Source organism: Capsicum annuum, unplaced genomic scaffold, assembly GCF_002878395.1.
Source record: "Capsicum annuum cultivar UCD-10X-F1 unplaced genomic scaffold, UCD10Xv1.1 ctg1000, whole genome shotgun sequence".
NCBI classification, from domain to species: domain Eukaryota; kingdom Viridiplantae; phylum Streptophyta; class Magnoliopsida; order Solanales; family Solanaceae; genus Capsicum; species Capsicum annuum.
The window spans coordinates 415819-487907 of NW_025814914.1; the positions used below are offsets into that span (position 1 = coordinate 415819).

The 72089-nt window shown below is 34.3% G+C and overlaps 2 protein-coding genes across 2 annotated transcripts; one reads left to right on the top strand and one right to left on the bottom strand.

Annotated features, from left to right (window-relative positions):
* Window positions 1-27640: 27640 nt before the first annotated feature.
* On the bottom strand, window positions 27641-41811 carry LOC124890015. Its single transcript, XM_047401906.1, has 4 exons — window positions 41671-41811; window positions 36750-36924; window positions 28228-28790; window positions 27641-28142 (listed from the first exon to the last, which is right to left on the bottom strand). Exons 3-4 carry the CDS (start codon window positions 28773-28775, stop codon window positions 28061-28063), a joined length of 630 nt encoding a protein of 209 aa, XP_047257862.1. The 5' UTR covers window positions 28776-28790; window positions 36750-36924; window positions 41671-41811; the 3' UTR covers window positions 27641-28060.
* On the top strand, window positions 39557-40316 carry LOC107872036. Its single transcript, XM_016718861.1, has 2 exons — window positions 39557-39904; window positions 40116-40316. Exons 1-2 carry the CDS (start codon window positions 39557-39559, stop codon window positions 40314-40316), a joined length of 549 nt encoding a protein of 182 aa, XP_016574347.1.
* Window positions 41812-72089: the final 30278 nt, after the last annotated feature.

Genomic DNA, 72089 nt, shown 5'->3' on the forward strand with positions numbered 1-72089 from the left:
GTCCCTAACTATCTCCGACTATTGAATATACTGAACTACTTAAATACTGAAATGATAAATCTATCCTCGAACTATGAGGACTCACCACTAAATCTGCTGCTGATAGGCTTGGTTGCTAAGTACGGTCAGGAGCCTGTGCGTCTGAACCTATGATATATGACACCATAGCTCAAAAAAAGAGTATGCGTCAGTACTTTGAATGTAATAGTATGCTAAGTGAGGTAGGCTGGTATGCAAGGGTTCATATGCATGAATAATAACTGACTGAATAACATGATTATGACTGAATGAGAGTACATATATAACTAAAACTGCTGTAAATACTGATTGTGGAATGTTGCATGTAAATCTAATTTACTGTAATTGAGATCACTGATAACTGAACTACTGAGAACTGAGTTACTAATAATTGGGTGACTATTTCTGACAGTCCTGATTCTGTAGAACTAAACTGAGTTTGGGGGAAATTCCCACATTTTGACTCAATTTAAAATTTTTAGGATAAGAATAAGTGAGATATTTGAGTTGGTTCTATTGTTGATTGCATGATGCAAGTGGTTTTTTTTGTATAAGATGTTTATTTGTGGAATTACTACTTTGAGACTCTTAGGCTCAAGTTTTTGACTCTTAAAATTTTTGGCTTAAATTTGAATTCATGCTATTGTTTGGTTGGGAGTCTATGATGATTCTATTGATTCAAGCATGTGACATGTGTGATGTGATTTTATTATATATTCCTTGTTGCATGTAATGTATAGAACTTGCCCGATGTGTATGCGAAGTAAAATAAAGAGTGTGAGTTTAGCAGATGATTTAGGCATTTCTTTGATAGCCTTATTTTATACCTTCTATTTGTCCTACCCATTGTGCATTATCCTAGTTAAACCCCATTGACTCTTTAGCTTATTTTCTTTGGTAGCCTCATAAGTAGCCTAATCCCTTCTTTGATAGACCATAATTTGATCCAAAAAAAACTCCTAAGTGCTTTAATGAAAAATTGATTTGCTAAGGAGTTTGAGAAATTAAAGAAGAGAAAGGTGAAATTGATGCTCCAAGGCAAGAGTTATTAGTGTTTATAATTGAATTATGGTAGATTAATGTGATATAAATGATGTTATAAATATTGCCATAATAGAAAAGTAAGATAAAAATTAATTCTTGTGGTAGTAAACTATACGTCCACCAAGTGTTTGTGAAAATGCTTAAAAGAGATGGGATAAAAAAATAGAAGGTATGGGTGGATGAAAAAGTGTAATTTGGTTATTGGATATTGGTTTTAAATGTATGATGTAGTGTATAAAAGAGCTTAGAGAGGTTAATCACTATTTCCAAATAGTTCCCACCCATCCCTTAGCCTACATTACAACCAGAAAAAGCCCTAATTGATCCTAAACTTTACATTCGACTATTAGTGGAGCACTACACTAAGGGAAAGCCTATGGTTCATTGTATGTAACTTGTGAATTCTTTGTGAGAGTGAATGTAACTTGATTCCTATACCCATTATGTTATGAATTTCATAATTGTGAGTGATTATGGGTAACTCTCATGTTGTGAGGGGCACATGTTTGATGAATGTGGATTATTTTTATGATGTTCTTGATTGAACGATATGTATGATATTGCTACTTGTGGAGTCCATTCTTAAGGATAGGATGTTTTGGGAGTAGGATTCTTGAGCTTTCAATTGTGTATAACATGCTTAGTGTTGTGAACTTGCATTCCGTGTAGTCATTATAGTGCTAGCTTGAGTGTCTTACATGAAATAGAGGTTTGGAGTATCTTCATCTCATGGTGTTTATAGTTAAGAGTTGTTCAAGGACGAACAAGGCTTTAAGTGTGGGGTGGTGATGTTGGGTGTATATATGTATTCTAGCGTTAATATTCTTGCCTTTTTAGCCTTGCTTTGAGGATGATTCTTATGCTATATGTATTGATAATGATATAAATGAGAATTTATGTGTCCAAGTATGTGTTTACAATGTTCAATGGTGTTTTCACATGAGTTTTGATTCAATTTGAGCATTTAGAGTTAAACCGAGAAAACTAGTGTAACTAACTTGAGCTAGGTGTTTTTCTAGTCTATTATGTTGGGTTCTAATGTGTATTAATGAGTTCCTAAGGTTTTTATTATGTATTTATATGTGAAAAAACCTAGTTATAATGTTCAAGGGCTAATTGGATCAAGAAAAGAGTCAAAACAATGAGTTAACGCTCAATGTAAAATTAGCCTATGCTTAGCTCGTGTTTCTAGTCCATCATTGAGGATGTTGTGTTGTTTTGAGCTCTAAATTGTTGTGTTTAATGTTATATTATGCTTTTTTAATTTATTATGATGTTATATGAAGGATATAAAAGCTTCAAATCAAGTGGAAACAACTTAAAAGGGCTCGTAAATGACCACGGAAACACTAGATGGAAGCTGGATGTAATTTTGGACCCCTGAAAAGTATTGAGCGCGTGATGACTGTAGGAGAGTCTGATGGACTCATGAAAAATATCAATGAATTAAAGATATAACCAAATTTTTTAAACATAGGCACGTGTAGCCTATAATTGGGTTTAAGGAGGCTCCATGATGCATTGAAATAGTGATAAGCTACTGGAATTTGACAGATTTTTTGACAATTGTGAACTGGCATGTCACCGCGATGCGGAGGCCACCAAAATCGGGATAATTCTGCCCATCTGAAGGAAAACAGCGTGTAAACCCAATCCAAGTCGGTTTATAACTTGTATTCTATAAATATAACGTCCCAAATTCCGTTTTAAACATCTTGGGACATCTTGGAACACCCTAGATCACTTGGGACATCATTGGAGGCTACCACAACTTCTTTTTAGGTTTTATCATTCTTAAATTTAGTATTTTGTTATGGTTTGTATCATCATTCCAAGGGATTGGATGATGAATATTTTCATTCAAGGCTAAACCCTCTTTCCGAGGTTAAAGCCAAGAACATGATTATTATTGTTTTGGATTAATTTCGTTTAATTCGCTTTATTCTTGTTTTAATTATTTTATGGATTGATCACCCTTAAAATACATATATTGTCGACCTTTTGATCTCAGAAGAGGTAACAGGGAGATAGAACATGGGAATAAACAAAGTTTGGGTTTTTATTCTCTTATAAAATAAAGAATTAAACTTAGCATCTAGGACAGAGATGTATTTAGACGCCATACTTAATTTAAACGTAGGATAATAGCTTTAATTAACTTAATTGGATTATTGCATCCCTGCTCAACGATGTAGTTGTAATGTTCATATTAGGTAAAAGATAGAGGTTGGGAAACCATGATCATGCAATTAACCCTACGAATCAACAACTAAGATAAGCAAATTGACAAATGAAATTCAATAATATAGTATGATTGTTCGAAGTGCTTTAACCCCGAAAAGATGGTTTAGCCTTGAATGAAAATATTCATCATACAATCCCTTGGAATGATGATACAAACCATAAAAAAACTAAATTAAAGAATGATAAAACCTAAAAATAAGTTGTGGTAGCCTCCAATGATGTCCCAAGTGATCTAGGGGGTTCCAAGATGTTTAAAACGGAGTTTGGGATGTTATATAAACTGACTTGGATTGGGTTTCCACACTTTTTTTCTTCAGCTGGGCAGAATTATCCCAATTTTGGTCACCTCCGCGTCGCGGTGACATGCCAGTTCATAATTGTCAAAAAATCTATCAAATTTCAGTAGCTCGTCTCGATTTCAATGCGTTAAGGAGCCTCCTTAAACCCAATTATAAGCTACACACGCTTATGGGTAAAAACCTTGGTCCTATTATAAATCTAGTGATGTTTTTCACACGTCCATTGGCATCTCCTATAGTCCACAGGCGCTCAATACTTTCCAGGGGTCCAAAACTCCGTCCAGCTTCCATCTAGTGTTTCCGTGGTCATTTCCAAGCCTTTTAAGTTGTTTCCACTTGATTTGAAGCTTTTATACCCTTAATATAACATCATAATCAATTAAAAAAGCATCCTATAACATTAAACACAACAATTAGAGCACAAATCAACACAACATCCTCAATGATGGACTAGAAACACGAGCTAAGCATAGGCTAATTTCACATTGAGCTTTAACTCGTTGTTTTGACTCTTCTCTTGATCCAATTGACCCTTGAACATTATAAATAAGTTGTTTAACATATAAATACATAATAACAACCTTATTAACTTATTAATACACATTAGAACCAAACACAATAGACTAGAAAAACACCTAGCTCAAGCTAGTTACACTAGTTTTCTTGGTTGAACTCTAAATGCTCAAATTGAATCAAAACTCATGTGAAAATACCATTAAACATTGTAAACACATACTTGGACACATAAATGCTCATTTATATCATTATCAACACATATAACATAAGAATCATCCTCAAATCAAGGCTAAAAAGGCTAGAATAGTAATGCTAAAATACATAAATACACCCAACATCAGTTCTATACCGAGCTAGGTGACTGTGTCTGATAGTCCTAATTTTGTAAAACTGAAGTGATTTCTATATTAAGTCTGAAATTGAAACTGAAATTGTGGGAGATAATCATCTAACTGACATGCCCCTCTCTGAATAGATTAGAGTCCAACCTGTAACCCTAGCTGGAAGGGTGTCAGTATCGTGCCACGGGTAAAGAGAAGCTGAATTTTCACCCTCATTTGGCAGGTGCCCTGAATGAGAATGATGGTACCCTCAACTGGCAGATGAAATACCTTATCAACCCTCAACTGGCAGGTTGATATCTTAACCTACGCTGTCTACGTAGTTCTGGAATGCAAGGACTGCTACTAGGGATCACACCCTCTACTGGCAGGTGAGCCCTATCCTTGGGTCCACTCGGTGTTGATTCCTACTCCCAATTGAATTGACACTGAATTGATTTCTAGACTGTACTAGGCTTGACTGAACTATTACTAATTGTGCTACGTGACTGAACTGGATTGAGTTCACTGAGTTCTATTAACTAACTGAATACACTTTTCATGATACTGAGCTGAGCTAGACTGATACTGAGTTTCCCTGAGTTCTTTAACTGACTAAGTACTACTGTTTGTGACATTATTGAGACTATTCTATAAATACTGTAGCTCTAGGTAAATTGTTAGATTTTTAGGTATTGAATATCCCCAAGACTCGAAAGTATGGAAGGTAAATCATGGCATGATCATGAAAAGCATAACAATAAATACTTGTTAACAATACATACACCTAGGTATTTTGTCAAACACTTGAGATACATAAACTTGTACATGAATGGGACCACATGATGACATATCATGATTTCACAATTCAATTTACATAGGCATTCTATCAAACACTTGGGGAGCATGGTTATTTCACATGAGGATAGTCAACACATGACATCATGGGTACAATGATCAATTGAAATTTCAAGGGTTTGATATGCAAATCATATAATTCACCACACATGCTAATTTAATTTCATGAAACTTGTAGTAAATTATGGACTAAAACCCAAATAATATCATGAACATGAATAGAATTAAATTCAATATGAAATTCATGAAAGCAATCAACTTATAGTTTTAAAAGAGGTTCTTGAACTCCAAGGGTGGAAGGAAACCCTTAGATGAACACCTAATATACCTTCGTAATCAAATTCGTGAAGATTGATGGCGTGTTTTTGAAGCTTGAACTTGAAATTGAATGTCCTAGGATTTTGTTCTTGAGAGTATTTGAGAGAAAGTGAGTGATTTTGCTCCTTTGGATAATTAATTTCGTGTTTTGGGGCTGATTAAGAATGGAAAAAATGACTTAATTACCCCTATGGACGCAGAATTAAATGAGCAAAAATCGTGTCCAGTGATGCACTGGGCGCCGCATCGATGGTCGATGCGATAGCTAACACGATGCATCGATACCACGTTGGCTCACTAGAATTTGCACTGAAGGCTGGTGAAAAATCCTGGTCGATACGATGGGTGACGCGATACATCGAGATTGCGTTAATCCACTATTTTAGACTCCCAAACATACCTTAAAGGACTTCTGAAAAGTAAAAAACTCACCTGAAGTGACCTATTGACATACCTGATCATGATTCAATCCAAAGATCGATAATCTAAGGTCATAAGGGTTGTAAAAATAAGATTGCCAACTTAAAAAGGCTAAAAAATAGTTCTAAGTATAAACACTTAGCTGAATCTAAGTCTGAAACCTTTTTTAATGCTCTAAAGGACAGAGTTAAGCTAGGATTCTGTAGGGTCTTACAATATCTCCCCCTTGGGAACATTTGTCCTCGAATAAGACTGACTAATACTGATAGACTGAGTCCACATATTGAACATGCACAAATGAAGCATGATTACATGACTGAAACTAATGATATGCTGAGTTTTCATACTGAACATGCATAACTGAAGCATGACTGAATTCTGAAGACATGACACATGACTGAGTTATTTCATGATGGTATGCATGTTTAACTCCTCGAGAGTACACTTTGGATGCTATACCGTGCTTATGACCCCAAAGGACCACAAGCTAACCCATGACTGATATCTGCTGTGAGCACTAAAACATGATATTGTAGTAAATGCGGAATAATAGGCTGAAATTCCATAAGGTTCAAAATCTGTAAATACTGATAACGTGTATCAACTTAAATAATAATCTATAAAATTAAACACTGTCTGAAAACTAGGCTAAAAAGCCTCTAAATAAAATTGTCTGAAAGTGGAGTTGATGTGATAATCCCCCAACTAACTCCATCTACTGAAATACTGAGTCTACTAAAATAATAAAATAAAAAAACATCCTTGAACGATGAGGACTCACTTCTAATCTATTTCTGCTAGCTGAATCTGAATCTATCTATGTGCAGTCGGGAACCTGAGCGTCCAAACCTATGATATGAGACATCGTAGAGCAAAGAAAGAGTATCGTCAGTACGTGGAATGTACTGGTATACTAGATAAGGTAAGGCTGAATGCTAGGGTTCATATACATGAACAATAACTAACTGTATGATATGGAGTAACTGAATGTGAGAGTACATGGATAACTGATACTACTATAAATACTGAGTATACACTAATGTGTATAAAAATAAATACTATGGCTAATCTTTTTTGAAGCTAAGTCCTAAATTCTGATACCGAGTAACTGATATCTGAAGTTGCTGATACTATTTGACTGTATCTGACAATTCTGATTTTGTAGAATTGAACTAAGTTCTATTCTAAAGACTGAAACTGAGACTGTGGGAGGTAATCATTTATCGACATGCCCTAAATAAGATAAATGAATTGGGATCCAACTTGTGACCCCAGTCAAAGGGTGTCAGTACTGTGCCACGGGTAAAGACACTGAAGAGTTACCCTCATTTGGAAGGTACTCTAATGAGAATGGTGGAACCCTCATCTGACAGGTTAAAACACCTCATCAACCCTCAATTGGTAGGTTTGATGTCTCAACCTGTGCTGGCTACATAGTTCTGGAATGCAAGGATTGCTTCTTCAGATCACATCCTCTTTTGGTAGGTGAGTCCCCACCTTGGGTTCACTCGGTGCTGAATCCTACTCCAACTGAAAGACACTGAATTAAGTATACTGAACTGGACTGAATAGATACTGAGTTTACTGAATTTTCCTGAGTTCTATAATAGACTAAGCTTTATAACTAACTGAGAGTACTACTGATCTTGACAAGACTGAGACTCTTCTGTAACTGACACTAGCTCTAGGTAAACAGCTAAATTGTCGGGTATTAAATACCCCCAGGACTAAATAGCATGAAAAATAAAGCATAATATACTCATAAAGATCATAACAATGTATACTTGTCTATAGTTCACTCATAGAGGCATTTAATCAAACACTTGTAATGCATCTACTTATACTTGAATGGGGAATACATGCTATCATGTTATAATTGAACTATTTCATTCACATAGGTATTTTATCAAACACATGGGGAGCATGCTTAGGTTATAAAATAATCAAAACATATAGTTATCATTGCTACATCAATCAACTTGCAAATTGAAGGGTTTATCATGAAGATCATGCAATTCAACATATACAATGATTAATTTCATAAAAGCATGTAATTTAATCATGGACTAAGACCCAACAATAACATGAACATAAATTCAATTCAATTCAAGCATGGAAGTCTATAATTCAACAATCTTGTATTTTGAAAATGGATTCGTGGACTCTATGGGTGAAAAAAACCCATAGATGAAGACCTAACATACCTTAATTTGTGAGTTTCTTGAAATTCTTGGTGAATCCTTTGAGATTGCTCTTGTTTTCTTGAATCTAGGGTTTGTAGTTTTGAGAGAAAATGCTTTTAATTTGGGGAAAAATTGAGTGAGTAATGAATTAAAACATTTTTAGGGATTAAATCCCGTATTTGGGCATGTTAAAATCACGGGAAAAGACTATTTTAACCCTGGACAAAAAATTTAATTTCCGTCAAAATTTTTTGAAATAGGCACTTGGTGCGACGCGGAGCTATCGCATCGTGTCTCTAAAAATTGCCAACTAGAAAAATGCATGGTGGCGCTACGCGGTGGTATCGCATTGCCACTTTGGTTGAGACTTGGAAGTTCACCGCGATGCAGTGGAATTGCGTTGGTACATTGGAAATGGACAATGTGAAAATAAGTTGTGGCGCAATGCACCGATATCGTGGTACCTCACTAGAAACTGACAATTGCCATTTTGACATACTCCGTGATGCGCTACTGGCCTGAATGACTATGTTCAACGACTGAAACTTTAAATATCCATAACTTCTTACCTAGTTATCGGATTTAGGCAAATTTTATATCATTGGAAAGATAGCTTAATTTCCTACGCATTGACAGGCTCTAAACTAAAAAATACTGAATGTTTCAACAATTTTATATTGGATAACTCATGAACTAAGAGTTAAGTTAAGCTTGAGAAATGCAGGGTATTATAATATCTCCCCCTTGGAAACATTCATCCTCGAATGAGACTGATTAAGTTGAGACAATGATACACTGAATTTACACACTGATCATGCATATTTGATGCATGATTACATGAATAAACTACTGACAAATTGAGCTTTTACACTGAACATGCATATTTGATGTATGGAATACATAACTGAAGCTACTAATAAGCTGGGTTTTCATACTGAACATGCATATCTGATACATGAGTACATGACTGAACTGATTCATGAATGCATGACTGAATATGCAATGGTAATAGATACCAAGTCATAATTATAGCTTAACATGGAACTGAGTAAAGCTAAGGAAGATTGTTACCTTAACCAAGATCTGAGTTTGTGGAGAAGAGGTGAGAATACTTGGTCCACATATTTTCTTCTGCTTCCCAAGTAGCTCCCTCAAAGGATTGATTCCACCAAAGAACTTTGACTAAGGGAACTTTTTGTTGTTCCTTTGTCTGCGAACCTAATGATAGAGGATCTAGACTGGAACCTCTTCAAAAGAGAGATCATTCTGAATGTTTACATCCTCTAAGGGAACTATGACTGCTAGGTCACCAATACACTTCTTTATCAAGGAGACATGGAATACTGGATGTACTGAAGCTAGATCTGAAGGCAACTCACGTTTGTAAGTTACCTTTCTGAAATGACTGAAAATACTGTGAGGATTGATGTATCGAGGATGAGATTTCCCTTATTGTCGAACCTCTTTACTCCCTTCATGGGAGAGATTTTCAAGAAGATAGAATCACTGATCTTAACTCGAGATCATTTACTGGACACACATAAACGGGAATATGAAAACAAAACTAAGCCTGAAATGTTATACATGAACTGAACGGATTCCTTGAATACATGGTTTACGGTTGAGATTGGGACTTGAGTGTCAACTTGGGAGTACCCACTACTCCAAACTAGATTCATTATGTGAAAAGATTATGGAAGGCTTAGGTTATAAGAACTCAGAGGTTTATATTGTATCTCCCCCTTGGGACATTATGTCCCCCAAAGAATGCTGACTTGGCTAGGATTCTGAGGAAATTAAGACGATGCATGAGGCATCTACGAACTAAATCATGACTGAATATCTGAGATCTGAAACTGAGGCATGATACATAAATTGGCCTGAAATCATAATTACTAGGATGCTCCATCTTGGAATGGGCATATTCATGAGACTTCTGATAGGGAGACTAGGCAGAAAGATGGGAAAACCATACAAACTTGTCTGCCTGACTACTAAACTGAATTCTTGGCTTTATGGAATAACTCATTCTGAGAACTTATACTCAACTGGGGCATTTCTTAACACTCTTTCTATACAGTTCTACTGACTTTAGGGATCAAAAAAATATTAGCATGGTCTGAATAAGACATCTAAATAGGGAATATATGAGGCAACACCTACGAAATATCATCTAATATAGAGTGACTAAGCCTTATGCACTAAAACTATAAATTTTTAAGCTTAGAAATATTCCTCAAATACTATCTCAACTATACTCTCCATCTTAGTACAACACTTCACCTGAGGCTACTGAAAATGTCCACATAGGCGTTGAGTATGAATGCATAAACATATTAACTTATCTGATTAACTGAATGACTGATAGCTGGATGATGGTCATGTAAGATTGAACTGCACTTAACTTGAATAACTGGACTAAAACTCTAAAGTACTATACATCTGAGGTAAGGACTGACTGAGGAACATGAGGTAACTGAGAAAGAATTTATGGAAATGGTATTATCTAGGAATGTAAGACTAAGCACATGGAATGATTCTGAAATACTGAGATACTGACAACTGAATAACTGATAACCGTACACGTTGGTCAAGAAAACCTAGAACTGGATTGAGTTTGGAACTGAATGCTGAATTGAAGACACTATAAAGCATGAGTATATGAGTCATGAGCTGGATGACCTGAGTTTGGAGTTTCTATTTTCATGGAACATAATTCAAAATATTGAGTGAACGGGAACTCCTTAAACTAGGAACTATAAGCGTACATGATATTCGTTGATGTGCACGAATATAGGCTTGGATCATAAAGCTGACATGTACTGCATGAGTAGATATCATGATAGCTGAAGTGCAAAACTTTGCACTGAGGTAAGGATGGGTTGGGCATCAACCTCTCCTACTGCTTTTCTATACATACTGGCATTACTACTAAAATCTGAAAGCTTCACTTGGTTGCCTGTACTAACATCTCCTCCTTAGCTTAAAGCCATTATTCTAAGACCGTAAGGCACTTAATAAACTCTAAATCAAACTACAACCACTTTACTCTAGAATTTGAGATATGACAATACTCGTAAACACTAATCTCATTCTAAAGGACTACTCCTGATAATGTAAGATCCACTGCTAGTACTTCCTGCTGATAAATGATTCTTAGCTTTCTATTGCTCTAAAAATCACCATATAGCAACCTCAACACTAACTAAATTAGAATTCTCAACTTCTTTTTCTACTAGTTCAATCTAGAGATTTAAACTTAGACCAACTAAAATTGAGGTACTACCCCTTCATTTAATGATTGTTCCATCAGGAAACTAAAATTGAATGACTCCATTACTAAAATTAAATAAAGGATTTTTCTAACATACTGTAACCGAGTCATTTCTGTACACTCTTCTGGCTAGAATAGATTTACCTACTAAAGTAAGCGCTAAGAAAGGTCCTGTTAATATTTTCTAGTATGACTTAAAGTTGACTGCTATGCAAGGAGTTACAAAAGATAGAAAAGATCCTGAATCTAATAAGGCATGAATATGTAAATGGAAGATCTGTAATGTACTAATAACCACATCAGGAGAATTTTCCTGATCTTGTTTGGACTGAAGTACATAAAGCCTATTTAGGTGTTGCCTGTTGGTGGCGCTGGAAGCGGCTCCTTACTGATTTAGGAGACCTGACTGAGCTGAAGAATGATTATACTGATCCTGAGAACCTAACTGAGGAAAATCTCTAACTCTGTGGCCTAGTTTGTCACACCCAAAATAAACATCACTGCCATCTCTGCAGACACCCTTATGGTTTTTTCCATATGTCTAACAAAGAGGATTTGTTCGAGCACTACTGACACTACAATGAGATTTTGAGCCTGGATCCCTATCATAGTTACTATTTTTGAACTTAGGTACTGGAGCACTGGCTGAGGAAGGAGATGGAACTTAAGATTTTGGATGAAACTGGGAATGGTTACCGCCTTCTGACTTAGGCTAATTGAAATTGAAGCTACATGTTCTAGCTCTCTTGTTCTCCCTCTCTCTCTCTCTCTGTGATATTAGTCTCTTCTATCTGCTTAGCATAGACCATGGTCCTGGATATGTCTATCTCCTTAATCAACATCATTGTTCTGCACTCTTTAACCACACTATCTGATACCCCAGATACGAACTTGCTCATTCTGGACCTACTGTCTTCTACTACACGGGGAGCATATCTGGCTAACTGAGTAAACTTGAGAGAATACTCTTTTACACTCATACTACCTTTTTTGAGATTTATAAACTCTAATACCTTGGTTTTTCTTAGATCGAAGGAAAAAATCTCTCTAGAAAAGTAGTAGAAAACTCTTCCCACTCTATGGGCTCTGCATCTGCGCCCCTGTCTACCTTTCACTACTTAAACAATGTATGGGGTACGTCTTGTAGCTGATAGGTAGCTTACTCAGCACTCTTACTGGAAGTCACTCCCATGATATCCATGACTTTCTGAACCTGATCGAGAAACTTCTATGGATCCTTTTCTAACTTAGATCCTGGGAGTAAGGGAGGATTTATTTGGGTGAAGTCCCGAATCCTAGCTGCAGTAGTATTAGCCACTGGATTGGCCAAAACAACAGTTGTCCATTCATTTTGGACAGCTACTGAATTACCCAGAGTAGTGAATGCAGCTCTGAATTCTACATGAAAGACATGCTCATCGAGGGATCTGCCTGAATGGGCTGAGGTGCTTACTGATTTCTAGTTTTTTTTTGTTAGTCCTTTTGGGAGGCATGTTCTATAAACAAAAGGAAGTAACGAATTAGACTTGAGATTTTAACTTGAGCTCATGCTCACTCGCATGACATGAATACTAAAAGAAGGGAAACTTTTACTAAAACATCTTATAACCTTCTGTTCATAAGTGTGGTAAGCTACACACCCATGCACAAGACTTTACTAGATGTGACTTTCAGACTTTCTAGGACTCTTTTAAACCTTAGGCTATGATACCAAGTTTGTAATCCCCCGAGAGTACACTCTGGATGCTACACGGTGCTTACGGCCCCGAAGGACCACAAGTTAACCCATGACTAATATCTGCTATGAGTACTGAAACATGATACTATAGTAAATATGGAATAATAAGCTGAAATAACATAAGGTTCAAAATCTATAAATATTGATAATGTGTATCAACTAAAATAATAATCTGTAAAATTGAACACTATCTGAAAACTAGTTTGAAAAGCCTCTAACTGAAACTATTTGAAAGTGGAGTTGATGGGACAATCCCCCAACTAACTCCATCTACTGAAATAATGAATCTACTGAAATAATAAAATAAAAGAACATTCTCAAATGATAACAAATCACTGGTAATCTACTATTGTTGGATAAATCTGAATCTATCTATGTGCGGTCAGGAACCTGAGCGTTTGAACCTATGATATGAGATATCATAGCATAAAGAAAGAGTATGCGTCAGTAAGTGGAATGTAATGGTATGCTAGATGAGGTAAGGCTGAATGCAAGGGTTCATATGCATGAACAATAACTTACTACATGATATAGAGTAACTAAATATGAGAGTACATAGATAACTGATACTACTGTAAATACTGAGTATGCACTAATGTGCATATAAATAAATACTGTGGCTAAGCTTTTCTGAAGCTAAGTCCTGAGTAATTGATATCTGAAGTTACTGATAACTGATTTATGGATACTGGTTGACTGTATCTAATAGTCCTGATTCTGTAAAACTAAACTAAGTTCTATTTTGAAGACTAAAACTGAGACTGTAGGAGGTAATCATCTAACCGACATGCTCCAAATAAGATAACTGATTTGGGGTCCAACCTATGAACCCAGTTGGAAGGGTATCAGTACCGTACCATGGGTAAAGACTAAAGAGTTACCCTCATCTGGAAGGTACTCTAATGAGAATGATTGACCCCTCATCTGACAGGTAAAAAGCTTCATCAACCCTCAACTAGCAGGTTTGATGTCTCAACCTATGCTGTCTATGTATTTCTGGAATGCAAGGATTGCTTCTAAAGATCACACCCTCTTCTGGTAGGTGATCCCCCATCCTTGGGTTCACTCAGTGTTGAATCCTACTCCCAACTGAAAGACACTGAAATGACTATACTGAAATGGACAAAACTGATACTGATTTTACTAAATTTTCTTGAGTTTTGTAACTGACTGGGAGTACTAGAATTGTGACAGGATTGAGACTATTCTATAACTGGCACTGGCTCTAGATAAAAAGCTAAATTGTCGGGTATTTAATACCCCCAGGACTCGATAGCGTGAAAAATAAAGCATAATATACTCTTGAAAATCAAAACAATGTTTACTTGTCCATAGTTCACTCATAGAGGCATTTAATCAAACACTTGTAATGCATCTACTTATACATAAATGGGGAATACATTCAATCATGTTATAATGGCACTATTTCATTCACATAGGCATTTTATCAAACACATAGGGAGCATGCTTAGGTTATACAATAATAAAAACATATAGTTATCATGGCTACATCAATCAACTTGCAAATTGAAGGGTTTATTATAAAGATCATGCAATTCATCACATACAATGATTAATTTCATAAAAACATGTAATTTAATCATGCACTAAAACCCAACAATAACATGAACATGAATTCAATTAAATTAAAGCATGGAAGTCCATAATTCAACAATCTTGTATTTTGAAAATGGATTCGTGTACTCTATGGGTGAAAGGAACCCATAGATGAACACCTAACATACCTTAATTTGTGAGTTTCTTGAAGTTCTTGGTGAATCCTTTGAGATTGCTCTTGTTTTCTTGAAGCTAGGGTTTGTAGTTTTGAGAGAGAAAACTTTTAATTTGGAGATAAATTGAGTGAGTAATGACTTAAAAACATTTTTAGGCATTAAATCCTGTATTTGGGCATGTTAAAATTATGGAAAAAGACTATTTTAACCCTGGACAAAACCTTTAGTTGCCGTTGAAATTTTTCGAAATAGGCACCTGTCACGATGCGACACTATCGCGCCATATCTCTAAAAATTGCCAACTGGGAAAATGCATGGTGGCGTGATGTGGTGGTATCGCATTTCCACTTTGGTTGGGACCTGAAAGTTCACCGCGACCCAGTGGAATCACGTTGGTACACTAGAAATGGACAATTGTGAAAATAAGTTGTGGCGTGACGCACCGGTATTGTGGTACCTCACTGGAAATTGACAATTGCCATTTTGACATACTCCGCGATGTGCTACTGGCCTGAATGATGGTGTTTAATGACTGGAACTTAAAATAGCAATAACTTCTTACCCGGTTATCAGATTTAGGTGAATTTTATATCGTTGGAAAGATAACTGAAGTTCCTACTCATTAACAAGTTCAAAACTAAAAAATACTGAGCGTTTCAAAAATTTTATATTAAATAACTCATGAACTGAGAGTTAAGTTAATTTTGTGAAATATAGGGTATTACAGCTTAATATAAGGATGTTATGCAACTGGAACCGATACAGAGTTTGTAAAGGTAATCTAAGCATGGAACTGAGTAAATTCAAGAAAAACTATTACCTTAAGCTGAATCTGAGTTTGCTAAAAAGATGTGAGGATACTTGGTCCTCATATCTGCTTCTGCTTCCCAAGTAGCTCCCTCAACGGACTGATTCGGCCAAAGAACTTTGACTAGAGGAACTTCTTTGTTCCCTGGTCTGCGAACCTGATGATCAAGAATTTTGACTGAAACTTCTTCATAAGAGAGACTATTTTGAACATCTATACCCTCTACAGGGATTAGAACTGCTGGGTCAGTAATGCATTTCTTAAGCAAGGAGACGTGAAACACTGGGTGCATTGAAGCTAAGTCTGAAGGCAACTCGAGCTCGTAAGCTACCTTTTCCAAATGGTTGAGAATTAGGTAAGGATCGACATAGAGGGGACTGAGCTTACCCTTCTTGCCAAACCTCTTCACTCCCTTCATAGGAGAGATTTTCAAGTACACATAATCACTAATGTCAAACTCGAGATCCTTTCTACGTATATATGCATACAATTTCTGTCGGTTATGAGCTATCTTAAGCCATTCCCTGATTAACTAAACTTTTTCTAAGGTATCAAATACCAAGTTAGGCCCTACCACTATGGCCTCACCCACTTAAAACCAACCAATGAGAGATCTATATCTCCTTCTATAGAGCGCCTCAAAAGGAGCCATCTGAATACTGGAATGATAGTTGTTGCTATATGCGAACATAATCAAAGGCAAGTGGTCATCCCAACTACCCTTAAAGTCAATGGCACAGGCTCTTAACATATCTTCTAAAGTATGAATGGTCCTTTCTGCTTGACCATCTGTCTAGGGATGAAATGTTGTACTGAGGTGAACTGGGTACCAAAACCCTTTTGGAAGGCTTTCCAAAAATAAGAGGTGAACTGTGTACCTCTATCTAAAATGATGGACAGCAGAACTCTGTGAAATCTGACCAACTCTCTAACATAGACCTTGGTGTAATCCTCGGCTAAATAAGAGGTATGAACTGGTAAGAAATGAGCTGATTTCGTCATCCTATCCACAATGACCCAAATTGAATAATGTTGATGATGAGTATGGGGTAAACCTTTCACAAAATCCATGTTCACCTCCTCCCACTTCTAAGAGGGAATACTAAACTCCTGCATAGCTCACTAGGCTTCTAATGTTTTATCTTAACCTGCTGACATGTCGAGTACTTAGCTACAAACTCTATAATGTCTCTCTTCATCCCACTCCACCAATAGACTTCCCGCAAGTCACGGTACATCTTGGTGGTGCCCGGGTGAATCGAGTAGCATGCACCATGCACTTATATAAGAACCGCTATCTCACACCACCTACACATGGAACACATAGTCTACCATGGCAGCGTAACACACCATCTCCCCCTTGGAAGAAAACCTCTACTTTCTGATCTCTGACTGACTCTTTTAGATAAACTAGACTGGGATCCCTATCCTACTTTTCTTTTACTTCAAAAACAAGAGATGATTCCAAACTATTCTAAACCCATATGCCACCCTCTATTGAATCGACTAAGTGGAAACCTAGTTGGGCAAGAAGATGAACTTTCTTAACTAACTTCTTCTTTCCATCCTCTATATAAGTAACACTACCCATAGATATCCTATTGATAGCATTAGCCACTACATTGGCCATGTCGGAATGATACAAAACACTTATGTCATAGTCTTTCAACAACTCTAACAACCTTCTCTGAGGCAAATTCAAATGTTTTTGAGAGAATTCATACTATAAGTTTTTGTGATCTGTGAACACATCAACATGTACTCCATATAAGTAATGCCTCTGAATCTTTAAGGCAAATACTATAGCTGCTTACTTAAAATCATGAGTGGGATGGTTCTTTTCATGGAGATTAAGATGTCTAGAGGAATAGGCTATGACCTTACCTCTCTGTATCAAAACACACCCCAAACTAACTCTAGAAGCATCACAATATACCACAAACCCATTTAAACTATCTGGTAAAGTAAAAACTGGGGCTGTAGTGATTCGAGTCTTCAACTCCTGAAAACTCTTCTCATAAGAATCTGACCATGGGAACTTGGCTTACTTCTATGTCAATCTAGACATGGGGGATGTAATAAAGGAAAATCCCTCAACAAACCATCGATAATAGCCATCCAAACTCAAGAAAGTCCTGATATCTGATGGAGAGATAGGGCTGGGCTAATTTCTCACTACTTCAGTCTTTTGAGGATCAAATCTAATGCCATCACCAAAAACTATATGACCAAGAAAAGCTCCTGACCTTAGCCAAAATTAGAATTTACTGAATCAGGCGAACAACTGATGGGCTCTGAGGGTTTACAACATTTTTTTAGATGGTCAGCATAATCATGTTCACTACGGGAGTAGACAAGAATATCGTTAATGAATACTATGATAAACATGTCCAAGTAATACTTGAACACGCGATTTATAAAGACCATGAAAGTTGTTTGGGAATTGGTAAGACCAAATGACATGACTAGGAATTCAAAGTGACCATACCGAGTTCTGAAGGCTGTTTTTGGAATGTCACATTCTCTGACTCTGAGCTGATGATAGCCTAATCTGAGGTCTATCTTAGAAAATTAATTAGCACCCTGAAGTTGGTCAAACAAGTCATCAATTCTGGGATGTGGATACTTCTTATTGACCGTGACTTTGTTCAACTAACGGTATTCAATACACATTCTGAGTGAATCATCTTTCTTATGCACGAAAAAGACTGGTGCACCCCAAGGGGATACACTGGGTTTGATAAATCCCTTATCTAGGAGATCCTTTAACTGTTCTTTTAGCTCTCTAAGTTTAGCTGATGCCATTCTATATGGCGGAATAGAGATAGGATGGGTTTTGAGAAGAAGGTCTATTTCAAGGTCAATTTCCCACTTGAGAGGGACTCCAGGAAGATCTTTGAGAAACACATCTGGAAATTTACATGCTACTGGAACTGACTCAAGACTAGGAGTCTCGAAACTAGAATCCTTAACTTAAAAAAGATGTTAGACACACCCTTTAGATATCATTTTTCTCTCCCTTTGATAAGAAATAAGCTGACCCCTAAGTGCTAAAGTACTACCCCTCCATTAAAGGATAGGTTCATTTGGAAACTAAAAATAGACAATTTTGTTTCTGTAGTCAACTAAAGCATAACATGAGTGGATCCAAATCAAAATCCATCATCTCTAGCTCTACTAAGTCTGCTGATGTAACTTTCTGAGATACCATAACTAGACAGTTCCTGTATACCCATCGGGCTATGATAGATTTACCCACTAGGGTAGATATTGAGAAGGGATCTACTAGGATGACTCCAAAATAAACATCTATTTAAGGAGTTACAAAGGACAAAGAAGCTCCTGGATCTAGTAAAGCATAAACATATAAATGGAAAATCTGTAATTTACCAATGACCACATCAAGAGAACTTTCCTGATCTTGTCAAGACTGAAATGCATAAAGCCTGTTTAGGCATTGCCCACTGGTGGCACTAGAATTGGAACCCTACTAATTTGGGCAACTGGACTGAGCTGAAGGATAATTGTACTGACCCTGAGAACCTGACTGAGGACAATCTCTGATTCTATTACCTAGCTTGCCACATTCGAAACACAACCCACTACCAGCCCTACACACGTCCTGATAGTTTTTTCCATATTTTTGGCTAGGATGATTTTCTTGGCCACTCTTTGTCCTTGACGTTCTAGCCCTCTTATTCTCTTTTATTTTCTCTACACTTCTCCTTTTCACTCTGCAGAGCATGAGCCATAAGCCTAGATAGGATGATAGCCAGTTTATTGTTTTGAGAAACTACTAAATAAGCTAAGGCAGTGACAGCAGTCCTGAGTTTGGAGGGAGAAACATTCTCATTTAGGAGATGTACCTAAATGGGCGAAAGTGTTGGCTGATTTCCATTTCTTTTTTCGTTAGCCTTTTTAGGAGGCATATTCTATAAACAGAAGGGAAACTTAGATTATACAGAGAGTTTAACTTGATCTCATGCCCACTTGTACGACATGAATACTGATAGAAGGGAAATTTTTTCTAAAAATGTCTCATAGCCTCTTATCCATAAGTGTGGCCCACTACACACCCATGCACAAGACTCTACTAGATGTGGATTTTAGACTCCCTAGAACTCTATTGAACCTTAGGCTCTGATACCAAGTTTGTAATGCCCCAGGTCTGCTCCCTAGATGTCACACGGTGCTCATGACCCCGAAGGACCATAATCTAACCTATGACTGGCACCTGTTGTGACCACTGAATAATAATACTAAAATAATACAGAAAATAGGTTGAAATGACATAAGGTTCATGATCTAAAAATAAATAATGAATACTAATTAATAAATACCAAAAGTTAAACATCTATCTGAAATAATCTTGCTTGAAAACCTCAAACTGTCTGAACGTGGAGTTGATGGGATAAGTCCACAACTAACTCCAACTACTGAATATACAAAACTATTGAAATACTAAAATTATAACTCTATCCTCGAACTATAAGAACTCACCACTAAATCTGTTGCTGATAGGATGGGCTGCTAAGTACGGTCAGGAGCCCGTGTATCTAAACCTATGATATAAGACATCATAGTGTAAAATAAAGAGTATGTGTCAGTACTTTGAATGTACTGGTAAGCTAAGTATGTTAGGCTAATATGTAAGGGTTCATATGCATGAACAATAACTGACTGAGTAACATGTGTATAACTGAATGAGAGTACATATATAATTGAAATTACTGTAAATACTGATTATACAATGTTGCATTAAATCTAATTTACTGTATTTGAGATCACTGAATACTGAAATACTGAGAACTGAGTTACTAATAACTGGGTGACTATTTCTGACAGTCCTAATTCTGTATAACTAAACTGAGTTCTATACTGAGCTGGGTGACTGTGTCTGACAGTCCTAATTCTATAGAAATGAACTGAGTTCTATACTGAGTTTGAAACTAAAACTTAAACTGTGAAGGTAATCATCTAACCAAAATATCCCTCTTTGAATAGATTAGGGTCCAACCTGTAACCCCAGCTGAAAGGGTGTTAGTACCGTGCCACGGGTAAAGATAAGCTAAAGAGTCACCCTCATCTGGCAGGTACCATGAATGAGAATGGTGGTACCCTAACCTGGAAGGTAAAACACCTTATCAACCCTTAACTGGCAGGTTGATATCTCAACCTACACTGGCTACGTAGTTCTAGAATGCAAGGACTGCTACTAAGGATCACACCCTCTACTGGAAAGTGAGCGTTTATCCTTTGGTTCACTCGATGCTAATTCCTACTCCTAACTAAACTAATTTCTAGATTGTACTAGGCTTGACTGAACTGTTACTAATCTTGCTAACTGACTGAACTAGACTGAGTTCACTGAGTTTTGTTAACTAACTAAATACATTGTTCGTGATACTGAGCTGAGCTGGACTGATACTGAGTTTCACTAAGTTCTGCAACTGACTGAGTACTTTTATTTGTGACATTACTGAGACTGTTCTATAACTACTATAGCTCTAGGTAAACAATTATATTTTTGGGTATTAAATACCCCCAGGACTCGAAAGCATGGAAATTAAAGCATGGCATGATCTTGAAAAACATAACAATAAATACTTGTTAACAATACATTCACCTAGTCATTTTGTCAAACAATTGAGATACATGAACTTGTATATGAATGGGACCATATGCTGATATATCATGATTTCACTATTCAATTTACATAGGCATTCTATCAAACACTTGGAGAGCATAGTTATTTCACATAAGTATAGTCAACACATGACATCATGGATATAATAATCAATTGAAATTTCAAGGGTTTGACATGCAAATCATATAATTCACCACACATTCTAATTTAATTTCATGAAATTTGTAGTAAACCATAGATTAAAACCCATATAATATCATGAACATGAATACAATTAATTCAACATGAAATTCATGAAAACAATTAAATTATAGTTTTAAAAGAGGTTCTTGAACTCCAAGGGTGGATGGAAACCCTTAGATGAACACCTAATATACCTTCATAATCAAATTCGTGAAGATTGATGGCGTGTTCTTGGAGCTTGAACTTGAAATTGGATTCTCTAGGTTTTTGTTCTTGAGAGTATTTGAGAGAAAGTGAGTGATTTTGCTCTTTTGGATGATTAATTTCGTGTTTTGGGGCTGATAAGAAGTAGGGAAATGACTTAATTACCCCTCTGGATGCGAAATTAAATGTGCAGAGATCGTTCCCAATGACGCTCTGGGTGTCACATCGATGGTCGATGTGATAACCAATGTGACGCGTTGATATCACATTGGCTCACTAGAATTTGCACTGAAGGCTAGTGAAAAATCCAGTTCGACGCGATGGGCGATATGACGCATTAAGATCGCATTGATCCACTATTTTGGACTCCCAAACATGCCTTAAACTACATCCAAAAAATCCAAAACTCACCCAATGTGACCTATTAACACACCTGATCATGATTCAATCCAAAGATCGACATTCTAAGGTCATAAGGGTTTTAAAAATCAGATTGCCAACTTAAGAAGGCTAAAAAATAGTACTAAGAATAAATACTTAGCTGAAATCTCTTAGTCTGAAACCTCTTTTCATGCTCTAAAGGACTGAGTTAAGCTAGGATTCTGTGGGTCTTACATATGTAAAGTTGCCCAACATCACAATTTCTTTGGCTATAACCTCCTTATAACTATTTTAGTGTCATTTTGATAGTCTAGGGTTAGAGTCATATCTTATGTTAACTTAGTAAGGTATTCAATTCATCAATTGTATTCAAGAGAGCCCTTCACTCTGGTTCTTGTCCCATTCGATTAACCTCGTATATGAACTTTTTAAATTTCTTCTTATAAACTTGAGTAAATCATAAACCCTATGAAATCATGAAATGTTATGATCCCTTTTGAGACATATATGAAGTTCACGAATTTAATGGTGAATCAATTTTGAAAGTTCTAACCCATGAAGTTCCTTTTTTCTTAAAACCCCCTTTCTTTTTATATTTTTCAAGGAAGCATTTTGTGCTACCTTTCATAAATTGTCTAAGTACTATAATATTCCCACAACATTTATAAAGTTTATTTATGTTATGAACTCATGAATTTACTAGTATGATGTGAGGGCACTAATTTTATATGAACCTTTACAAATCTATTGGATGGTTTTATAATATGGACTTAAAAGAATTAGATGGTTAATTGAGAAGTTGTGAGTAAAAGGAACCTACTATTGGAAACTATGTTTACGGACGTAGGCATGGTTCATTCTATAATTTCTATGACTTCTCATATTCCCTCAGTGAGAATGATTTGGCATACCTTGATGATGTTATATACAGAAGGATACTAATTCATGCGATATATATGATTGGAGCTCAGTTGATCAGGTTTTGATCAGACCAATATAGCTCATGGCGTATTATGTATTGATGTTGGTTATACCATCCAATTCAATAGCTAATTAATGATGCTAACTTGTATTTTACCTTCATAATTGATGATTTATGTATATATTGTTCCATGTCCCTTTGTTATGAGTCTCTTGTTTCAGTTTCATACATGTATACTATGTTATGTTTCCCTTCCCAATTTTAGATACCAATACATTTCATGCATTGACGTCTCTTGTGTTGTGTCAATTCATGATGCAAGTTCAAGAATGTGCACACATGGCGCAACCCATCACTAAATTCATCTACTCCTGTTGGTAAGCCCTACTTTAATATGTTTAGCTCAATTCAATTATTAAGGTATGTTTGGGCCTTGTTCGAGTGAACATTGATTTGTTTTCTTAATGGCTTCATACACAAATATATATTGTAAAAGTTACATATATAACGATATATTTACCAGTATTTACAAAAAATTCCATCCTTTTTTAAAATTTTGTAAAATCAAAACTTTTGACCATTGAAGATACAAGTTAATTAACTTATATACATACTACGGATACATATTTTAATCAAACTAACTAGCACATTTTAAGGGATGTAACGGATAACCTAGCATTAAAACAACAATTAATCTAACTAATTATGATAAAAACAAAATAAAATTCCATGATTTATGGTAATTAGATTGTTATTTCACCATTCTAATAAAAAACCTATCACATAATCTATTTTGAAATAGCATAAACTTCCTATGGATTGTTCAAAAGTTTGGATGACCTCTACTTTTTTTTGATTTGTTAATTTTGTTGGTGTATTTGAAATTACTATTTCAGTGCTGTTACATCATTTCGGTGACTGGGTTGATGAAACCAATTATGTGGGATATAAGAGTGATGGAATTATGATCAGTGAACATGTAACTTAGAAAAAATTGATTGCAACAATTGCCAGAGAATTGGAAATAGACAAAACCAGGAAAAAAATTGAGGCTAGTTAGATTGTTGAAGGAAATGCTTGTCCGTTGTTAATTCATAACAAAATGAGTGTGGATCTGTATATCAAAATTAAGAAAACTGAGCGTGGTTTTGGAACCTATCCACTCATCATCACTACATTAGATATGTCTGGAAGTGAAATTTTGTTTGATGGAAACGTCGGAGCAGTAATGTGTTTGAAAAGTCCATCATAAAAAGTTGCGGAATTAATTAGTTACAAATATGATTCTTATGCTCCTTAGCCTTTGTTGGATAAGAAAGGGAACAAGATCATTACTTACTGCAAACATAGCGATGTTAAGGTTGGACAAATCTATAAGGATAAGGGTACTCTGATTTCTGTTATGACAAGGTTTACAATTAAGAATTCCTTTAATTTCTATGCTAAAAGATTGGACAAGAAAAGGTATGTTATGGTTTTTTATGTATCAATTGTGGTTAATAATCTGCACCTTAATTGAATTTTGTATCTAATTTTTGTCGATTATTGTTTAACATAAATTTTTGACAACAAATTAATAAAGTCGAGATACATTTTTTTATGCTAAAGATATATTTTTCTCATCTTGCATCTTGGTTTATATATTTATGTTTAATGATGTATCTCATTGTGTTTTAGTTTAATCTATATCAACATATGAAGCAAACATAATATTTTTATACTAGATACATGTTGTACAATTTTTTGTGGTTTATGTATCTATTAATCTGTTTTTGGCAGTAAGTGAAGGAAAAAAGTTTGAAGTTTTGTTTTAATTGATTCAGCTATGTCCTACGATGTTGTTAAGAGGATTGTGTTTGGATATATAAAGCATCATATCGGCGGGGGACTAAAATTTTAAAAGTTAGAACTTTCTCAAATATCCACACATGCTCGTTGAAAGATCGAGTTTTTACTCAACTTAAAGCTACAGTTGGGTTTGATAGTGGTTTTGCTTCTCCAAAACATGTCAATTACAAGAGAATACACACTCCGAATGATATAATTGAAGATATTAAAAATGCTTTTGGTGTAGACATTAACTCTTAGAAGGCTTGGAGGGCTAAAGAACGTGCGATTGAGATGATAAGTGAGAAACCCGCGGATGGTTAACGACAAATGGATAGATATGTATACATTTTAAATTATGTATATCCAGGTTCACATATTAGAATGCATAAAGCAGAGGATAATAAATTCATGTATTTTTTCATTGCATTGCAACCTTTGAAGATTGGATTCAAGTATTGCAGGCCTGTAGTTGTTGGTGGTGGTGCGCAATTGAGTGGAGCTTATAAAGGTACATTTGTTTCCGCAAGCACACTTGATGGAGAAGTTAATTCAATTTTACTTTTATGTATAGTTATTCTGTGATGTCATTCATTCAAATAATAATCTTTATTATTTGTTATGTTTTTTTTATTTGAGAAATTGTGTACTTGTATCAGCGTCGTGAGTTTTTTTATTATCAAAATTGTAGGATGCATTCTTCCGCTAGCGTATGGTGTGGTTGACATGAAAATGAAAATTCATGGACTTGGTTTTTTGAGAATTTTAGAATTGCTTTTGGAGAGCGCGACAGTATGTGTGTTGTGTCCTACCATCATGAAAGCATAATAAAGGCTGTCAGCATTGTATATTCGAATGTGCCGCACCTTGCCTGCATTTGGCACTTGTGGAAGAATGTTTACACAAACTTCAGGAAGAGTAAAGATAGACTTAGCGATATTTACTATGCTATGGCCAAGGCATACCGTAAAGATGATTTTGATTTTTTTTAATCAAGTTGGAAAGATTGATCAGAGGATAAAGTCTTATCTTGAGGATACAGGATTAGAAAAGTGGGCATGCATGCATACACCTGTTAACAGAGGTAGGATAATGACTTCAAATATAGCAGAGTGTATAAATGGTTGTATAAATGGTAAACTTAAGCTAGTACGTGAGTTACTGATAATTGAATTTCTAAAGAAGGCTAGAAAATTGTTTGGAAAGTGTAACTGCAAGAATAGAGAAAGAGCATCTTATACAAACATATCACTTGGTAGTAGATTCGAAGGAATTCTTTAGCTAAATACTTCAAAATGTTCAAGGTTTAAGGTTAGTTTAGATACTTATTTCTGTTTGACATATTATATAATATTTGATTAATGTTAGAAGAGGCTATTTGTTTTATAATCTTGTTTTGAAAAATGTTACAGTAAATGCATCAATTATTTTGTTTGAAGTGATACAAAAATATTATACAGAAGATCGATATGTATCTATGTGTTAACATACTATGATTAATATTATAGGTTAGTGCTTCATCAACATATGTGTATTCAGTTTACGATGACGGCAAGAAGTACATAGTAGTCTTGATAGGAGGACTTGCAGTTGTGGGAGATTCCAATTGGACGAGATAACTTGTGAACATGAAATTGCAGTTCTAAAAAGCAAGCGCGTAGTTGATATGAAGCTTTATTGCTCCGAATATTACTATCCTGAAACATTAAGAAAGACGCATCAAGAATCGAAGTTTCCAATGCCCGATAATAAGGACTGGATTGTGCCACAAGAAGTTATGGACGAAGTTGTGTTACCACCAAACTACAAACATCCACTTGGAAGGCCAAAGAAAAATAGGCACAAGAAATCAAGTGAAACAATCACATCCAGTAGGAATTATTGTGGGAGATGTGGTTATGAAGGTCACAACAGACATACTTGCAACTTTTTTCCAAAGGATGAGTGACCATGTAATTGTCTAATGAATAATGTTGAAATGTTTCTTTGCTTGTTGCTGGATTTTTTATTTGTTTGATTCAACATTTTAATTGATGTTACTACTGATTTTGTTAAAATTTTTTAGGATTAACAATTACCAAAATAAACAGCTTTTATGTTCCTTTGTTAATTTGTTATATATCTATTTTTTATGATGTATTTTGGAGTTACACATCAGATAGAAATTAAGATATATTGAACTGACAATGTTATTAAATTGTATATTAGTAATTCTGCCATATTAAGTGATTGAAAAGTTGCACATTCTTATAGGATGTATCTTCCATAAATTTATAGATACAAGTTTTAATAATTTGTATCAATTGTGAAATATAATTTTTTTGCATTATTAAGATGTAGTCATATAAGTTCTGCTTTAATTTGTTATGCAGGGTATAGTCAAACATGTATTCCGATAAACAAAAAATAGTTACAGATACATAAAAATTTAATAATTTGTTGGTTACTGTCATTATATAGTAAAATATGTTTCCTTATAATAGACACATACAATATGATAGATATATCTCATATAAAATAATAGATACGAGTTTAAATAATTTGTATCACTTGTAAACTCTAATATGTCAATAGTTTTAAGAGTTAGCTCTATTAAGTTCTGCTATAAATTGTTATGCACGTTAGAGACAACATGTATTAGAAGGAACAAAAAATGCTATATATATACAATAATGCAATATTGTGATGGTTAGTACCATTATATTGTAATAAATGTTTCTTTATTTTAGATACGTACAATTGTAAAATATTTTAAAATATGTATCTAATACAATGTCTGTAAAAAGTGTAAGAAAAACATATAAAAAAACATAAATATATATTTAAATGCTTTAGCATTGCGTTATAATGGATGACAAAATATAAGTATTTAATCATTAAAGAAAATAATATATGTTTATCTAAACATCACTTTCATCATCAAAGTTTCTAACATCATCAACGCTTTTAATATCCAATTAGATAACAAATAAACAACTACTGAATATTCAAAACACGGTATGTTTCTTTTTGTGCAAGCTTTCTCCTTGGCCTTGGTGGATCGTCATTCTCACTAAAATAGTCATGCTCTGCTTTTTCAGATCCATACTTGCACAAAAGACTAGCATATATCAGATGATGTTCTTAAGAATCAATACCCAAAGATGGAATGCCTAATCCCTTGCATAGATACTCAACATAGAAAACTACAAATACACCACAATCCCTGCATAACAATTACTAATTTAATTAAAAAGACCAATATACACGTATACGATAATGAAAACAACGAAAAGAAATGTAATACTTACAAACTTCCTAAATCTTTTTGTGCTATCTCGGATACGTATTCCACTTGAAATGGATCACGTTTGATCTTTCCTTTGTAGGATGCCAATGTAGTCCAGTTAGGTGGTACCTTTTGCTTAAAAAAATCACTATACTGAAGGTAAGTCAGAATCATTACAGCCAACTTCTCAATCACTCTTGTTTTTGTTCTTTTTCGTGAAGAGGTCATTGAATCGTACACATGAATGCATTGATCCTTTAAATCAATGACTGTCAATAGCCAGTGAAAGGCACTAACACAGTTAATGGGTATAAAGAACTCATTAACCAGATGACAAGGATGGCCTGCGCGTGGACTAAACCCCTTGATGGTGTTAATCAATGACATCTCCATATCAGCAACCTCATCAGTCTTTGCAGACGCATCTTGAGTTGCAAAATCCTTACCAACGTCAGCTTTATAGTAATTTACATATGCCTTATCGATGTACACTTTGAAAAAGCAATCTGCTATAGTGTATCTGTTGATTGGAAAATTCTTGTTCTTATACTTCTTCCACAAGTGGTACATGATGACATCCACATACTATTCAAAATACAATAAAATGGAATACATATTAGAGCAGGCAACTGTAATGATTAAAACTAAAAGAGATATAGATTAAATTCTTTATATATCTAAGGTAATTAGAGGGAAAATACAGGAAATTGAAATAGAAAAAAATGAACAAGATACATATTCATATAGAATGATACATGTTTTGTTGTTATGTATCTAATACAAAATACATTCAGGCAAAAACATACCAAAAATATCTTTACTGTCAGGACATCATCAAGATTTGACAAATACAAGTTAATATTGCATGATCTTTAGCTTACACAATTATTCTAACTTAGGTAGTCAATGTAACAACCTCATGTGATAGTCTATAACACATCATCGTAGATATCACAAATTCGAAATGCATATCATACAGTCTGAAATAAATATACTAATGGAAATGTACTTTCACGATGTCACAAAGTTTGAATTTGGATGTCCATTATGAAAATATCTCATCATTCCAGCACTTGTTTTGTTGGTACATTAGGTAGAGCCAGTTATTGGATTTTGGAAAAGCAACTACGAAATCTTGTTGACAAAATCTAAGATTTAGAATGAGCAAGTTTGTGTCTGGGGTGCCAGAAAGTATGGTTAAGAAGTGCAGAACAATGATGTTAATTAAGGATATGGACATATCCAGGCTCATGGTCCATGCTCAGCAGATAGAAGAAGCTAAGAATACGAAAAAATAGAAAGCGAGAGAGAATAAGAAAGATAGAACAGATAGTTTCAATTTCACTCAACCTAAGTTAAAGGGTGGTAATTGTTCTCAATTTCTCCCAAAATCTTTGGTTCCAACTTCGTCCTCCACTAGTGCTCCGGTACCTAAGTTCAGAAACGGTAACAAGGGTAGAGCTCCAGGCTCTAAATCTCAGGGTAGTGTCAGCAGTGCTCAAACAAATCCCCTATGATATAAATGCGACAGAAATCATCAGAGTATCTGCAGGGCTGGCAGTGATGTTTATTTTGGGTGTGGAAAGCCAGGCCATATAATCAGAGATTATCCTCAGCCAGGTTCTCAGGGTCAGTATAATTGTCCCCAGCTCAGTTCGGTCACCTAAATCACCAGGGTGCCGCTTCCAGTGCCACCAGTGGGCAACGCCCAAATAGGTTTTATGCACTTCAACCTAGACAAGATCAGGAAAATTCTCCTGATGTGGTTACTAGAACGTTACAGGTCTTCCATTTATATTTTTATTCCTTGCTAGATACAGGAGCTTCTTTGTCTTTCGCAACTTCTTATATAGACATTAACTTCGGAGTCAGTCTAGAAATCCTAGAAGAGCCTTTCTAAGTTTCTACACAAGTGGGTAAATCTATCATATCCTGATGGGTATACAAGAACTATCCGATTATGATATCTCAAAAAGTTATGTCATTCTCGACATAGATTGGCACTATTCATGCTATGCCTCAGTTCATTGTAGGAACAGAATTGTTCATTTTTAGTTTCCAAATGAATCAATCCTTGAATCAAGAGGTAGTACCCCAACGCTGAAGGGTCAGTTGATTTCATAACTTAGAGTGAGAAAAATGATATCCAAGGGATGCGTTTATCATCTTGTGTGAGTGAAAGAATCTAGTTTAGAGACTCCCAATCTTGATTTAGTTTTGGTAATGAATTCTCTGATGTGTTTCCTGAAGATCTTCTTGGAGTTCTCCCATAAGGTAAATCGACTTCAAAATAGACCTTCTTCCAGACACTCAGCCTATATCTATTCCACTATATAGAATGGCACCAGATAAACTTAGAGAGTTAAAAGAATAGTTAAAGAAACTATTAGATAAGGGGTTCATCAGACCTAACATTTCCCCATAGGGTGCACCAATCTTATTCGTGCATAAGAAAGACGATTCCCTCAGATTGTGTATAGACTACCATCAGTTGAACAAACTAATAGTCAAGAATAAATACCCAATTCCTAGAATCGATGACTTGTTTGACCAACTTTTGGGCGTCAGTTACTTTTCTAAGATAGACCTCAGATCAGGCTATCATCAGCTCAGGGTTGGAGAATGTGACATTCTGAAAGTAGCTTTCCGAACTCAGTATGGTCACTTCAAATTTCTAGTCATGTCTTTGGTCTTACTAATGCCCTATCAGATTTCATGGACTTAATGAATCGCGTGTTCAAGTAGTACTTGGACATGTTCGTTATAGTCTTCATCGATGACATACTTATCTATTCCCATAGTGAGAATGATCACGCAGATCATCTTAGAATCGTACTTCAGACTCTCAAAGCTCATCAGTTGTTCACCAAATTCAGTAAGTGTGAATTTTAGCTAAGGTCAATAGCATTCCTTGGTTATATTATTTTCAGTTATGGTGTTAGAGTTGATCCTCAAAAGACTGAAGTAGTGAGTAACTGGCCTAGACCTATTTCTCCATCAAATATCAGGAGTTTCTTAGGTTTAGATAGATATTACCATCGGTTCGTTGAAGGGGTTTCATCTATTGCATCCCCCATGTCCAGATTGACTCAGAATAAAGTCAAGTTCCGATGGTCAGATTCTTACAAGAAGAGTTTTCAGGAGTTAAAGACTCGACTCACCTTATGCCTAGTTTTAACTCTACCAGATGGTTTAGATGGGTTTGTTCTGTAGTATGATGCATCCAGAGTAGGTTTAGTTTATGTCCTCATGTAGAGAGGTAAGGTTATAGCCTACACTTCTAGATAGCTTAATCCCCATTAGAAGGATTACCCTACCCATGATCTTGAGTTAGCAGCTATAGTGTTTGCCTTAAATATTTGGAGTCACTATTTATATGGGGTGCATGTGGATGTGTTCACATATCACAAGAGCCTCCAGTATGTATTTTATCATAAAGATTTGAATCTACATCAGAAGAGGTGGTTAGAATTACTAAAAGATTATAACATGAGTATTTTGTATCACCCGGGCAAGGCCAATGTAGTGGCAGATGCTCTCAGTAGGTTGTCTATGGGTAGTATGGCTCATTTTGAGAATGGTAAGAAGAAGTTAGCTCGGGAAGTTCATCAGCTTTCCTGACTAGGTGTCCACTTAGTCGATTCAACATAAGGTACTGTATGGGTGCAGAATAGTTCAGAATTATCTCTGATTTTTGATGTAAAGGAAAAGCAGGATAGAAATCCCATCCTTATTAAGTTGAAAGAGTTAGTCAGAGGTTATAAAGTAGAGGTTTTCTCCCAAGAGGGAGATGGTGTGTTGCATTTCCAGGGTTGGCTATGCGTGCTAGGTGTAGATGACTTGAGGCAATGAATTCTTACAGAAATACACGATACGCATTACTCTATTCATCCAGGGGACACTAAGATGTATCGTAATTTATGGGAGGTCTATTGGTAGAGTAGGATGAAGAGAGATATTATGGAGTTTGTAGCTAAGTGCTCAACGTGTCAGCAGGTTAAGATTGAGCACCAGAAACCTAGTAGGTCCTTGTAGGAGTTCAATATTCCCATATGGAAATGGAAAGAAGTGAATATGGACTTTGTGATAGGATTGCCTTGTACTCATCATCAGCGTGATTCTATTTGGGTCATTGTAGACAGGATGACCAAATCAGCTCACTTCTTGCCAGTTCATACTTCCTATTTATTTGAGGACTACGCCAAACTCTATATCAGAGTGTTGTTCAAGTTACACAGAGTTCCAATTTCTATCATCTCATATAGAGGTACCTATTTTACCTCTCACTTCTGTAAAGCATTCTAAAAAGGTCTTGGTACCTAAGTTCACCTCAGTACAGCCTTCCACCCTCAGACAGATGGTCAAGCAGAAAGGACTATTCAGACTCTAAAAGATATTTTAAGTGCCTGTGTTGTTGATTTTAAAGGTAGTTTGGATGACCACTTTTCTTTTATCGAATTCATATATTATAACAGTTACTATTCCAGTATTCAGATGGCTCTGTTTAAGGCTTTTTATGATAGGATATGCAAAACTCTAATTGGTTGGTTGAGGCGGGTGAAGTCGTAGTAGTAGGGCCTGACTTAGTGTTTGATTCCTTATAGAAGGTTCAGTTGATCAGGGAAAGTCTTAGGGCTGCCCAGGGCCGATAAAAGTCATACGCAGATGTGGGGAGAAAAGATCTCAAGCTTGATATTAGTGATAATTATTCTTAAAAATTTCTCCCATGAAGGGGGTAAAGAGGTTCGGCAAGAAGGGAAAGCTCAGTCCTTGATATGTCAATCCTTACAGAATTCCTAGTCATTTCAGAAAGGTAGCTTACGAGCTTGAGTTGCCTTCATATCTAGCTTTTGTACATCCAGTGTTCCACGTCTCCTTGCTAAAGAAATGCATTGGTGACCCAGTAGTCATAGTTCCTTTATAGGGCGTAAATATTTAGAATAATCTCTCTTTTAAAGAGGTTCCAGTCTGGATCCTCGATCATTAGATTCGCAGACTGAGGAACAAAGAAGTTCCCTTGGTCAAAGTTCTTTGGTGGAATTAGTCCATTGAGAGAGCTACTTGGGAAGAAGAAGCAGATATGCGAACCCAGTATCCTCATCTCTTCTCTGCAAATTCAGATTCAACTTAAGGTAAGAGTCTTCCATAGATTTACTAAGTTCCATGTTTACTTACAGTTATAAACTTGGTATTCTTTACTGTTGCATATTCAGTCATGCATTCATTAATCAGTTTAGCCATGTACTCATGCATCAGATATGCAAATTCAGCATGAAAACTCAGCTTATCAGTAGTTTCAGTCATATATTCCATGAATTAGATATTCATGTTCTATGTAAAAACTTAGTCTATCAGTGTTTCTTAACTTAATCAGTCTCATTCGAGGATGAATGTTCCCAAGGGAGAGATATTGTAATACCTCGTATTTCCCTAGCTTAATTTAACTCTCAGTACATGAGTTATTCTATACAAATTTTTCAAAATACTCATTATTTTTTAGTTTAGAGCTTACCATTGCATGGGAAATTCAGTCAGCTTTCCAATGATATAAAATTCGCCCAAATTCGATACCCGGGTAAAGAGTTATAGCATATTTGGTAAAGCAGTGTGCCAACAGATACTTCACCGCATCGTGGAAGCCAGCCAAATGGCAGTTGTGAAATTCTAGTGTTGCTCCGCGATAATGGCGCGTAACGCCATAGACCCAGTTCACAATTGTCCTTTTTTCCAGTGAAGTTACGCGATTTCACTGCATCACGATGAGTCCCAAATTCGTATCTAGTATGACAATGTGATTCCACCACGTCGCGCCACTAGCCAATTTACCAGTTGTCAATTTCCAGTGACACGGCATGATAGCACCACATCGCGCCAAGGGCCCGGGTTGAAAAATTTTAACATAAATTAAAAGTTTCAACCAGGGTTAAACTAGTCTTTTCCCATGATTTTAAAACCCCCAGATATGGGATTTAATCCCTAAAAACATTTTAAAACCCATTATTTATTAACTTTTCCCACAAAATCAACAAGCTCTCGTTCAATTAGCAAACCCTAATCTTCAAGCAACCAAGAGCAAATCTCAAGAAACTCACCAAGAACTACAAGAACTTATCAATTCAGGTATGTTAGGTGTTCATCTATGGGTTCCTTACACCCATAGAGTCCAAGAATCCATTTTTATAACTACAAGATGATTGATTCATTATTTACATACTTGAAATTGGATTGTATTCATATTCATGATATTAATTGAGTTTCAATCCATGATTAATTATAGATTCCATGAAATTGAAATAGCATGTATGTTGAATTGCATAGTTCCCATGTTATAGTCCTTGAATTTGCAAGTTTCTGTGTTGTAGTTACAATGTTTACATACTTCCCATGATTATATGCATTAAGTTGTGCTCTCCATGTGGATAATAGAATGTCCATCTGAATTAAATAGTGTAATCATGACATGCTAGCATATGTACAAGTTTATGCTCTACAAGTGTTTGATAAAATGTCTCTATTAATGAATTATGAACAAGTGGACATTGCTATGCTTTTCAAGATTATGTTATGCTTGACTTTCATGCTATTGAGTCCTGGGAGTATTCAATACCTGAAAATCTAGTTGTTACCTAGAGCTACAATAGTTATAGAATAGTCCCAGTTATGACACGAAATAGTAGTACTAAGCCAGTTAACAGAACTCAGTGAACTCAGTCAGTTATAGAACTCAGTATTAGTCTACTTCAGCTCAGTATAATTAGTTCAGTATCTATTCAGTTAGGAGTAGGATTCAACATCGAGTGAATCCAAGGGTGGGGGCTCACCTGCCAGTAGAGGGTGTGATCCTTAGAAGCAGTCCTTATGTTCTAGAACTACGTATCCAGCGTAGGTTGAGACATCAACCTTCCAGTTGAGTGTTGATGAGGTATATCAACCTGCCAGCTGAGGGTTCCATTATTCTCATTATAGTTCCTGCTAGATGAGGGTAACTCAACAACTTATCTTTACCCATGGCACGGTACTGACACTTTTCCAACTGGGGTTACAAGTTGGACCCCAATCAATTCAGAAAGAGCCATGTCGGTTAGATGATTACCTCCCACAGTCTCAGTTCTAGTCTCAATATAGAACTCAGTTCAGTTCTATAGAATCAGGACAGTTAGATATAGTCAATCAGTGTCAGTAACTTAGTTATTAGTAATTTTAGATATCAGTTACTCACTTATCAAAACTTAGAACTCAGCTTCAATAAAAGTTCAGTTACAGTATACACGTATATGTAAAGTATTGCATACTCAGTATTTATAGCAGTTTCAGTTATCCATGTATCATTTAGTCAATTATTGTTCATGCATATAAATCCTTGAATTCAGCCTTACCTCATCTAGCATACCAGTACATTCCATGTACTGACGCATACTTTCTCTTTGCTCTATGATGTCTTATATCATAGGTTTGGATACTCAGATTCCCGACTACGCATATACAGATTCAGCCAGCAGTATCAGATTTAGTAGTGAGTCCTTACCTATTGAGGATATGTCTTTATTTCAGTAGCTTTAATATTTTAGTAGTCGGAGTTAGCTAGGGGATTGTCCCATCAACTCCACTTTTAGACAGTTCAGTTAGAGGCTTTTAATACTAGATTATCAGATATTATTCAGTTTTGCAAATTATTATTATATTGATATTCTTTATCAGTATTCAAATTTTGAACCTTATGGCATTTCAGCCTATTTTCCACATTATTACAGCATTATGATTCAGTACTCATAGCATATATCCGTCATGGGTTAGCTTGTGGTCCCTTGGGGTTATAAGCACTGTGTAGCATCCGAGGTATAGATTCGGGGTGTTACATGTTGAGATAACATCCAAAAATAGTCTTCTCAAACAAGTGTAAAACTTCTTGGCCGACAACTTCTTTAATTTCATCCTTAAATCTTAAATTGCATGAACTTACAAATCTAAGAGGATGAGTTGGAATTTCATAATAACGTAACTCAATTCCTAAAAACAAAAACAAATTACAATAAAGATAAAATTAGTTGAGATGCAACAAATCTACATTTAGACACTACAATATAGACAAAAATTCTAAGAACATCATAATTTAGATACAATTTAATACAAGATATATGTATGTAGTTATAAACTTTTATCTTTTGTAATACAACTTTCAATAACAATTATACAACACTAGATACATTTCAAGACATTAACAGTAAGTCATAGATACAAGTTAACACAACATGTATCTATGAAGTTATAACTTGTATCTCTTATAATAAGACTTTTAGTAAAATTTAAAAACAATAGATACATATCAAAGCATTAACAATAACTCACAGATACAAGTCAACATAACATGTGTCTATGTACTTATAAACCTGTATCTTTTGTTATATTAATTTCATTATAAAAAAATACAAGATACATATAAAATTGGCAATAAAGAATCAGATAAACAATGAATTTCTAAACGTATCATCCAAGTCAAAATATGTATCTCGGCCTAGTATTCAACAGATATAAAAATGCAATTACCTTAGAAAGCTCATCTCTGCAAATTGCTTTGACAATTCTTCTTCTCTTGGCGGGAGCTTTACTTGCAGAACTGTTGGATCCTCTTTTCTTAGAACCAGTTTCTTTTTTCTTGTCCTTCTTAGCATGTTTTTGCCGTAATTTCTTCACAGTTTGGGGATCGTTTCTATGTTTTAACCTATTTTCATCAAAACCAACAAAGTCATAGCCAATATTTCTAAGAACGAAGTTTACAAGTTGTTGAGATTCTTTGATACTTTCTAGCTGAGAAAACCCAAGACTAAACGAAGGTCCAGAATCTCTATTCATAATGGTAATTCAAAAAATAAAATCTAAAAAGGTATAATCAAAGAAATCACTCAACCAAAACACTCAAAATTTTAGACTACTTTACTTGCGCAAAATATTTTTTTTGAAAAAAAAAAAGTAAAAAGGGAATAGAAGAAATTGAAGCTAATTTTATGGGGGAAAATTACCTTACTTGAAATTTTTGAATTAGATGGAGAAATTAGATTAGAAACCACCCATGATTCAACGGTGTACAGAGAGGATAAATGGATTATTTTTTGGCACACAATCCACTTCTTAGTAGGAGGTTAAAACTTGTATCTCAACTTTACCAAAAAGTGGTAAATATTGGGATTTAAGTAATATTTTAGAAGTGGGGGGATTTTTAGTAGTTTAAAAACTTAAGTTGTTTATTCAAGTAATTTTCCATAAAAGTTACATATATAACGACATGTTTACCAGTATTTACAAAAAATCTCATCTTTTTTATAAATCTCATAAAATCCTAACTTTTGACCATTGAAGAAATAAGTTAATTAACTTAGATACATATTATGGATACATGTTTTAATCAAACTAACTAGCATGTTTTAAGGGATGTAACGAATAACCTAGCATTAAAAAAGAATTGTTTGGGTTGACGTAATTAACATAATCTCATCTGGTGTTTGGGTTGACGTAATCAACTCTGTGGGATATAAGAGCGATGGAATTATGATAAGTGAACATGTAACTTATGAAAAACTGATTGCAACAATTGTCGAAGAATTGGAAATAGATAAAACCAGGAAAAAAATTGAGACTCGTTACATTCTTGAAGGAAATGTTTGTCCATTGTTAATTCGTAACGAAATGTGTGTGAAGCTGTATATCAAAATTAAGAAAACTGAGCGTGGTTCTGGAATCTATCCACTCATCTTCACTACATTATATAAGTATACAAGTTAATTACTGTTGGATGGGAATGTGGGAGCAATAATGTGTTTGGAAAGTCCATCAGAAAAAGTTGTGAAATTAATTAGTTACAAACCTGATCATCTGCTCCTTTGCCTTTGTTGGATAGGAAGGGGAACAAGATCATGATTGACTGTAAACATAGTGATGTTAAGGTTGGACAAATCTATAAGGATAAGGGTACTCTAATTTCGGTTATGGCAAGATTTGCAATTGAGCATTTCTTCAATTTCTATGCTAAAAGATCAGACAAGAAAAGGTATGTTATGGTTCTTTATGTATCAGTTGTCGTTAATAATCTGCACCTTTATTTAATTTTGTATCTAAGATTTGTTGATTATTGTTTCACATAAATTTTTGACAGTAGACTAATAAAGCTAAGATATATTTTTGTATGCTAAAGATACATTTTGATCATCTTGCATCTCAGTTTATATATTTATGTTTAATTATGCATCTCGTTGTGTTTTAGTTTTATCTATATCAACATACGAAGCAAACATAATAGTTTTATATTAGATATATGTTGTACAATTTTTTGTGGTTTATGTATCTATTAATCTATTTTTTGGCAGTAAGTGAAGGAAAAATATTTGAAGTGTTTTTTTCATTGATTCAACTATGTCCTACGATTCCATTCGGAGGATTGTGTTTGGATATTTAAAGCATCATGTCAGCAGGGGACTGAACTTTTTAAAGTTAGAGCTTTCTAAAATGTCCACACATGTCCGTTAAAAGATCAAGTTTTTACTCAACTTTAAGCTATAGTTGGGTTTGTTAGTATTTTTACTGCTCTAAAACTTGTAAATTACAATAGAATACACACTTTGAATAATAATCGAAGATATTAAAAATGCTTTTGGTGTAGACATTAACTATCAGAAGACTTGGAGGGCTAAAGAACGTGTGATTGAGATGATAAGGGAGAAACATGTGGATGGTTATCGACAAATGGTTAGATATGCATACATGTTAAATTCTGTATATCCTGGTTCACATATTAGAATGCATAAAGCAGAGGATAATAAATTCATGTATTTTTTCATTGCGTTGCAACCTTTGAAGATTGGATTCGAGTATTACAGGACTGTAGTTGTTGTTGATGGTGCGCATTTGAGTAGAGCATATAAAGGTACATTTGTTTCCACAAGCATGCTTGATGGAGTAGGTAATTAAATTTTACTTTTACATATAGTTATTCTATGATGTTATTCAGATAATAATCTTTTTTATCTCTTATATTTTTTTTGTTTGATAAATTGTGTACTTGTATCAGTGTCGTGAGTTTTTTTATTATCAAAATTGTAGGACGCCTTCTTCCGATAGCGTATGGTGTGGTTGATAGTGAAAATGACAATTCATGGACTTGGTTTTTCAAAAATTTCAGAATTGCTTTTGGAGAGCGCAACTGTATGTGTGGTGTGTCCGATCGTCATGAAAGAATAATAAAGGTTGTCGACATTGTATATCTGAATGTGTCACATCTTGCCTACATTTGGCATTTGTGGAAGAATTTTTGCTCAAACTTTAGGAAGAGTAAAGATAGACTTAGCGATATTTACTAAGCTATGGACAAGGCATACCGTAAAGATGATTTTGATTTTTTTAATCAAGTTGGGAAGATTAATCAGAGGATAAAGTCTTATCTTGAGAATGCAGGATTTGAAATGTGGGCACACGTGTATGCACCTGTTAACAGAGGTAGGACGATGACTTCAAATATAGCAGAGTGTATAAATGGTAAACTGAAGTTAGCACGTGAGTTGCCGATAATCGAATTTCTAGAGCAGGCTAGAAAATTATTTGGAAAGTGGAACTGCAAGAATAGAGAAAGAGCATCTTATACAAACACGTCACTTGGTAGTAGATTCGAAGGAATTCTTCAGCTAAATACTTCAGAATCTTCAAGGCTTAAGGTTAGTTTAGATGTTTATTTTTGTTTGACATACTATATAATATTTGATTGATGGTAGAAGAGGCTATTTGTTTTATAATCTTGTTTTGAAAAATGTTACAGTAAATGCATCAATTATTTTGTTTGAAGTGATATAAAAATATTATACAAAAGATCGATATATATATATGTGTGTGTGTGTGTGTATTAACATATTACAATTAATATTGTAGGTTAGTGATTCATCAACATATGTGTATTCGGTTTACGATGACGGAAGTAAGTACATTGTATGTCTTGATAGAAGGACTTGCAGTTGTGGGAGATTCCAATTGGACGAGATAACTTGTGAACACGCGATTGCAGTTCTAAAAAGAAAGCGTGTAGTTGATATGAAGTCTTATTGCTCTGAGTTTTACTATCCTAAACATTAAGGAAGATGTATCAAGAATCGATATTTCCAATGCCCGATAAGGACTGGATTGTGCCACGAGAAGTTATGGACGAAGTTGTGTTACCACCAAAATATAAACATCCACCTGGAAGGCCTTTTCTCTTTGTATTTTTTCATATAGATCTTTTAGTATTTGTAATTCTTTTTCTAACTCAGTAATCCTATTATTTTTTATTTCTTCTATTTTTCGTATTTCATCCGTAGTTTGTTGTTTTATATTTTCTATTTCTTTTTTCCTGTCTATTTCTTCATTTTCTTTTGTTATTCTTACCATAGCTGTTAGTTTATCTTCTAATTTTAATTCTTCTTTTTCTAACATTAAATATAAATGTTCACCTATTTTCTTATATCTTCTTCCTAAATTAGAAAATACTATTCTTACTTTTAACCATACCAATTTTATTTTTATTTTTTTTGGGGGGTAGGGGGTGTACTTGGATTATATTTTTTCATAATATATAAATATAGATATAGACCAATATCTGTTAGATAAATACCAATTAACTTGGATACTGCTTCTATCATGTGTGTTGAAATGCTATGTCATAGCATTCTTTAGTTATTTGTTTTAACCTTATTAATTCTTCTATATTACTTTTAAGGTATACTATATGTTCCATATTTCTAGTTTTTATGTAGTCAAGCAGATCTTTTTCATAAGTATTTCTACCAATCTTATTTGCTCCATATCTCTCCTCCAATATTCTAAGTATTCATAATTTATCATTTTAGTCTGAGTAATACCAATCTGAATAATAATATCTACCATCAAAATCTACATTTTCTAACTCGTGTTCTATCCATTCAGTATTTAGTAACTCATCTTCAAAATCAAGTATCTTTTCCCATATGATTTTTCTTATATCTATTATTTCTATATCCTTAAGTATATACAAAATAAGTATCTTGACCCTATCTATCATTTCATCCGATAAGTAGTTAGTCATTTTATTTCATATGATGCTTATTTCAAAATATTCCCTTCAATCATATACATAAAAAAATATGATCATCTTAGATCACTATGTACTAGATTATCCTTAGATAATTATGCTCCTCTGTCACTATTAGCATGGAACGTTTGAATACTTCTTCCCTAAACATCGCCTCAACTCTGGTTACTACCCTATCACGGCTTCTCTGCCTTACTGGTTTCACCTTTAGGATGGCATAGTTCTGGGAATTTTTCTCTTTTTCTTCTTTGCTAATAAACTTCAAAACATATTATCCTTCAAATAATTCTACTATATAGTAACTAACATGAACTTATTTTATTATATCATGATTGTCAGAAATTTATGAATTTAGCTATTCATAATTATAAATGAAAATACCTATTTTTGTAGATTTGATGATTCTGGGCTTTGATTTTCCATAGCTGATTATAAAACTGAATATCTTTATTGAATATTTAAGAAAATTTTGGTTGTGTACAAGGAGGCTTGCTTTCCGTGTAGAAAGTCTTGCCTTAGATTGCCAACGGCTTTTCTATTTATAATCTACAAAATGAAAATCCTAAAACTATTCATATTCTACACTTGTCGAAAAAGTCAAAAACTAATAATGGCTATACAATAATTTACATCTTAAAAGTCAAAAAGTAAACCTAACTTTTCACTAAAATACAAAAATAATTTACATGTAGCTTTCTTCTTGTCTTCTCCTTTATCTTTTTATTGGACCGTCCTTCTTTATGTCGCTTTCTGCTTTATGTCAATTTCCTTATCTCATGTTGTCTATCTTCCAGCTGGATCCTTATCTTCTTGGTTGATTTTTCTTCGTTTATTGTATCTATTTTTATTTTGTACCTACCTTGATTAATTTTTATCCTTTATTCTAATTGGACTTCTGGGATAATATTATCTTCTCTATTACATCTCGAACATAAATGATCTGGATATTTATGACCTATTAATTTGTAATATCTTGTTAATAGCTCTTCTAAAATAAATTCCTTTTTAATTGATCTTGCAGTCGGTTGTCTTTCTGGATAGAGTAATGTCATTATCCATTTTTGGAATTCTTCCATATCTGACTGTCGTAGCTCTCTTGAATTTGAATAGATCATTTGCTAGTCTCGCGAATAGTAGCTCCATATAGGGTTTCTATTAAGATAATTATTTGCTAGCTCTTGAATAATCGTAAATATCCCAATAACTCATTTATTTGCGTAGAAATTTGGTATTTCTACCTTAGGTATTTCTGGTTGTTATCCAATATCTTCTGGTATAATCATATCTCTGGTTAATCTGATCTTTACAACCTGTATAACTAGTTTAATTTCATCATATAATATCTCTGCTGGTGCAGTATAAAACTTTATAAAAAATAGGTTTCCTTTGGTTATTTTTTTGTAAATGGTGAATGCTCTGTATATCTCTGGTATGGCTGTTAATTCGTTTCCATCTTGGGTATATACGGTATTTAGTAGTCCGTAACTAAAACAAGTTCTAACTAGGTTTGGATTGGTTTTTGGTATTGCAATTAAATTGTTGAATCCTTGTAATTTTTGGGTTATATAGTCTGTGTTTGGTTCTTGAATATTTATAGCTCTGGATTTAAGATTTAAATAAGTTCATATCTTGTGGATATTTTCTATATATGACCTGGTTATATGGTTATAGGACTTTTGTCTTGGTTAAGACTTTCTAGATATATGGTAGTTTGTGGGGGTACGAATAAAGGGTCTTTTTGTATTTTTGGTATAAATGGTTTATCAAATATTTTGTTTAGATTCAATCATTGTTTGCTAAATCCTTTTCTTGTACCTGCAGATGTAGATTGATAAAGGTTATGGGTTTTATGGAGTGTCCCAACATCTCCTTTTAGCTCTAGATTTTTGATGTCTTCTGATCGACATAGCTCTGCTTTTTCATAGTCATGCGGCTGACTTGTAGCTTTAGACTTCAGTTTACCTTCATTAGCCTTTAGCTTTTCTACCTCATTGCCTATAGTGTCCACTTTCATTGAAAGGGTAGTTAGGGTTTGAGTATTTCTTCTAGTGTATCATTTTCTATTATATCAATCTGTGTAGCTTTGTCTTGATATGTAATCTACAATAATATTCTTGTTAGTATTAATTATTTCAAATGTAAATGTAAAGTTCAATATATTTAATACCAATCTCCGTATTTCTTTTGTTGTAACTGAATTTTGTATTTTCTTAGTTAGCCACTATCGTACCTGTGTATTATTTGTTCATACAATAAATTTGTTATATACAATATATGGTTCAAATGCTAATAAACATTTATATAATGAACATAATTCTTTCCTATTTATTTCTCATTTTACTTCAATTTCATTAAATGTCCTGAATAATATCTACAATGATGTTCTATTTTTTCGTTTTCATACCTGTATTTGAGTACTCCACCATAGCTATACTCACTTGCATGTACTTCTACTATATATGTAAAATTCTTATTTTCATCTGAAAATGTAATTTAGGTAGTTTTTTACAAAGTATTTTTATTTTTTGTACTTTTTTTTATCTTCTTCACTATAGTTGTATTCTACATCCTTTTTTAATTTTTTTTTGTAATGGTTTTAAATTCTCTGCTAGTTTTGGTAAATATGCTCTTACCTGGTTTACTAATCCTAAAAATGATTGTAATTTCTTTTTTGTATCTAATTCTTCTTTTGAATTTATTATTTTTTGTACTATATTTTATTGCATCTTTACTCCGTTTTTATCTATTTGTATTCCTAAGAATTCTATCTGGTTTTTCATTATTTCTGCCTTTTTCTCACTTAGGCTTATTCCTGAATTTTTTATTATATTTGTAAATTGTTCTAATAACTTTAGGTGTTCATGTTTAGTTTTCGAATATAGTAATATATCGTCTATATATACTATACAGTTAGGTAGTTGTTTAAAATAATTATTCATAAAATGTTGATACTTACCTGGTGCATTTTTATATCCAAATAGTAACACATTCCATTCATAAAATCCTTACAACACTGTAAATGCAATTAGCTTTTTAGATTCTTCTAGTTTTAAATGGTAAAATCCTGATTTATAATCAAATTTACTAAAATAATTATATCCTTGTATTTGTTGTATTTTAGTATTTTGTTTGGTATTGGGTAATTATATGTTATAGTTTTTGCATTTAGATTCCTATAGTCAATAACCATTATACTTTTTTCTATTTTTTGTTCACTATATTTAGTTACTATAAATGCTGGGCTAGTGTATTTGCTATTACTTTTTTTCTATATATTGTTTTTCTAATAGTTCATTTATATGCATTTCAAATTCTTTTAGATCATCAAAATTATATGTTAGTGGTTTTTGGGTTATTGTACTATCCTTATTTATTAACTCAATTTTTATAGTAGCTTTATGTTTTTTCCATCCTTTTAGTGGATCTTCATTATACAGTTGCTTTAATATATTCTTAATTATTTCTACCTTATCTATTGAAAATATGGTCATTTCTTCCTTATTTATTGAGAATATGATTAATTCTATTGTGTCTTCAGTAGTTTTTATATTTTCTAATTTTTGTGTAATGTTTTCACTTTCTTTTATCCAATATGTTTTCTTTCTTATTTTATTAATAACTCTTTTTGCTCTTACCTTTTGTTAACATAGTGTTGTAAACCACCAGTGTGTTTTAGTTATTATGTGTGGATATAGTTTATCTAAGAATGACATTCCTAAAAGCATATCTTTTGATGTTAGTTTGTAATTATAAATTTCTTTTGTTTTTAATATTTTATCCCATATTTTTATTTTTACATTCCTAGCTTTATATGTAATTAGACTTCCTTCATTATTAAATCCTTTAACTACAATTGGTGTTTTTAGCTTATCCCATTTACTTTCTGGTAAACAAATATATCTACATAAATTGACTTCTGCTCCTGTATCTATCATTGGCGTATAATATCTATTATAATATCCTTCTACTATTATCTTCATGAGTACAAATATTTTCATATTAAAGCTCGTTTTATTAACAATTTTTCTTTATTATACGTTATGGTTAATTGGGTATGTTCTATATTGTATGGTTTTACTTGTTCCAACCATTTTATTCCTAATGTTATATCTGCTTTTTGTATTGCTTCTTTTACTTCAAATTCAATTTTTATCTTTCTGACTCCTATTATAATTTCTTTCTCAGTCATATTTTTAATAATTATTAGGTATCTTGGTAAGTTTGGAAATTTATCATTATTTGTTTTAATTTTTTCAGCTTTTACTAAGTATTTCATTATATAATTATCTTCCTGTCCTGTGTTTATTATTATTAAATATTCTTTTTCATCTATTGTTCCTATTATATAATATTGAGTTAGGTTAGGTTTTGGAGTTATCTCATATGCTATTATTTTTTATGGTTCTGCTTTTTCATAAGATATTCTTCTTGATGTTCCTATTCTTTCATTTACGATTTCTAAATCTTCTTCTATATCTATATTTTGGTAGCTATAATCATTATTATCTATTATTTTTACAAATTGCTCAAAAGAGCTTTCTATTTGTATTTTATTTATTTTATTTTTTCCAGTTATTTTTTGCTTTGTTGTTAATACATATAAATTTTTACATCTTGCTGTAAATATTTTACTTCCTGGAGTTAACTCTATTCCTGATATTTTCCAATATAGTACTAATTACTTATCTATATTTTTATCTGTTATTGGTACTGAATAATTTGCACTTATTATACTTTTTTTCTATAGATTTTACGATCCTATCATCCGCTAAATATAGTTCTATTGGTGTATCTGTTGTGTCTATGCTATTATCTAGTAATCATTTTGATATATATCCTACTCATAATTGTATCATCTTATTTGTGTCTATTACACAGTCTAAATCTAAGAAGTTGTAATTTTTATTAACTATTTATTTTGGTGTCCATCTATATTCATTTTTTGGGTTGTACTTATTTTTGTAACTATATTTTGATTTTCTTATTTCTGATGTACTAGATATTATGTTTTTGTCTTCTTTTGTATCAAAAGTATTTACTTCTGTGTTTGTTTCTTCTAATTTTTTAGTAATTGCTTTTTCTTTTTCTTTAATTTCTAGATCTTCTATTTTTTCTAAAATTTCTGTATATACCCCACATTTTGGACTAGAATGAAAATCCATCATTCATATGCGTAGACATTTCAAAAGCCTCGAATCCTATGTAAATTTAGTGTGTTAATCAATTATGTAGTGTAGGAATCTATTTGAGCATGAATATAGATCATAGAAGTACCCTAACTCAAGTACAAGTTGAAAGTTTTCCTATCGTTCAAGTTTTAGTGAGAGTCAAAACTTGGGTCAACTTCAATCAATCATAACTACTTGTATATATTGAATTAGAGGACATACTCTATATCAAATGAAAGATCTTTGAATTATCTTTCCAACGATATAAATTTTGCTCAAATCTGACACCCGACCAAGAATTTATGACTTTCCAAAGTGGAGTACATCGTCTAACGTAAGGTGTGCGACGCACAACCTAAAGTATGTCATAAGGTGTGCGACGCACAACCTAATGTGTGCGATAAGGTGTGCGACGCACACCCTAATGTGTGCGATAAAGTGTGCACCACACATGTTGTAGTCCAGGTGACTTAAACAATCCATTTTTGGGGCAAAATGGTTCTTTTCCCACCCCTATATAATGCCTAAACACGGAATTAAGTCCTTATTTCATCAAAACATATTCTTTCTCTCAAAATCCTCTCAAGAACACAAGCTAGGGTTTTCATATAAGATTCAACTTCAAGCAATTGTCTCCATCAATCTTCATGTAATTAAGAAATAATGTATCCGTAGTGTTCATCCACGGATCCCTTTCATCCGTGGAGCTCAAGAACCATGTTTTAAATAATAAATTATGATCTTTATGTTGTTGTGTGATTATGTTCATGTTGATGGTTGTTAATTGTATTTTAAGATGGTATCTAAATGTGTTTCCATGAAATGTATAAGCATGTTAGTTGGAAACCCATGAATTTAGGTGGTTCAAGATTTCTAAATTTGTTAAGTACACCTATGCTCAAGATTGTGCATGTAAGGTGTTTGATAAAATGCCTAGAATGATAGAAATCATGTATTATAACTTAGAGGTGAACTATATGATAATTTCATGCTAGTCTATTATGTTCAAAGAGCTCACTTGTCATTTTTGTGCAATATATGTGTTAATGAAATGTACATGATGATTGGGGAATGTATTCATAGTGTGTCTATATGTCTTCCATGCTATGAACAAGATCATGATTTTGAAGTATCACATAAGTTATCTCCAAATTATTACAATATGAACTAAATGTTACATGTTTGCATTCCCTTATGCTTAAATGGTTACCATGCTATTGTTATGAATAGTATATGTTGTCGAAATGCCCATGATATTAGAATATGAGATTCATGACTTGATTATAAACATTCCTATTCATGTTAGATATTACGATGACCATGTACTTCATGAAATCCCTCACTCATGTATTATAGATTGTTATTGATGGTCATGTACTCAAGAAAGTCAAGTTGTGTCAGTTTCCTTCCATCGAGTCCTGGGGATACTTGTACCCGAAAAATGTAGTTGTGTGCCTAGAGCCATGTCATGTTATCATGATACTCTCAGTTGAGCCATGATCTATAGAATTCAGTCAGCCACGTGACTCAGGAAAACTCAGTAATCTCAGTAAGTTTAGTAGTCCAGTAATCTTAGTAATCTCAGTGCTAGTAACCTCAACAATCTCAGTATTCACAGTTAATCTTAGTAATTTTAGTACTCTCAACCATTCCTCGAAACTCAGTACATTCCATCAGTCATCAGAATCCAGTAAACTTAGTTTAAATTCGCTAAGCAATACCACTAGTATTAGTCTAATTAATCAGTATCAGTTCAGCTAATTAGTTCAGTTCAGTTATTCAGTTCAGCTTAGTTATTCAGTTCAGTATCCTTCAGATAGGAGTAGAAGTTAGCACCGAGTGAACCTAAGAATGGGAACTCACCTGCCAGTTCAGGGTGTGATTTTTAGCAGTCATCCTTGTGTTCCAGAACTACGTAGCTAGCGTAGGTTGAGACATCTTAACCTGTCAGATTAGGGTTGATAAGGTGGCTTAACCTGTCAGTTTAGGGTTCCCACCGTTCTTATTTGAGTACTTGCCTGATAAGGGTCACTCGCAGCTGTCCTTACCAGTGGCGCGGTATTAACACCCCTCCAGTTGGAGCAGAGACTGGACCCTAACTTAGTTATATGCGTTATTGCGGTATGTCGGTTAGACAACTACTTCCCACATTTTCAGTCCCAATCTCAGTAAAAGAACTCAGATAGTTCTTCAAATTTCAGGACTGTCAGATATAGTCAAATCAGAAATAGAACAAAACTCAGATAGTTCCTTCAAATTTATGGACTGTTAGATACAGTCACTTATGCTATTAGTTATATCAGTTCTTAGAACTCATGTTATCAGTCACATCAGTTATCAGAATTCATGATATCAGTATTCAGCTTCAGGACTGTCAAACACAGTCAACCAAACCAGTTCTTTATAATCAGAACTGTCATATACAGTTATTCTTGTATCAGTAACATAGTACTAGTCCCTCAGTATTTAGTAATACAGTATCAATTCCTCACTTATTAGTGATTTACATACTCAGTATTCAGTTTCAAGACTGTTAGGCACAGTCAATCAGACCAGTTCTTCATAATTCGAATTGTCAGAATTAGTCGTTCATATATTCAGTATCTCAGTATCAGTACACTCATGTTGTCAGTATTTAGACTCAGTAGTCAGTATCCACAAGTTCAGTTACAGTTACGTATGCATGTATGTATTCTCGCGTTCATATCAGCCAGTATTGTTCATGCACATAACTCTTTGCATTTAGCCTACCTCACTCGTATACTCAGTACATTCATACGTACTGACACATTTGCACTATGGTGCTTTCTCTTATATTACACCATAGGTTCATAGGCACGAGCTCTAGATCAGCAGTAGCATTCCAGTGTTCAGAGTTCGCAGTGAGTCCTTCTCATTCGAGGACGATATGATTATTGCTTTATTTACTACTTTAGTTCAGTTGCTAGATGGAGTTAGTTGGGGACATGTCCCACTAACTCCTTATTCAGACAGTTTAGAGGCTTTCCAGACTATAGCATGTTAGATAGTAATTTCAGATTTTTTTTTGGTATTGTTATACCATTTTCAGACATTGTTCTTATCAGATACTTTATTTAGTTGAACCTTATGGCCTATTTTTCATGTTTTCTGCATTTTATACGTATATTATGCAGTTTACAGGTACAGATATCAGTCATGGGTTTATTTATGGTCCTTCGGGGTCATGAGCACCTGTAGCATTCCGATTCAGAAAATTGGGGTGTTACAGTATAGGTGTCACTATCTTCTGAATCATAATCATTTATTTTTTTCAGTATCTATTGTATTTATTTCTAATTCATTGGTCTTTAATTCTTTATTTTTATTTGTAATGTTTCTTTAAATTGGTTTATTTCATCTAGTAGTTTTTGTTCTTTATCCTTTTCGTCTTTTTCTCTTTGTCTTTTTTCATATAGATCTTTTAGTACTTGTAATTCTTTTTCTAACTCAGTAATCCTATTATTTTTTATTTCTTCTATTTTTCGTATTTCATCCGTAGTTTGTTGTTTTATTTTTTCTATTTATTTTTTCCTGTCTATTTCTTCATTTTCTTTTGTTATTCTTACCATAGCTGTTAATTTATCTTCTAATTTTAATTCTTTTTTTTCCTAACATTAAATATAAATGTTCACCTATTTTCTTATATCTTCTTCCTAAATTAGAAAATACTATTCTTATTTTTAACCCTTCGTGATTTTCATATATTTTTTCATCTATTATAAATTCTTCTTTATTCATTTTATCTATTTGATTGTATATAAGTCATGTTGATGTATGTATTCTAGGTTATCTATTAGAGCTTCTAAATATGATATTTCTCTTTTTTGTGCTTTTATTGATTTTTGACATACTCCAACAATTAAATTATACTGTAGTCTTTCTTTTCTTATTTTTAATTCTCTTCGTTTCTTAGATAATATTTGTTTTAGTTCCTTATGTTTTGAGATTGGTCTATTTTATTCATTAGTATTTATAATAATGAATAAAAAGTTGGAATGAAGCAAAAATAGTAGATACTCTAGGTGCAAGGATAAAATTTTTACAACAATGGTATAGGAATATATGTGAAAAATATAGGGAAGAATTAAAAATGAAAAAAACATTAATAAAGAATTTAGCATGTTGCAAAGATAAAATAGCACCCCAATTTGAATGTGAAGAAAAAATATTACAAGAAAAGAAAAAGACATAAGAAATATAATAAATATAAGATATCCCAATCTAAATATAAAAAACCAAGAAAAGAAGACAAGAAAAAAGCTACATGTAAAATATTTTTGTATTTTGGTGAAAAGTTAGGTTTACTTTTTGACTTTTAAGATGTAAATTATTGTATAGCCATTTTTAGTTTTTTGACTTTTTTGATAAGTGTAGAATAGGAATAGTTTTGTTTTGTTCAAATGCTAATAAACATTTATATAATGAACATAATTCTTTCCTATTTATTTCCCATTTTACTTCTATTTTATTAAATGTTCCTGAATAATATCTACAATACTATTCTATATTTTTGTTTTCATACCTGTATTTGAGTACTCCTCCATAGCTATACTCACTTGCTTCTGCTTCTACTATGTATGTAAAATTCCTATTTTCATCTGAAAATTGTAATTTAGGTAGTTTTTTACAAAGTATTTTTATTTTTTGTACTTGTTTTTTATCTTCTTCACAATAATTATATTCTACGTCCTTTTTTAATTTCTTTTGTAATGTTTTTAAAAAGGCACAAAAAATCAAGTGAAACAATCACATCCAGTAGGAATTGTTGCGGGAGATGTGGTTATGAAGGTCACAACAGGCGTACTTGTAACTTTTTTTCAAAGGATGGGTGACCATGTAGTTGGCTAATGAATTATGTTGAAATGTTTCTCAGCTTGTTGCTGGATTTTTTATTTGTTTGATTCGACATTTTAATTGATGTTACTGTTGTTTTTGTTAATTTTTTTAGGAATGACAGTTACCGAAATAAATAGATTTTTTGTTCCTTTGTTAATTTGTTATATATATTTATTATGATGTATTTTGGAGTTACACATCATATAGAAATTAAGATATATCGAACTGACAATGTTATTAAATTGTATATTAGTAATTTTGCCATATTAAGTGATTGAAAAGTTGCACATTCTTATAGGATGTATCTTCCATAAATTTATAGGTACAAGTTTTAATAATTTGTATCAATTGTAAAATATAATTTGTCTGCATTATTAAGATGTAGTCATATAAGTTCTGCTTTAATTTGTTATGCAGGGTATAGTCAAACATGTATTCCGATTAACAAAAAACAGTTATAGATACATAAAAATTTAATAATTTGTTGGTCACTATCATTATATAGTAAAACATGTTTCCTTATAATAGATGCATACAATTTGATAGATGTATCTCATATAAAATAATAGATATAAGTTCAAATAATTTGTATCACTTGTAAACTCTAATATGTCAATAGTTTTAACAGTTAGATCTATTAAGTGCTGCAATAAATTGTTATGCACGTTAGAGATAGCATGTATTAGTAGGAACAAAAAATGTTATATATACACAATAATGCAATATTGTGATAGTTAGTACCATTATATTGTAATCTATGTTTCTTTATTTTAGATACATACAATTGTAAAATATTTTAAAATATGTATCTAATACAATGTCTGTAAAAAGTGTAAGAAAAACATATAACGAAACATAAATATATATTTAAATACTTTATCATTGTGTTATAATGGATGACAAAATATAAGTACTTAATCATTAAAGAAAGATAATATATGTTTATCTAAAATCACCTTCATCATCAAAGTTTCTAACATCATCAATATTTTTAATAGTCAACTAGCTAACAAATAAACAACTAGTGAATATGCAAAACACGATATGTTTCTTTTGGTGCGAACTTGCTCCTTGGACTTGGTGGATTGTCATTCTCACTAAAATAGTCATGCTCTGCTTTTTCAAATCCATACTTGCAAAGAGTAGCATATCTCAGACGATGGTATTGGGCATTAATAACCAAAGATGGAATGCCCAATCCCTCACTTAGATACTCAGCATAGACAGCTACAAATATTCCACAATTACTAATTTAATTAAAAACACCAATATACACGTATACGCTAATGAAACCAACCAAAAAGAAATGTAATACTTACAAACTTCCAGAATCTTGTTGTGCTACCTCAGATATGTATTCCACTTGAAATGGATCACGTTCGGTCTTTCCCTTGTAGGTTGCCAGTGCAGTACAATCAATTGGTACTTTTTGCTAAAAAAAATCATTGTACTAAAGGTAAGTCGGAATTGTTACAACCAACTTCTCAATCTCACTTGTTTCTAGTCTTTTCCATGAAGAGGCCATTGAATCGTACACATGAATGGATCGATCCTTTAAACCAATAACTGCCAATACCTAGTGAAAGGCACCATCATAGTTAATGGGTATAAGGACCTCATTAACCAGATGTCAAGGTTGTCCTGCATGTGGACTCAACCCATTTATGGTGTTAATCAATGACATCTCCATATCAGCAACCTCATCAGTCTTTACAGATGCATCTTAAGTTGCAAGATTCTTACCAACTTTAGCTTCATAGTAATTCACATGTGCCTTATCGATGAACACTTTGAAAAAGCAATCTATTGTAGTGTATCTGTTGATTGGAAAATTCTTGTTCTTGTACTTATTTTGTAAGTACTACATGATGACATCAACATGTTGTTTAAAATGCAATAAAATGGAATACATATTAGAGCAAACAACTCTAATGATTAAAATTGAAAGAGATACAAATTAAATTATTTATATATCCGAGGTAATTAGAGAAAAAATACAGGAAACTGAAATAGAAAAAAATGAACAAGATACATATTCATATAGAATGATACATGTTTTGTTGTTATCTATCTAATACAAAATACATTTAGGTAAAAACATCCCAAAAATATCTTTACTGTCAGGACATCATTAGGATTTGACAGATACAAGGTAACATTGCATGATCTTTAGCTTAAACAATTATTCTAACTTAGGCAGTCAAAGTAACAATCTCATGTGATAGTCTGTAACACATCATCATAGATATCATACAAACTGAAATGCACATCATATACTAATGAAAATGTACTTTCACGATGTCACAAAATTAGAATTTGGATATCCATTATGAAAATACCTCATCATTCCAGCACTTGTTTGGTTGGTACATCAGGTAGAACCAGTTCTTGGATTTTGGAAAAGCAACTAAGAAATCTAGTTGACAAAATCCAAGATTTGAACATTTAACCTTATAGTGATCGTTCTTATCTTTCCTGTAACATAAGAGTATAATATATTTCAAAAAAAAGTAATCAACTTTATATTATGAATGAATTTATAATAAAAAATTGTGTACTTACTTTTTCATGTGTTGCATGTAAAGGCCTTCTTTAAACCATTCTTCAAAAACTTTCATTTCTACATTTGGTGAATCCCCATTAATTTCATAACCTTCAAATGGATATTTTTTCTCTTTGTAAAAGGAAATTTTTTCTTTCCTTTTGAACTTGATCCAAAATGGGTCAAGAAAGGTGAATGGTAAATCATTGACGGCTTCCTATTCCATTTCTCAAGTGTCTTTTTAACTTCTGACATAACCTTTTTGGTGTAGGAAAGGCAGATAAAATTGCGGTGTCACTAATCATATGCTCATCAGGAGTTTTGGGTGGAGGCTTGTAAATTGTCAATGTCATATCAAGCTCTCAAACTGGAAAAATCTTATCTATTAGTTTTATTTCTTCAACCACAATCTCACTTTATTTTTCAATTTCAGCATCGTAAATATAATTTGAAACAGTAACATTATATTTCATTTTAAATCATGAGATATATATTTAAGAACTGTCATTATTTTTTTAATTGTATTAGATTCTTACTACTAAATTGATTTAACTGTACTAGATACATAAATGTTAAATTAGATATAAAAAGTAAAAAATGTATCTCTCATTGAATAAATTATGACAAGCATAAACCTATTACATGTATGTCTTAGTTAACATTTTATCGTTTCAAACATGAAACAAAGGTCATATTAATTAGAAAACACATAATGAATGTTAATTACCTTGTCTTGTTGTTCACACCTTTTGAAAGGTGATGGTACTTGATTGAATTTATCCTCCTTCATTTCAACTGATTTATCCATTTCTTTCACTGGACTGTCTGCACTAGTTGGTACCATAATATGAACAACGTCATCTGAAGGCTCACCATCTTGCCGAATCTACTGTACAATGTTTTCCTGCAGATTTTTTATCAACGAAAAAGATTATTCAATACAATATTAGTTTAAAAAATAAAAAACAATATAATTAATACTCATGCAAAGTCAGTAAACACTGAGATATATAAACAGTGTATGATATATAAAATAGTAAATATGTATCCAAGGCCACCTTCATTTCCTCTATTTTTTCCCAGATAAAATGTGGACTGATGGGATTACTATAACCTTCAAAAACAGCAACATCTTCTGAAGATTGACCCACTTTGGGGCTTTGTTTTGCAACATTTTCCTACAATGTATGGATGAGCAGCAAGAATTAATTCAATATAGTATTGATTAACTGTGTGTTGTTTTAAATTATGTTACCTTCTCCACATTTTTATTTTTCGACTACAATGACATCAAAACTTCAAAGAATCTGTCATTCATCGCACGCTCCAAATCATTCAATTTTATATCAATCTAATAAATATGCATAGTTGGTTAGTTAAAATGTATACTAACGAAAAATTTATACGACTTTAAAATATAGATCCTTACGTATGTCTTCACATATGTCTTTATGTTGGACTCTAATGAATCTAAGTCAACTTTAACCAAAAGCTCCTTCCTATTTGTGAATGTATAGTCATCAACCTATTTACTCTTTGTTCTGCATTTGTTCGATTCACCATTATTTTGTTAAGTATGAAAAAGAGCACGATATAGAAACATTTTCATTATGAAAAGACTATAACAGATGTTGATATAGAAATACCTGTCGCCTATTTTTCTTTTGAGGCCCAACTCTGACTTTGTTCTTTACTTTTTGATCTTCGTCCTACAGGAACATCTTTTCTACTCTTTGACAGAGAAGCAGATACTGTACCAGATACGTGTATCGATTCTTTCATAAAAAATTGTTGATGTGTCATACTAAAGTCATCAAAACTGTCATGATCTTTGAAAACTTGGGGTAAATTGACTTATTAACTCCTCTTGTCAGGATTTCCAGTTGATGATGGCATCGAAGATGTGCCAGGGTGATCAGATGGAAAACTAATTGTCAGAAAATCAAGTTTATCCAACTCCTCGGCCATAGGAACAATGTTGGAATATGAACACTATGTACCAAAATTTTATACAGTAAAAATGATTACGATAACAACTAAAAATAATATAATGAAATATATGAAAAAAATTCAATTAGTATCATACCTTGATAAATATTCTGATCATAAACTAATTATACTGAGGCCGGACCGCAACAACCCTCCAATTCAATACACGAGGTATGTTATTACCCTCTTTCACATCAACTTTGGTATCAACATTTGAAAATAGTTCAAACATCCACACATTAAGAACCTGAGGGATTCCACCCAACCTATAAAGCTGCTTCTCCATAAAAAATTCTTTCCTAAGTGAGGCCATCAACCTATAGAAATAAAATTTACCCCAAGGAAAGAATTAATATATTTTATCTTCAACCATTTTGAAATCAGAAAATGGAACGGGAGAAGCATTCATCTATGAGTAAATGAATGTATGGATGAAGCATAGGATTGCCATCTGAAGGGAATCCTCTTTGTTTTTAAAATTTCCCTTCAGAAAACGTTCCACTAATGCCTCCTTATCAACCCCATTTGTTAATTGAGGAAAATGCCTTCACATAAGCCAACTCGGAGAAGAATCATCATATTTGAAATCATCAACATTACCAAAACAGTTTAAGCCAGTTATCAAAGAAAATTCAGAGATGGAAAATCTAAGAATCTGGCCTTTTGACAAACACATGTATCTCTTCTTGATTTGGTTGCTTGATCTCGAGTATAAAAAGATATTTTGTTATTTGTCCAATATAATTGGAAAGAGGTATGTCGAGATAACATCAAAAATAGTCTTCTCAAATAAGTTAAAAACTTCTTGGCCGACAACTTCTTTAATTTCATCCTTAAATCTTAAATTGCATGAACTTACAAATCTAAGAGGATGAGTTGGAATTTCCTTTATAATGTAAGTCAATTCCTAAAATTATAAAAAAGCAATAATGATAAAATTAGTTGAGATGCAACAAATTTGTATTTAGACAGTACAATATATACAAAAACTATAAGAACATCATACTTTAGATACAAGTTAATACAAGATGTATTTATGTAGTTATAAACTTGTGTAATACGAATTTCAATAACAATTAAACAACACTGGTTACATTTCAAGACATTAACAGTAAGTCACAGATATAAATTAACACAACATGTATCTATTAAGTTATAACTTGTATCTCTTATAATAAGAATTTCAGTAAAATTTAAACAACAATATATACATATCAAAACATTAACAATAACTCATAGATACAAGTCAACATAACATGTATCTATGTACTTATGAACCTGTATCTTTTGTTATATTAATTTCATTATAAAAAGAAAACACAAGACACATATAAAATTAGCAACAAAGAACCAGATAAACAATGAATTTCTAAATGTATCGTCCAAGTCAATATATGTATCTCGGACTAATATTCAACAGATCTGAACATGCAATTACCTTAGGAAGCTCATCTCTACAAATTGCTTCGACAATTCTTCTTCTCTTGGCGGGAGCTTTACTTGCAGAACTGTTGGGTCCTCTTTTCTTAGAACCACTTTCTTTTTTCTTGTCCTTCTTAGCATGATTTTTTCGTAATTTTTTCATAGTTTGGGGATTTTTTTTATGTTTTGATCTATTTTCATCAAAACCAACAAATTCATAGTCAAAATTTCTAGGAACGAAGTTTACAAGTTGTTGAGATTCTTTGATACTTTCTAATTGAGAAAACCCAATACTAAAAGAAGGGCTAGAATCTCTATTCATAATGGTAATTCAAAAAATGAAGCCTAAAAAAGTATAATCGAAGAAACACTCAAAATTTCAGATAGCTTTAATTATGTGAAATATTTTTTTTGAAAAAAAAACGTAAAAAAGGAATAGAAGAAATTGAAGATGATTTCATGGGGGGAAATTACCTTAATTGAAAGTTTTGAATTGAATTAGAAATCGCCTGTCACGACCCGAACTAGGGCCTGGCCGTGACGGATATCCCGAACCAAGAAGGTCCAGGCGTCCTACTCTATCTGGTAATTATGCACAACATTCACATAATAAAAGAAGTTGCAAAAATATAATCTGATACGAAAACATGGTCATACTCTGGACTAAGTTTAACAATGAGGAATGAAATCCAAAAATCACTAAGAACATCTGGAACAGTCTGCGAAATCTCTACTACATAAAAATCTAAAGACTATCTAAAAACTGGGACAAGGCCCCCAGTAGACCAAAACTGTAATAGATGACAAAATCTGATAGGGGCAGGCCTTCTGGAATAGAGAAGGCTCACCACTGCATATACTGATCTGCTGTCTGAATTATCTACAGTTTATTTGGACCCCTAAACTGAGCCTCAGAACCTGAAACGTAGGGGAGGGGGGTCAATACAGATGTACTGGTACGCAGAGCAAATCCAAAATAATTATTTATATTCAATATATATGAGAGAAATTTAAAGAAGTTCATACACATACCATATAGTAAGAAATCACATGGGCATTTTAAAAGACTTGGCGAAATCATCTAAAATCTGTGACACTCTTTGTCTTACTTCTGCGCTAGGTGGTGTACCCTACAATCTGTAATCCCATGGGCTATATGGGATCTTCCATTAATTCGGCAGCCAAGCCCCCAACCCAAGTGTGCCGCAAGGGTCGGAGTCTCTGAGTCTACTATGCGACACAGCCGTCGCGAGCATACAATAATAATATACCCGTATCGAAAAATACGGTTTCAGGCTAAGAGTTTCTTGAACTCATTCCTTATTCAGGTAACCACCTACCCCTTTTTATGCCTATTTTTAGTTCTTTAAACATGCATGCTCTGAAAACATACTTTGAAATCTTTAACTTTGTCATGGCATAGACACATATATGGTATCGTCATACCATTGACTTGCAAATCACATTCTTTGAGCCATTTATAGTAATTTATATCTCTGTTTTCAAATCTTGAAGTTTAAGACCACCATATCAACAATTCTTTGAAGAAACTCATGTAAAACTTTGCAGTTAATTCTCTTTATCAATGATTCAATAAACAAAGGTGGTCATGTTAAAAGTCTCGATCTCATGCAATTCTTTCTCTTTAACATCACATAGTTATATGAAGAAACACCCTCTCAACAATTTGAAATCATATTCAAATACAAGGACATTGAGAAAACATCTTTCAAATCATAAAATGTGCATTTCAACTTGTATCCAATGAAACCATAAAGTTTAATCCAATACAAGAGAGGGAGTTCATAATTTATGCTCTCAAACAATGGTAAATCTCAAAACCCATACATATACATATACATGTAAATAAATTTGAGGGATAAGACCACAAGGTCAAAACAATAGTAACATTAAAACGTTCGGAGTATGTAAATTAGAACATAGTTTCCAAAACCCTTTTGAAATTCATGCATAAAATCTTAAAAATCATGCTCTAATGGTTTTAAGCCCTTGTAGTTTTTAGGGTAAACCCCACGTACCTCTATTTAGGAAATTAAAGGATGATTCTTGGTGCCCATGGCTTGGGAATTCCAAATCTTCAATCACTTTAAAAATCCACGGTTGAATCTTGAGTTGTTTGGGTTTTTTTGTTTGAAACCCTAAGGAGTATTCTTGATGGTTTTTGATGAAAATATCAATAATGAGGTCATTTGGGATTAAAATCCCATGTTTAAGTTGAAAAGAGGGTAGAAAATACCTAATGTACCCTTAATTAGACGGAATAAAAATATAACTGGGAGCCCAATTTTATGGGCCACCACAACGTGCCACAATCTCGATGGCTCACTAGAAATTAACGAATGGGATTCTTAGGATCACCGTAATGCGAAGCCATCGCGTTGTCCCATTGGTTGGGACCTGTAGCTTCAGCGCGATGTGCCACAATTGTGCTAGGCTACTGAAATTTGACAATTGCTAAATAGACCCACTCCACGATGCACCAAGCACCAAAATTATAGTGTTTTATGATTAGGGCTTAAATTAGCCATAACTTCTTGCCCGGGTATCGAATTTGGGTGAATCTTATATTGACGGAAAGTCATTAAATTTCCCACATGATCAAAAGTTGAAATTAGGTAAATTATATATGGTTTAAACTTTACTCATTTTGGAATCCAAAAATGAGACTAAGTCTCTTTGACACTATTCTAGTCTTTTAAATCTAAGAGCATATTACCACAAGCTAATGCATTGACAATTTTGTGGGGTGTTACGTTATCCCCCCTTGGGATCATTCATCCCCGAATGATGACGCAGAACACAAACAACCACGATTTAAAGTATAATAAAGCCATAAAGAAATAAGACAAGGATTGTACCTTTCATTTTGTCATTCACCGGATCAAATAATTCTGGGTATCTATCTCTCATGTCATTTTCTGATTCCTAAGTTGCTTCCTCAACTTTCTAATTTTTCCACAATACTTTGACCGAGGTTATTTCTTTTCTCCTCAGTTTCCTAACTTGGTGATCCAAGACTCTATGAGCTCTTCTTTATAGGATAAAGAGTCTGTCACTTTGATCTCCTCTACAGGCAACACTAATGAAAGGTCTCCAATATATTTCTTTAACATAGATATGTGAAATACTGAATGAACAGAACCCAAACTTGCTAGCAACTCTAACTCATACGCAACCCCACCTATACTTCTCAAAGTCTAGTATGGCCCTATATAGCAAGGACTTAGCTTATCTTTCTTCCCAAATCGCATAACTCCCTTCAAAAGAGAGACTTTGAGAAACACCCAATCACCAACCTCATACTCTAGGTCTCTTGTTCTAATAGTGGCATAGGATTTTTGTCTACTCTAGGCTATTTTAAGTCGTTCTCTAATAATTTTCATGTCCTCCATCACCTGATAAACAAGATCTGGCCCAAACAACTGAGTCTCACCTACTTCATACCACCTTATTGATGATCTACATCTTCTCCCATACAAACCTTCAAACGAAGCCATCTTAATACTTGCATGGTAGCATTATTATAATCAAACTATATTAATGGAAAGTGATCTACCCATCTACCTTTGAAGTCAATTACACAAGCCTTCAACATATACTCAAGGGTCTGAATGGTGCGTTCAGTTTGCCCATCAGTCTAAGGGTGGAAAGTGATGTGTGAGATAATGCTAACATATTTGAGGCTTTAAACTAAGAATAATTGCAATGTATTAAGAAACTTTTGTCATTTTTGATTGTTTTATGCTTGATTTTATAGTAGAATCTATTATGCTAGAGAACAAACAAGGATGGAAGTAAAGGATTTAAAATCTGAAGTAATTCAAAAAAAGTGTGGCTGACGACATTTTTGATAAATCGTCAACCATGTGATAAGTTATCAGTTTCATCGTCAGCCCCAGATAAAGAATGCACCTGAGTTGAGAGTTATGATGATATTTTGTGATAATCCATCAAGGAGCTAATAGGTCGTCAAAATTATCTTCATCCCAAGGCAGAACATGAGAGCTAAGGTAGAGACTTGACGACATTTGTGATAAGTTATCAAGAAGTTGATAGAACATCACAGTTTGTCGTCAGCCTAAAGCAGCGAGTATTAAAAGCAAAGAGGAGCTAACGACATTTGTGATAAGTCGTCAGCCTCCTGATAGGTTGTCACGAATGTCGTCACCTAATTCGACGGATTATTAAACTCTGTGATTTTGTTTCCTTATTTAGTTTGAACTATTTAAAGTCTTGTTTAGGGTTTTCTTGAGAGTTTGGAATATCTTTTGGAGACACGTATTTTGACATTTTCTCTCTCTAGTTTCTTGACTTGAACAAGCAATTATTTTGAAGAGATTATCATCATTATTTTGGGATTACTATTATAATCTAATCTGAGAATCTCTAGTTTCTATTCATCTTGTGGTAAGTTTATCTTTCAAATCATGAATATAACTAGTTGTTTCAATTATTACACCATGAGCAGCTAAATTCCTTTAACTTGAATTATGGGATCTAGGGTTAAGTCTTGATAAGGTTCTAAGTGTTCAAGATTCAAAAGGTGGTAGGACTCCTTGATAATTCTGAGGTTTTAATTATCGTCTATTGGTTGTAAATAATAGATAACACCTGCTTTGATTTGCTTGAGAAAGAAATCAAATATAATGGGAAGTGAATTATCAACAGGGACTTGGAACCACTAAAACTTCCATTTAATAATTGACGTTGTAACAAGGTTGATTAATCTGAGGTAAAATCTAGTCATGAATATAAATTCCCTAAGTCCAAGAGGATTAGGTAATTAAATGCATAAGTAGGTCGAGAGACATTTAGGCATAACTTCGGTAAAGATAACTTGTTGTCCTACCTACTATGAGAATCTTGAACCACCATTAGCATCTTTCAAGTACCAAAACCCCTAGTGAACATAATTATGGTTTTTCTATAAACTCTTGATTACAAACACTGTAACTAAAGTGACCAACAATTACTTGCTAAACTAAAAACCCCTATTTCAGGAAACATCCAGCTATCAGTTGATTAAATTGCTAACGACTTAAGTTCACACCATATTCCCTGTGGGATTCGACCCCAACCTAGTTGGGTTTTATATTGTCAACGATCACTTACATTCTCATTAGAGAGGTGTAGTTTGAGCATTATCAAAAATGGAACCGTTGCCAGGGAATACGGTAGTAAATTAAAGTCGAGTGTGCTAACTGATTGTTAGTCAAGTTTTTTAGTTTTACATTTATTTGTTGTTTTTGTTTATTGCAGGATCTTTGTAGTGTATGCCAAGCACCAGAAGTTCCATAGAACCATTATTACCACTTAATCTGAAACCACAACTAATTAGAAAAATGGCAGAACAGTAAGAGGCTGACAGATTGGCAGCCTTAGCTAGAGCTCAGGTGAATGTGCAAAATGTTGGTTAACAAGCACGACATCAAAATCCTGAGTATGAAGATTTAGGAGATGAGGAGTTGATAAACCCTGGTAACCCAAGGCGTGCAGAGCAAGTAGCTGCACCAGTACGACGCAATGTTAATAGGAACCATCCATTCCAAGAAAGGTAAGAGTACCAGCTGATCCAATATGACCTCAATGATGATGATGATGGAGTGGGTAAAGCAGGTGCAACAGGTTCAATCATTCCTCCACCGTTGGCACCTGGGACTAAATTCAACATTATGAGTACTATGATTCAACTCCTCAATATAAAGAGGTCATTTGGTGGCCTTCCTGGGGATGACCCAAACTTGCATCTGGTGAATTTTGTCACTATCTGTAAAGCTTTTGATAACCCATGAGTGGGCTAGAATGCTATCCGGTTTAGATTGTTTACATTGTCTCTGTATGGGGAGGCAAATTTATGGCTAAATGAGCTGACACCCAATTCTATAACCAACTGGAGGCAGTTGAAAGGAGCTTTCCTAGAAAGGTTCTTTCTACCTTCCAGGAGGGTACAGTTGAGGGATGAGATCAGCAACTTAAGGTAGCTCCCAATTAAAGCCTTGATGAAACCTGGGAAAGATTCAAGAAGAAGCTGACACAATATCCGAACCACAATATGACAAACATACACTTGATGGAGACTTTGTACAGGGCTCTTAACTCTGTGACAAAGCCAATTGTTGATAATATTTTTGGTGGTTCATTTATTGTTCTTACATTCCCAGAGGCTTCAGAGATGCTAAAAAGAATGACCAAACAGAGTCGGGCATGGCATACCAGAGACTCTGTAGTAGCTAGCCCCACTGTGTTTGGGGGTATTACTGCGGAACAACGCAGAAGAGATGAGGAGCGTGACCAAGACATGGCTCACCTTAAAACACAGATGGACTTGCTAACCAATCACTTGCTATCAGGTAAGACTGAGAAGGTAAAAGCTGTGGGATCTCAGTATAGAGTTAATGCTGGTGCAAAAGAAGAGGCAAACTATATTAATAATCAAGGGGGTTTTTGAGGCAATGACTAAAGGAATTAATGACGGAATTATTATGATAAGTCTAGTTATAAATATAGGGAGTAGGGAAATTGGAGGAACAACAATGATAGGAGTGGGCTCTATGTCCCTCCTGGAAATTGTGAGGCTACTACAATAACTTCTGAAAAGATGTCCATAGAGGACATGATGGCTAAGTTATTGAAGAGAGTGGAAGCTACCAACTCTGTTGTGACTACTATGAAGACTGAACTATCATCTATTAGTCAGTTGGTAAACTCGCACTCCACTGTATTCAAATAGTTGGAGCAGCAGATGAGCCAACTCTCCACAGAATTTAACCAGAGGAAGAGCGGAACGTTACCAAGTGATACGGTCCAAAATCAGTGGAATGATGGCTCATGTATGGAGATTCCCACCTAGCCCTCCTGTAGGCAAACATGTAGTTAATGAGATAGTTAATGATGAACCGAAAGAAGAAGGTCCAGTGGAGTCTGAGAAGCTGGATAATTTTGATGATACTCCGGAAAAAAAGAAAGAAAAGAAAAAGAAGGCAGTTTTGAAAAATATCCCAAGACCACCACCTCCCTTTTCTCAATGATTAAAGAAGAAAATTGATGATACAAAATTCAAAAAATTCATGGCAATACTCAAGAAGTAGATAATAAATATGCCATTGGTGGAGGCACTCCAACAAATGCCAGGATATGCTAAATTCAAAAAAAACCTTGTAAGTAAGAAAAGAGCAATGAGCTACGAATTGGAGGATAATCTCCATCATTGTAGCACTATTTCTACAAGGACCTTGGTGCAGAAGAAGCCAGAACCATACACATTCATTATTCCCTATACAATTGGGACTATAGAATTCGCCAAGGCATTATCATCTGGGAGTAAGCATTAATTTGATGCCCTGACTGTATATAGAAAGTTGGGTCTGGGAAATCCCACACCCACTAACATGCGACTCGTGATGGCGGATAGGTCAGTAAAATAGCCTATTGGCATTTTGTATGATGTGTTGGTGAAGGTAGCCAGCTTTATATTCCTTGCAGATTTCATAATTCTAGATTGCAAGGTGGACTTTGAGGTGCCCATAATTTTGGGTCAACCTTTTCTCGCAACTGAAAGTGTGTTGATTGATTTGAGAGAGAATGAGCTCTTATTTAGGATGAATGATGAAGTTGTACGGTTTTATGTGTGTAAATCAATGATGCAGTAGGAATAAATAAGTGTGTTCTCAATAGTTGATGTGTATTATGAGGACAAATAGGAGGTGTCAAGAGAGGAGTAACTTGTTGTCGAGCCTTTAGCCGTAGTTCTGATGAACTTTGATCATAAAGGCATTGAGGAGTATGAAAAGACTATTTGTGCCTTGTCAGGAATGGATTCATAACTTTATGCTCCTAAAATGATAGACCTTGACCTTGCTAATCGACAAACACTACCAGCTAAGCCATCCATTGAGGAGCCACCGGTGTTGAAATTGAAAGACCTAGTTGGGCACTTACAGTACATGATTTTGGGTAACAAAAACACACTACCTATTATTATTGCAGCTGATTTGGGTGAGCAATAAGTAAATGCACTTATTTTAGTACTTCAGAGGCACAAGAGAGCTATAGGATGGAACATCGTAGATATTATTGGCATTTCCCCTGGCGTCTGCACGCATAAAATACAACTTGAGGAAGATTGTATTCCAATCATAGAGCATCAACATCGTCTTAACCCACCAATTTAAGAGGTGGTTAAGAATAAAATTATTAAGTGGTTGGATGTAGGAGTGGTTTACCCTATTTCTGACAGCAAATGGGTGAGCCAAGTTTAATGCGTGTCCAAAAAATGGGACATGACTATGGTTGCAAATAAAAGGAATGCATTGATTTCGCTCAGGCTACTTCCCTATGCCCTTTATGGACCAAATGCTTGATCGATTGGCCGGAAGGGGATGGTATTGCTTTTTGGATGGTTATTTTGGATACAACCAAATATGTATTTCTCCTGTATATCAAGAGAAGACGACATTGACATATCTATATGGCACCTTTGTATTTAAGAGGATGCCGTTTAGGCTATGCAATGCACCCACCACTTTTCAGTGGTGCATGATGTCTATATTCTCAGATATGGTGGAGAACACCATAGAGGTATTCATGGATGATTTCTCTGTAGTGGGATATTCATTTGAGGTGGGTTTGGAAAACCTGAGTATAGCCTTGGAACGATTTGTTGAATTCAATTTGGTGCTTAACTAGGAAAAATGTTATTTTATGGTGAAGGAGGGCGTCTTTCTCGGTCACAAAATTTCAGCAAAAGGGATAGAAGTTGATCAATCCAAGGTGGAAGTTATTGAGAAACTACCACCTCCCATTTCAGTGAAGGGAGTGCGTAGTTTTCTTAGACATGCTGGCTTCTATCAGAGGTTTATAAAAGATTTCTCGAAGGTTGCAAATCCACTTTGCAAACTTTTGGAGAAAGAAGTGAAGTTTTCCTTCGATGATGATTGCTTGAAGGTATTTGAATGCCTTAAAAAGAAGCTGGTTGAGGCCCTTATTATTGTTGCACCAGACTGGTCAAAACCATTTGAGATCATGTGTGATGCAAGCGGTGTTCCCTTGGAGCTGTATTGGGATAAAAGAAGGACAAACTATTTCATCTATTATATTATGACAACAAAGCACTGAATGGAGAACAAAAGAACTACACGACACTAAGCAGGAACTTCTGGCTGTAGTATATGCTTTTGAGAAATTCAGGGCTTATCTGCTTGGGACCAAGGTGGTGGTTCACACTGACCATGCAATTTTGAGGTATTTGATGGCTAAGAAGGATGAAAAACCAAGGTTGATTAGATGGGTATTGCTGCTACAAGAATTTGACTTTGAAGTCAAATATAGAAAAAGGTGTGAAAACCAGGTTGCAGATCATCTATTTAGAATGGAAGGTGAGCAGGCAATTAGTGATGAAATGGAAATAAATGATGCCTTCCCTGATGAGCAGATCTTGGCTGCTGCTATGGAGAAATTGCCTTGGTATGCTGATTTTGCAAATTATGTTGTGAGTGAGGTCATCCCAGAAAATCTTTCCTTCCATCAAAGAAAGAAATTCCTGCATGATGTGACACATTACTTCTAGGATGAGCCGTATCTTTTTCAATGATGTGTGGACAATATTATAAGGAGATGCGTGCCAGAAGTGGATGTATTATGCATATTGGAATCATGTCATGCTTCCCCAGTTAGAGGTCACCATGCAGGTGACTGAACGGCTAAGAAGGTGTTGCAGAGCAGTTACTATTGGCCAACATTGTTCAAGGATTCCCACCAGTTTGTGCTGAAATGTGACCAACGTCAGAGACAGGGGTCAATCTCCAAAAGACATGAGATGCCTTTGACTAAGATGCTTGAGTGGAATTATTTGATGTCTGGGGCATCAATTTCATGGGTCCTTTTGTAAGCTTGTATGGGATGAAGTATATTTTAGTTGTTGTTGACTATATCTCAAAATAGGTTGAAGTTGTTGCCTTGTCTGATAATGAAGGAAAGAGAGTTGTTGCTTTTCTCAAAAAGAACATCTTCTATCACTTTGGAGTACCACGCACTATTATAAGCGATGGAGGATCTCATTTTTGCAACAAAGTGTTTTGAGCAACTTTAGCAAAATATGGGGTGAAACAGCATAGAGTAGCCACTCAATATCACCCACAGACTAGTGGGCAAGTGGAGGTGTCAAATTGAGAGATTAAAGCCATCCTAGCCAAAACGGTGAATGCTAGTTGGAAATATTGGTCTCCAAAGCTCGATGATGCCTTGTGGGCATATCGAACTTCTTTCAAAACACCCATTGGCATGTCAACATTTCAGCTGGTCTATGGAAAATTTTGCCATTTACCAATAGAGCTGGAGCACAAGGCCTTATGGGCACTCAAAAGGATAAATTTGAGTTGGAAAGAGGCAGCAGAGCTGAGACTGGGACAACTGAATAAGATGGATGAATTTTGTCTCAGGGCATATGAATGAGCAGACCTATATAAAGAAAAAATGAAAAATACCATGATTGGAGGATAGAGAAACGAGACTTCAAAAAAGGTGACTTGGTGCTTCTGTTCAATTCCAGACTCAAACTGTTCCCAGGTAAGCTTAAATCTAAGTGGTCAGGCCCTTTTAGAGTTAGTCAAGTCTACTCATCTGAAGTAGTGGAACTTGAAAATGAAGACAGCAGTACCTTCAAAGTAAATGGGCCACAAGTCAAAGTTTATATTGGTCCAAAAGAATCAATGAAAAATGTCACAACAATCTATCTCGATAAAGTCTGAAGTAATCCAGATACCTGAGTCATGCCGCGATGTTAAATTAGGTGCTGCATTGGAGGCAACCCATGACCCTCCGGATTGATCTATTCCAGGTATACTCTAATCCTAAGTTTAGATTTTCTTTGATTTTAAGTTGAGTGTGTAGGGTAAATTCTTGTTGTAAAATTTTGTAGCCGACTAGGAGAAATACTTGTACTTGAGGCAGTTGAATTGTTTTGTGATTTTTGTACACCTCTTCAAGTAGTCTACTTCTTTAACTGTGTGACTTGCATTTAAGTGTGACCACTGTGCATCTTTATATAGTATTAGTTATAGTAACACAATAATCATTGCTAAATAGCTGCATGAACTGAATGAGTAGTAGATTGAGATAGACCTGTGTGCCAAGTGTGTGTAAGATGTTACTTAGTTCCCTTTGTATGCTGAAGCCAGAACTTTCCCGGTTAGTCTTACCTAGGTTGAAGGATAGGGGTTAGGCAAGGATCATAGGCCGTTTTGATATGAGCTCACTTTAGCCTAAATGACCTTCCCTATGTGCATAATATCCTTTGATCCTTGTTTTGAGCCTGATTAGCCTATTTTCTTTTGTGACACCTGTTACCTTCCTATTTAGATCACAATGAACCTGTTTTGGCCCTGGTCCTCTTTGGACACTGTGCACCTTGAATTAGGCAAATGGCCTAAGTTGAGGGTGTCTATCATAGGGGTGTGTGATACAAAATGAGTATGAAGAAAGGTAGCATAAAAGAAAACAATAAAAAAAAGATGGGTGCAGAGGAAAAGAGCAAGAAAAAGGAAAATTGTGAAAAAGAATAAGTGATTGTGGAAAAGACCGCACCCAACCTAAATAAGTGTGATCAATAAAAGAGAAGAGTAGAAAAGGCTAATGAGTGAAATCCCTAAAAGCTAGTGTAGTATCAAGGAGGCTTAGTCACTTTAAATACCATCGACTGGGTAATGAAAATAAGGGCAAGCCTATGGTACTTGGCATACATTAGTTGGAACTTTTTTCTGAGAGTGAGTGTTTTGATTGTCCCCATGGTTACATATATAATTCTTGATATGAGATGAGAGGGATTTCTTTGCTGTGAGGGCACACTGGTTACATTGCTAGTTACTAACTTGTTCGGGTAGTGTAATACTGGTCTATGCATGGTTAATGTAGTTAAATTAATGTCCTGTATTGATTTTTGTATGTTACATTAGTGTTCTTTATTGTTCTTGAATTGACTGACCTTGGAGAGGGTGAAAGTGTTTTGAGATGATATGGATAATTGACTGTCAAATATACTTTGTATTCTCTTAGTTGTGTTGAGTTGCATAAGGATAAGCAATTGTTTTAATTTGAGGTTGTTGATGTATGAGCTAATGCTAACACATTTGAGGCTTTTAACAAAGAATAATTGCAAAGTCCTAAGCAACTTTTGTCGTTTTTGATTGTTTTATGTTTGATTTTGCAGTAGAAGTGATGATGCAAGAGAACCAACAAGGATGGAAGCAACGGAGTTGAAATCTGAAGTAATTCGAAGAGAAGTGTGGCTGACGACATTTCTGATAATTCGTCAGCTCTGTGATAAGTTATCAACTTCATCATCAGCCTCAGATAGAGAATGCACCTGAGTTAAGAGTTGTGATGACATTTAATGATAAGCCATCAAGGAGCTGATAGATCGTCAAAATTGCCGTCAGCCTAAGGCAGAACATAAGAGCTGAGGTAGAGACTTGACGATATTTATGATAAGTCATCAAGAAGTTAATAGGACGTCCCAGTTTGTCGTCACCTAAAGCAGTGAGTATCAAAAGCAAAGAGGAGCTGACGACATTTGTGATAAGTCGTCAGCCTCCTGATAGGTTGTCATGAATGTCATCACCTGATTCGAGGAATTATTAAACTCTGTGATTTTGTTTCCTTATTTAGGCTGAACTATTTAAAGTCTTGTTTAGGGTTTTATTGAGAGTTCGGAACATTTTTTGGAGACACGTATTTTGATATTTTCTCTATCTAGTTTCTTGACTTGAACAAGCAATTATTTTGAAGAGATTATCATCATTATTTTGGGATTACTATTGTGATCTAATCTGAGAATCTCTAGTTCCTATTCATCTTGTGGTAAGTTTATCTTTCAAATCATGAATATAACTAGTTGTTTCGATTATTACATAATGAACGGCTAAATTCCTTTAACTTGAATTATGGGATCTAGGGTTAAGTCTTGATAAGGTGCTGAGTTTTCAAGATTCAAAAGGTGGTTGGACTCCTTGATAATTCTGAGGTTTTAATTATCGTCTATTGGTTCCAAATGATAGATAACACCTGCTTTGATTTGCTTGATAAAGAAAACAAATATAGTGGGAAGTGAATTATTAACAGGGACTTGGAAGCACTAAAAAGTTCCATTTAATAATTGACGTTGTAACAAGGTTGATTAACCTGAGGTAAAATCTGGTCATGAATATAAATTCCGTAAGTCCAAGAACATTAGGTAATTAAATGCATAAGTAGGTCGAGAGACATTTAGGCATAACTTCGTTAAAGATAACATGTTGTCCTACCTACTGTGAGAATCTTGAACCACCATTAGCATCTGTCAAGTACCAGAACCCCTAGTGAACATAATTCTGGTTTTTCCATAAACTCTTGATTACGAACACTGTAACTAAAGTGACCAACAATTACTTGCTAATCTAAAAATCCCCATTTCAAGAAACATCCAGCTATCAGTTGATTAAATTGCAAACGACTTAAGTTCACAACATATTCCCTGTGGGATTCAACCCTAACCTAGTTGGGTTTTATCTTGACAATGATTGCTTACATTCTCATTAGAGAGGTGTAGTTTGAGCATTATCAGAAAGCAGTACTTAGGTTCACTTGGGTACCTAAACCCCACTGAAAATACCTCCAAAACCGTGAAGAGAATTGTGTCCCTCTGTTAGATATGATGGATACAGGTGCCCCATACAAAAGGACTATCTCCTCAATGCATAGCTTGGCATAATCATCTCCCAAAAAGTTGATCCTTACAGGCAGAAAATGAGTTGACTTGGTCAACCGATCAATAATTACCCAAATAGAATCATACTGATTTCAGGACCTCGAAAGTCCCCTAATGAAATCCATATTGATCATTTCCCATTTCCATAAAGGCAAAGCAATCTCTTGGGAAGTACCACCAGGCCTCATATCCTCTACCCTAACTTATTGATAGTTCAAACACTTGGCAACATAGTTAGCCACATCGCGCTTCATATTATTCCACTAATAAATAGTTTTCAGATCATGATACATCTTGGTAGAGCTTGGGTGAACAACATACCTCGAAGTGTGATCTTTGTCAAGGATTCTCTTCTGCAGACCATCTACATCTAGCACATAAAATCTACCCTGATATCTCAAAATACCATCACCACCAATTTCAAAGGACATCACCTTCTATTGGCCTATATCTTTCTTGATCTGCATCAAGATAGGATCTTCAATCTGCTTCTCCTTAACTTCCGTACAAAGGAATGATTTAGTTATCTCATGAAAAACTACCCCTCCCTCTTCGAAATCTAAGAGTCGCACTCCAAGATTTGCAAGTCGGTGAATATCCTTCACCATCTCCCTTTTCCCTTCTTCAACATGAGAAAAGCAGCCCATTGACAACCTGTTAAGGGCGTCGGATACCATATTTGCCTTGCCTGGATGATAGTGCAGGCTTATGTCATAATCCTTTAGCACTTCCATCTAGTGCCTTTGCTTGAGGTTCAATTCTTTCTGGGAGAAAACATACTACAAACTCTTATGGTCAGTGAAAATATCAACATACACCGCATAAAGATAATGCTACCAGATTTTAAGTGCAAACACCACAGCCGCTAACTCCAAGTCATAGGTGGAATAACTTCACTCATGCACCTTCAACTGCCTGGATGCATAAGCCACCACCTTACCGTACTACATAAGTACATACCCAAGTCCCACACGGGATGCATCATAGTACATAACAAAACCCTTTGTGCCTTCCGAAAGAGTCAGAACAGGTGTTGTAGTCAATTTGTATTTCAACTTCTCAA

Coding starts and splice junctions, on each gene's coding strand:
- LOC124890015 (XM_047401906.1), bottom strand. CDS start 28,775: ATGTACCACTTGTGGAAGAAGTATAAGAACAAGAATTTTCCAATCAAC. Junction 28,143..28,227: donor CAAAAAGATTTAGGAAGTTT/GTAAGTATTACA, acceptor ATTGTTATGCAG/GGATTGTGGTGTATTTGTAG.
- LOC107872036 (XM_016718861.1), top strand. CDS start 39,557: ATGGACAAGGCATACCGTAAAGATGATTTTGATTTTTTTAATCAAGTT. Junction 39,905..40,115: donor CAGAATCTTCAAGGCTTAAG/GTTAGTTTAGAT, acceptor TTAATATTGTAG/GTTAGTGATTCATCAACATA.